We start from the raw sequence: 72,089 nt of genomic DNA, 5'->3' as shown, positions 1-72,089 counted from the left end.
CGATTAAAAACAGGAAGCCAAGGATGCCGGTTATGAAAACCAATTATTGCCGACAAACTTTTTAAAAAACTAACACTCTAAACAGAACGGACCTATAGATTAAATTTCTAAACACGTTTTCTAGTTGTAAAAGTGATTGCAGAATATCTTTAGTACAGAGATTTTCAACAGGATATTGTATTACAACAACACCATAATCACCATAATATAGATCATTAAAAAAAACGTTTTCATTGTAGTTTCTTTCTAATTTTTTCTTGTTGCTGCCATGTCGGAGTGATATAAGATTGAATTCTAGTTTTTTTTGTCTTTACTTGACAAGCATTTACTGACTTTTATAGTCTATTTTTACAAAAGAATGTAGTATTACTTTTCTTCCCTTGTTGCTTTGAACTGTTGTTTTTTTGTTTTTCATTGTGTAGTGTTTTGTAGAATTCTAACTGAGAATAACTATCTTTAGCTGCTAAACATTAGGGAGAACAAATAAACAAAATCGCTATGGGCCCATGTGGCTTGGCCAAGGGGCGCTCTGAAGTGATATTAGTGTCGTCGCGCCGAGGCGGAAAATCGCCCAAATGCGGCGTTCGTTTCTTCCGTCGTTCTGCCGGTAGCCATGGCGAAAAACAAGTTACGATGTTATTGCGGCTTTAACCCTGTTAAAAAACGGGATTTCTTTTTTTTTTTTTTTTTTTTTTTGCCAAGTTTCCGGAAGGAAGTTTGCATGCGTGTCGTTTCTCCGAAGTGTAAGAGCTAACAGAGGAATATTTGTTGTGTTGCGAAGTGCTTCTCACAAGTCCAAGTAAACGTCGTCTACGCCGACCGCCTCTCGACAAGCGCTCTTTTTTCTGTGTGCTTTTGCTCGCTCTACGGTGCCGGATAAATTCGGATGCATGTAAGAGTGTCAGATTGTCTATACTGTATTTGGACAATTAACTGCGCAGCCGCACACGGCTTTTGAGCTCTGACATGCGCACATGCAAAGCAACGGTTACTTTCAGCTGTAAGCATGCCGCAGCTGTTTGATTTTCCGTGAATCCGGTCAGTGACAAGACAACTGAGACCAAAAGAATAAGTCAAGCTTTAAAACTAGAAAAAGTGAGAGGGTACGAACATGCAGTTGAATAAAAATAATAAATTTTTATTGCACACCCCGACACTTGAAGGCGGCGCAGTGTCTCAAGAATTACACGTGTGCACACTTCCCGCTGGGCTACGTTGTGTATGCGCAAATGTACCGCTTCTGTCCAAGCGGTAGAATCTTAACCCAGGTAAGTGCAGCAGTAACTAACTCAAATGTTTTTGAGTAAAATCAGCCGCCCCAGATGGTCTTGCTTTCGCGTCGATAATTGTTTCTTAAAGGGCAACTCCGGCCAAAACTCAAAATGAATTAAATTACTGGTATCGCTTTAGTGACACAAAATACGACCCCAGCCAAAATTTCACGTCCTTGGGACGCCGCATTCTCAACTAATGCCGATAATAAAAACACGACCCGCCGCGAGCCGCTGCTCCTTGGCGGGTGGTCAGCGGGTTGCCGATCGCTAAAGCAACATTGGGCCGTGATGTCAACAGCGTTCTCTTTTTTTCCTCCGTTCCGGACGGGCGCACGGCGCAGCCGTCGCGCGCGCTTCTTTGTGCCGCTATTACCGCTACTTCGGCTTGTAATTGCGTGCTTAACCGTTGCTTTTACCTGTAGCCCGTGTAGCTTCGGTATAGCCTTTTGTTTATTTGCTTGTGAGGACTCCTAGACTCGTTTTAGCGAGCAACTCGGTGCGCCCAAGACTGACCAGCTGTTCCTCGAAAGATGCCGAGTACAACTTAAAGCACTGTGGGCTGCTCAAACAAGCAGCTGCGCAACCCGGAGGTGCTTTTTCACAAGTTTCCAACGGATCGGAAATTGGAGAAGGTGTAAGTGAACGCTGTTCGACAAGTGGACTTTGGAAAGCCTTGGACGTTGACCCCCAGATCGAAGCTCTGCTCCGATCATTTTTCGCCGGAGAGTTACGAACAAAACCTACAGGTGTTGGTTGCTTGTGGCTTGTCAGCGAAGGGGTCGAGGCTTAAAAAGGATGCCGTGCCGTCGCTCTTTGCCCATCGTACATGTACAGAAAAGGTAAACATGATAAAAGTATCCTGATCAATAAATAAAACAGTCATTGTCAAGTGCAGTGTTGAAGATTGAGCATTCACGCTCCATTGAATGTCTGCTGAATGGGGAATGGTGGGCATGTAGAGTACAACCACTAACTAGCTCCAAACACTGAAGTTTGTAATGATAACGAAAACAATGTTCTGCTTTGCGTCACTGCTTGTTTACTACGCAATCTCATGCGTAGTATTCAGGTCCGTAACGACTACTAGCGAACAGTCGGCGCGTGAAGCTCATGCGATATAAACATTCGCCTCCCAATCGTTCGAACCCGTTACGCAGCAGTATTAATTAACATTGCGCTTGTGAATACCACAAGGGACTTTAAAGAAATCTCGAAAGTTCGGATTTGAAAGTTTCAACTCTCTAATTTGCCCGAGTTCGGCTGGAGGTAAATATAATATTTAAAAATTAAAAAAATGAAAAAAAAAAACACTTGCTTTAGTCAAAAGTTACGAAGGAAAACTTAAAATCCTATGTATTCTAATAAAAAAAATTGTTCTTGGTGGGGGTGGGAATACGGAAGGGAAAGAAAGTGTTCTCACCTTGCTAACGTTCTCTGTTTACTTTTATTACCCACAAAAACTTTTGCTAGCTTTGAGAAGGAAATGACTGCCCAAAGAACTTTTTTTTTTAGTGCGGCAAGTTTCTTTTTATTTGTACAAAGATTCACTACCTGGACGAACTTATGTGGTGAATTAGTGTCGTAGCTTACAAATTCGGCTTTTACGCGCCTCAAGAAAAAATAACGAAAAAACAGACGTCTACAGCTTGACACACGTCTGTTCGGTTGTCGCGGAACGCGCCGGAGAGCGTCAAAGCTTCGTGTCTGGGACTGACCCGCCGCGCGAAAGCGCCAGCACTGTACGTCACTGGCAGCGCGGCGTAGAGCAACGCCGCTCCATCCACGGAGCCCCGATGACAATGGACTTCTTCCAAAACCGACGCGCCCCATCGCGGCGAAATACTACGCAGTGCACTCTGGGAACTAGTTGGCCACTCAGTTTCGGTTTCGACTGAGCAGCTTCATCTCATGCTATCACGCCGCGACCGAACGCGCTGCTTGCGTTTTCGATTATATGACTTTTCACGAACGTACAATGCACTCATTCTCGAGCCATACAAAACGAATACCGGGGCACTTTCCTTGGTTCCCGAAACACCGGATATTGTGCGTGCGTATGCAAACGTAGTAAGTCATGGCTTAGTCACCTCACCCCCCGAGTGCATGTTTGAGCTCAATTTCAATAATCCTGTCTAGTACCAGTGAACTAGAACTGAAATTTGTTCATCTGGAGCCTTACACGTATTTTGTTTGCCAAACGTCCGCTTCTTGTTCCTTCATTGGGCGAAAAGCAAGCTGCATCCTCACAGGGTATCAAAGTTGAGCCCAGCGTTTACGCATGAACTTTTAAGGGAACGCAATAAATTCGACCTCACCACTGCACAAAAGTTACTATGAAGTCTTCCTTGTGTCATCATATATCTCCCACTCAAATTTTATGCAGATAGAAGATTAACTTTTCGCAAACGCTGAGATCGGCTAGCTACGACGGAGGCCCTAACAAGCGTCCCCTACTCCTCGCTAAGCCTTTTTGGACGAGCTTTTACTGACGCCCAAGATCTGTGCTTGAACGGTGTGTCTGAAATTATCTCGGCATACTCAGGCAGGAAGAAAGCAAACACATAACAAATATTATGGCCATTAGCAACCGTCAAACGCGCTTTGAATTCGTTCGTTTGGCGCACCGCATAGGGGTTCATGCCCGTCCGGCGCACTTCCCGGCGAACGGTGCGACATTCCTCACACAAGTGCTAGACTTTTGCTTTCTTAAAACGGTCTGTATGTGCGAATTCGCCTATATGATTGCAGGATAACTTTATGCGCATACGCAATGTTGAATATTAGTGGAATGCAAGCGGGTGGGGACTTCACTTTGTGCAGTGCTGCGGGTCAGTACAGATAAGAGATAAGAAGTGTGTTAAAATTGAGCTTTTCAATGGCGCCTCCGAGTTTTACCTCGCATACTCAGGCATATTAAGAAAAACAGTAATTGCAAAAAGTCATATTTCGTCAATGGGCGCACAAAACGAACAAACTTCCTGATCAACAACACTAATGTAAAGGCGCGAGCTCAATGTACGCATACTTATTGGTTGCTACAGCTTGTTGATTCGTTCACAAGCAAGATCCCCGAGCTTCGCAGCGTCGAGACTCCCAGCACTGCCTCGTCCACATACCTCGATTGGAACGCTAACAGGAAGGCTCAAGTACAAAATTACAACAAGCATGTGTTAAGACAAGCTATACGTCTCAGGCTTGTGCTAAACCTTCGAGGTCTGACCATTTAGGTTAGTTTAGAGACCACAAATCCCGCCCTCGGGACCAGAAAACATGAGATAACGGCCGTTAATAGTCCACGCTCGGTGTATAATCTCTTGTCGACGTGTCGATCGAAACCGAAACCATGCCACCCTCCTTCCTGGCCAACTAGTTCCCAGAGTGCAACGCGCGCCGTGTTGCATGCAGGGCTTTATGGAAGTAGTCTATTTAGGCCTAGCGACGAGAGCGGGAGACCGCGCGCACGCCGACAGCTGCCGAGTACGGCACCGAACGAGTTCACTCGTTTTCCAGTCGCTAGCTTTCGGGTATACAAGCAACGAGTACGGCACGGCATAGCGCACGCGCGGCGGCGGCCGCCGAGTACGCCACCGAACGAGTTGACGGGTTTTCCAGTCGCGAGCTTTTGGGTATACGCATTAACTCTTGCTACATATGCTGGATAACTACCACGTATACAGAATTAAAACAAAATCAGCTTATCTTCTATCTTTAGACGGCTAGCGCAACAGAGGTAGGTGCCGCTCGGCCTGCGTACTCGCTGAACGAGAACGATCTTGGCGTCACGTCCACATAGCGGCTGATTTCCAGTGTTGCCGGAACCTCGAGCGGCTAGTTTCGGTTTTGTCGGCCGCGCCCCAAACAAAACTTTGAGACGTCGATATCTTTAAAACTACGCACAATAACGAGAAAAAAATTACACCTTGCAATTCAGGGACGCTGACTGCACTAAAAACAGCCATAATCCCAAAATCGAAAGTATGGACCGGAGTTGCCCTTTAAGAGGCTGGGAAAAATCTTGGTGGGTAGGCTGGGTGGGCTTGGTTCTTAATGTTTTAGCCCTTTATAAACTGGTTACAGCATAACTGGATTTCTTGTGTTTGTAGGAATATAGCAATGTCTGATGGTATTAACGTGGCTATTTAGCGTATTGACGTAACATATACACGGGGAAAGACGAGGGAATAATAATTCAACATCTTCCATCGATAACTAATGCTTCTCGGCAATCTTTATGAATTTACCTCCCAAGCGATATGAGTGGTATATATGTAATTTTGAAGCACTTTTTGGAACAAACAAATGTCCACTTTCATGGAAGTAAAAATAACCTTTGAAGCATAAGCACGCGTTTCTATGTTTATTCGTACCACTGCATATATTATTTTGAGATTTATGTGTTGGCCTTTCCAACTAAATAACAAACTTATTAGCCTTCCCACTTCTGTGCAAGCTATTGTTAGCACCAATTGCACGACAGGTTCAACTGCCTTGCTCTTAAGTTAGATGCAGAAGTTCCACACATGGAACTTTAATGCTGATTGATGTCGGGCGTTATGAACTCCTATGAACGTTTCCTTTGGCGTCAAGTCAAAAGTAAATCATAGTATATATTACACAAATTTTGCCACGCGCGGCGTCTCTTAGCAACCGCGCCCGTGGCCAAAAAGCTATTGTGTTTGGCTCCCAAAAAAAAGGACGAGGTTCGATGTCTTGGAGCGGACGCGTCTTTTTGTTCTTTCTGCAAATGTCGCGTTCTGGTAAAATCAAGAACTCTGTTGCTTGTTCGAGGACTGAATGTTCTACACGGCGATTCTTCTACGCCGATAATTCTAGAAGCCCACGCGTGTACCAATGAGGTTCCGCGAGACTAGCCGGAGCGAGTGTCACTCCAGCGCTCAATCCTGCTGTTTCGCCGACATCGACTCCACGAGGCTAACCTTCGTCTGCTTTGTTTTGGGCACAAGTTCACCCCATTAAACGTTCAGTTTGTCCAGTTATCAGCCGTATCATCACTTGTCATTCGTGACATTTTGGTGGAGATCCGGAGTAAAGCAGCCCAAAAACCGTACCCCTCCGACGTGACGCAGCGAAAGCCCAATACCTCGTTGAAGAGGACCAACCGCAGTGGCTACCGCGACCCAAAGAAGCCGCCGCACCCAAGGCCTACCTACGGATTTCAGGCTTTGGCCACCCAAGATAAAGCAGCGAACGAGGCCGACAATGGAAATAGAGTCGTCGCAGACCCCGTCTGCCGCCGTCGTCGTGTACCTGCCCGTCGCATCCCGCGGACTCCGACGCCTTTCCACGGGGAATTCCACAAGGACATCAGGGATTGGCTGCAACACTATGAACGTGTGGCCCGCCATAACTGGTGTTCTACAGAAAGAAACGGCTTGTTCATGTCTGGGAGATGTAAACAAACGCTGTTATACACGGCTTTTGAAAGGGCTGCGAATGACCATTGTTGTTGTTTGACCGAACGCCACTCGACGCCTTTTTTAGGTGATTGAGCGGAAAACCGGCCGCGCCTGAGTTCAGCCGGCGACTCCCCGTGCGTTTCCTTTCATCCGCCTCATCTGGGCGCCACGTCCGATGTGCGCGTAGACGGCTTCATTCCGCCACCACGCGGGAAAGTTCGCCGCCTAGGCCCCGCAGTCGGGCAACTCGGCTGGGGAGCCGCCAAAGTGTCCACGATGTCTTCGGCTTGAAGGGCAGGCAGAATTCACTTGAAATAATTGCGGTCATAGCCCGCGCAATCAACACGTTGCCTTTTTTTAGTTGCTTCTTGCATTTCCGTATAGGATATCTGCCGTCGGTGTTTCTTTAAGGTGGTAGCCTCAGACCGCGCAAGTACGGCTGCGCTATTCTCACTGAGGTAAGCTTTCACGCCGCTCTTGAACTTGGAAAACATCTCTTCAACTAGGTTGAAGAACAGCCTGTATGGCGGAAAGCACTTCAATCAGTGTTTCTGGGACAAGGCGGCGTCGGCGACTCGCTGCTGTGTGGGAGCATTGTCAAATATAATGATCGCATCCTGGACAGAAACTGTTGCCGTAATCTCCCTCGAAACTTCCTCCAGGTATTCGTTGAAAATCAATCAAGTCACTTTTTCCACACATCTCCACAAGATCATCCCGTCAGTAGACATACATGCGAGGATTCTGATATTTGGCCAATCTGATACCTGGAGTTCTCACGACGGCGTCCTTCCCACGTTTTTACCTCAAAAACCTCAGACTATAGGAAATAATAAATTTGTTTCGGCAACGTAACATCGAAGTTGAATCTGGCCGTTCCCTTGCAGCCATAAGGCTTATTCTTTTCTTGCACTATTTACGTCATCGCGATTTCGGTCAACGGCTGCAGAGAAAGTTGCTTTGTTGTGTAACGCTGTCCGTCCAAAAGTCTCTCAATTGTAGATATGTCGTTTTTATATAGCTGAGTCAGTTGCTTCAAGCTCTTGTTTGAGTTGCTTCAGCGTTTTGGTTGGGTATTCATTGACCATATCTGTGTGATCCTCTACAACATTGCACTCGAATCTCATCTTTGAGCATCCTTTAGATTTCGGTTCATCTCTGTCGGTCTTTGATATTGACTGAGCAGTTTTCACGTTAACTACTAGTGTTTCAGCAAGTCGCTTTATCTTACCGGATTGTGGCCGGCAGTCAAAAAGCCGCGCCCTATCTTGATCGGATACCTTTTGTAACGATTGTTCAGGTAGGTTTGGATCCTTCCATTGTCGACCTCGACATGTTGCATTGGACAAACTCATTGTTGAGAGAGTCCACAAGTGCGCGTGACTCACGTGTAAATATTCAAACTGCTCCAATTGTTTTATCTGCCTCGGATAGTTGAGAATCGGACGCCGTCCGCAACCAAGTGGGTGATGCCAGGTTATTGTCTGCCACCGCGACACGGCTCAAGCATATGCAAAATGATTTCATGCAGTACCACGTAACAGACGAATCCCATGGATGAAGCCGCGGCACGGCGCATGACCACATCGAACCTTTTGCAGAAGCCTTAAAGCAGCAGAAGCCCGTTGATGAGGCAGCGGCCTGACTGAAACATACCGCACAAAGTTCGCAGAGGGACGCCGTAAAATTGCAGACGACGTCCGTTTATGAAACCATCAGCATCGCTTCTTGCGTCATCTACAAACACTTCGTGGTATGCTTGCGCCGTGTTTGCCACAACATCGACTGTTCGATAACATCGACTCCCATGTTGTGGAGGATCTGGCAGCAGTGATGTATGAACACACAAAGTACAGGCTGAAGCTACTTGAAAAAAGAGCTTCAAGCAACTGGGCCAGGTATCCAAATGAGCCTGTCGTATACAATTGACAGACTTTTGAATATACAGGGTTACTCAACAAATAAACTTTCTCCGCAGCCCGTTAACCGAAATCGCGATGACGTAAAAAGTGCAAAAAATGAATGCGCCTCTTGGCTGCAGGGTGACGGCCCGCTTATACTTCGATATTACGTTGAGAATACAAACTTTTATATTTTGTGTAGTCGGAGGTTCGGAAGTTCAAAACGTGGGAAGGACGCCGTCGTGAGAACTGCAGGTACCAGATTTCCCAATATCAACATCCTCGCATGCATGTCTGCAGCCGGGATCTTCTTGCGGAGAAGTATGGAAAATGTGTCCTGGTTGACTTTCAACAAATTCCTCTAGGACGTTTTGAGGGAGATCATGGCAACAGCTCCAGACCAGGGTGGGGATATTATATTTTGTAATGCTTCCCCACACCAACGCGCCGCAGACGCCGCCTTGTCTCAGGGGAACTCATTGAAGCACTTACCGCCATAGAGTCTGTTCTTCAACCAATTGAAGATATTTTTTTCTAAGTTAAAGTCCGACGTGAACGCTTACTTCAGTGAGCACAGCGCAGCCGTACTTGCACGGTCTGAAGCTACCAATTTAAAGGAATACCAATCGCAGGAGCTCTAAACGGCGATGCAAGAAGCAACGCAGAATATTCAACGTGTTGATTGCGCGGCCTATGACCGCATTTATTTTATGTACATTTTGCCTCCCCTTTAAACCGAGGAAATGAAACTCACGTATTTGAGTGTGGAACGTACGTAGTCGAAACTTAGCAGATCTTTATTTGCAACGAAAATATTTATGCCATTGAACGCATATACCTAACAAAAATACAAAATTTTCACACACGGTTTTACTGTCAAGCCTTTAAGCCTTTCACGTTGCTATTCAAGTGCAAACAAAGACACATCCCCATCATTCAGTCTCGAGATTAAGTATTATGGTCTAAGAAATCCCTCAAAATTCACGAGATAACCAGTCACGCAACCCGAATATAAGGTGAAAACTCATTTATGAGTTGCAACCAACTTAAATCCCTAAAACGGTCGTAACATACGAGTTATTGGTCATACCCAATTCACGGATATGAACGGGTTAAATTGAGTGAATCTTGAATTAAAATGAATGAAGCTGGGAATAAATTGTTGACAACTTGGTTAAATTCATTGACACTTCGATTAAATTGGTGCTCAGCTGGGTTAAATTCAGGGCCATAATCGAACTAAAAAAAAAAGCTGTCAATTACATTATTATGAACGGGAAAACCTGTAGTATGGGCGCGCCTCGCCAAGGGGAGAAGTGCGCTGCATATGCATGTCGAAATTTTAGCTGGCAGATAACGCTCCTAGGCCGCCGCCCTCGTGCTGATTATAATGCAGCCATATTGCACCACAGTGTTCGCTCTTGAGGAAATGTGAACCCGAAGGACGGCGGTTTTGAAGCCGTATTGGTGCACCCAACGCAATTAGGTCACACGTGCTTCTGAACAAGCTTATTATCATCGCTACATATAATAAAGCGCAAATTCTACGTTTAAATATATATGTTACCTGGAAGCTATTTTACTCACACTAAGGTGAAAGCTTGAGCTGTGCAAGCTACTAATAAATTATTTTGGTACGTCAGAGCTGATTGAATCGCCTTCAAATTTTGTGCGGTGATTGCGGTCTGAAATGTATGTAGATCGTGGCACGCGAGTGATCTTTTTTAACCCTTCATAAGTAAAAATAAAGAATGTCAGGTGCCAGCTGTTGGCAAAATATAAAACGTATTTGATGAGTTTCTACATAAATATTACCCAACGATCAGCGCTAAATAGTGGCAGCCGCCGAATACGGCACGAAATCACGGTGTGTTAATATACCCTTCATAAAAGTGCTCCTCGTTTGGTGGCTGCTGAGTGATTCATTCGAGTTCGCCATTGTTTGGGCACGAAATCTGAACGGGTACTTAAAACGAGGGCTACGTCAGCGTTCCATGGAACTGGGATCCAATCTTACGCTTTTTGCACGAGAGAAGGGCGTCTGCCAGTGTTCCTTCGGGGACTCATGAGAAGTGCCTATTGAATTCCTGGTCTATCCTCGTCTCCACACTCTTCCTGACCACTAATACCGTCTCGTAAGCGCGCTTCACCCACTCCCAAAATGGCAAACGGCCGCGTAAAGAGAAGTTTCGCATGCAAATATACAAGCACGAAAGAAGTTTATTAAAACAATTATATATATATATATATATATATCAGGAGATTTTCTTGTAATCGATATTTGTAGAGCTGTGGCAATGCCAAAATATATCAATGCGATTGCGTCGCACTGGTGACGTCACATGCTGCGCAAACTCGTGGGTTGCGAAGCGGACACTGGAAGGGGGAATCGACGTCATTTGCGCTCTTTGCTCGCTTAGTTTCGGTCTGAAATCGTGTACACGGATGGCATATCTGTCCCCCCGTAGCGCCCGCTGGAAATTTTATATACCAAGTTTTACGAAATGGCAAGAGTCTAATAAGGCCATCCGTGATCACCTGTACAAATACGGACATTATGCCCTCATTAATATTTTTCAAAGGATAATCAAAAGGATTAGCTTAATCAGCTAACCAATGACCTAATGTTGACTTTACTCTGATGGTTTCTGCGGCCATCAAGTTGTTCCCGGTATAAAGATAACCCCAATGCAGGTTCCCGTTTTTTAATCTGCAAACCGTTATATACATAAGTACAACTTTCGCTATCGGTTTCGCTCTCTGTGCATTGTTTCGTAAATGATTCTAGGAATAACAGCACATAGCCAATTTCGTTTTTGTTGTTGTTTATCTTTGGCGAATGTAATATTCATTTTTTTTATTTTCGTTTACAGTCCAGGTGCACAATGTCCGCCAGAAGGAGGTACCTTTGCTTGGCAACCTTCATCATTCTGCCTTCAGGCCTGTACATATCAAACAGGCTGACCCAGCCACCGACTCAATCATTCTGTCCCCCAATGCCTCTGGGAAATGTTATTTTCAAAGATTCAAACGACAGCCAACCAACTATGAACAACTCGTCAAGAATGAAAGCGTCCAAACTGTGGAATCCAGCACAAGAATTGTCTAGGGGATACGGACTCCTCCCGTTCCCAATAGAAACCACCGATTCCCTGCCCAACGCTCACTCTGTTGTCTCAAATTGCAAGAAGAACCAGGATTACATCTTCTTCGTGCATACGGCTCCTGGCCATCATCTGCATCGGATGATCCTACGAGACGCTTTAGGCAATGACAGCTTGTCCCTAGCGTACAACTGGACCATAGTGTTTTTCGTCGGCCTTTCCGGAAGCAAACAGACTTCGCATGCCATCGAAACAGAGGCAGCCGAGCACGGCGACATTGTTGTCCTACCCTACTACGACACGTACAAGAACTTGACCTACAAGTTTGTATACGGCATGAAGTGGGTCATGGAATACTGTCCGGGTGTAAAGTTCGTTGTAAAGATAGACGATGACGTTGTGATCAACCTATCACTGTTGATAAAATATCTCAATGAAGCGCCGGCGTCACAAGCTCCTGTTTTTCATTGCCAAGTCTGGGACCACATGCCCGTCCTACGAGAAACGAACTCGCCCTGGTATCTTTCGAAGGACGTTTATCCCAGCAAAGAGTATTCGGAATACTGCTCGGGAATGGGACTAGTGTTTAGGAGCAGCCTCCTCCAACCGTTGTACAATGCTACGTTCTGCTTGCTGTTTCACGGCATAGACGATGCATTTGTCACCGGTGACGCGGCGTTGGTTGTTGGGGTCGGCCACGTTGATATCGGATGGTTGATTTCGTACGAAGATAAAGACTGGACCGAAGTGACCGCGGCTAGAATTATGTTTTGTCACGTTCATGACGAAACGCTACGGAATAAGTCGTGGGATATTATTGTTAAAGATCTTACTAATTCTTTGAAAGAAACTAGAACGTCTAATTCATCTGATAACACGATAATGAACTGAAATTTGAAAGCAGTAGTAACGTTGTTTAATACATACCCTGGAGTTGTAGTGGGTATGAATATATGTATACATATATAAATATACAAAAAAAACATGCAAAGAACTGCTCATTAATGATGCAAGGACATTATTGAGCAGTTATATATATATATATAAAAGAAAAGACCCCCGAAGCCCTGCTCATTAATGACGCAAGGACATGCGTTCGAGAGAATCACTAAAATTACTTTAATGCGATGTTCACTTGCTGCTTTTATGGCCCCGTCAGACACGTGGTTACCGCGTTTCTGACGGGGCCACAATATATATATATATAACGAAAGTTAAGCAGTTCCAGGAGAGGCCTTCACTTCACCAACGTTTCAAGCGGGGACCGCTTTTTTCTCCAGGGTGGGATAGTGTGTCAAATGTCCTCTTCTTCCTTTTGACGTTCGTGTGGAAGAGGAAGAGTGACTATAAAGGTTTTTAAAAATATTCGGAACAGGAGCAACAAAAAGTTCGCAAATCTTTGAAATTACTAATTAAAACAATATTAATTCAAATTATTAAAACTAAATAACTTGATTTGTAGTATTTGCCACAGTTTTTGTTACAGTTTTTAAGCACAATCTACCCGAGCAACCGGAGCGCACACAAAAGTTGAAATGAGGATGTGTTCGGGATTAACACCGCTTCGATAGCGGAGATCCAGACAGCGCAAGAGTGCCGTTGCGGTTTTTTATAATGTATTTATATCATACTTTAATTATGCTTTCGCGCCCAGGAATTTGAAGCAGCGGAAGGATTGCCACGGGACGCACGCTCACGAGGATGTTCACGAGAGGCGTGGAACGAGCTCCCGATGGGAGGCGCCTTTGGCGCAACAATCTTATCGACACGCTCGGCTAGCACAGTCCGCGCAGAACCAAAATAATTGTGTGGCCTCGGCCCAACACAGACCGTGGCAGCCAAGTGAGTACTCCTGGACTTGCATTAATACCACAAGCAACCGACTTGAATTCGTTACTGAAAAAAGCCTCCTTCAACTTTCTGTCGTGATCAGAGCTAAATCTAGATTCAAGAAGGATGATACGTATTTTTTCAATGCTATACTCTTTAAGATTCATGTGTTTTGAGAACGGGAGCGTTGGTAAGGACTTGACATGCGAATTGTGACTATTGAAGCGCAACCGAAATGAAGTACTGGTTTGTCCTATAAAATCCATGTTACATAGTTTACAGCATAAACTATATCGTGGAGGTAGAAATCTTAAGGACATATTGGTGCACTTGAAAAATGGTACTTCTGACGTTTCTGGTTGTAGACCTTGCCAGACGCCCAGGTGTGAGATTTGTGAATATGTAGAGACCAACAATCCTGTCACTAGCGCGAACTCTGACTTTTCTTTCAAAATCACTGGAAACCTCAACTGCGGTACGCGTAACGTTATTTATCTTTTACGCTGTAAATTATGTAACATGGATTATATAGGAAAAAGCAGTACTCCATTTTGGTTGCGCGTCAATAATCACAAGTTTCATGTCAAGTTCCTACCCGCGCGCCCGTTCTCAAAACATATGAATCTTGAAGTGCATAGCATTGAAAAAATACGTATCATCCTTCTTGAATCTAGATTTGGCTCTGATGACGACAGAGAGTTGAAGGAGGCGTTTTACTTTCAGAAATGCAATTCGGTTGCTTGTGGTATTAATGCAAGTCCAGGAGTACTCACTTGGCTGCCACGGTCTGTGTAGGGCCGAGGCCACACAAGTATTTTGGTTCTGCACGGACTGTGCTAGCCAAGCGCGTCGATCACATTTTTGCGCCAAAGGCGCCTGCCATCGTGAGCTCGTTCCACGCCTCTCGTGAAAATCCTCGTGAGTGTGCGTCCCGTAGTAATCCTTCCGCTGCTTTAAATTCCTGGGCACGTAAGCATAATTAAAGTATGACGTAAATACTTCATAAAAAACCGCCACGGAACTCTTGCGCTGTCTAGATCTCCGCTCTCGAAGCGGTGTTAATCCCGAACACATCCTCATTGCTACTTTTGTGTGCGCTCCGGTTGCTCGGGGGTGATTGTGCTTAAGAAGTGTAACAAAGACTGTGGCAAATACTACAAATCAAGTTACTTAGTTTTAATGATTTGGATTAGTGTTGTTTATAATTACTAATTTCAAAGATTTACGATCTTTTTGTTGCTCCTGTTCCGAATATTTTTATTACCCTTCATAGTCACTCTTCCTCTTCCACACGAACGTCAAAAAGGAGAAGACGACACTTGACACACCATCCCACCCTGAAGAAAAGCGGTCCCCACTTGAAACGTTGATAAAGTGAAGGCCTTTCCTGGAACTCCTCAACTTTCGTTTCACGTCCAACCGCCCGTTGAACCTTCTCACCATGTATATATATATATGCATACTGTGGTTTCTGTGCAAACGTTTAAAAGCATCACAACATTATATGTTCGATCCAGAAAGGAACCCTTCGCGTGAATAAAATACCGGCCTCGGCAGACGTCAATGATTGCAAACAAAACATAATAATTAGGAAGATAATCACCTAAAAGGTAATAAACTTTTTACTCACTGAAAATAAACAGATGATTCGAGTCAGAAACTTACTAAGCATATTTAAAAATCACTAAACCAACACGCTTTAGAAAGATATAAAGCACGCGCAGCATTTTACGGCGTTCCGAAGAATGCTCACTTTCACGCGTTTCGGAATTTCGGTTTCTTATCGAAGCGCATTTCCCTGCGTGCAATCCCGCTCCGCGCGCGTTGTGCGTTTTAAACACGCCGGGGCGCCACCGCACGCGTGGATTTGCGCTCCAATAAGAAACCGAAACCCAGAAATGCGTCCAAATTGACCATTTTCTCGGTACGCCGTGACATGCTGCGCGTGCCTTATGTCATTGTAACGTGGTTGGATTTAGTAATTTTCGATGATGCCCAGCAAGATTTAATTGAGATCATCCCTTCAAAATCAAATATTGACAATTTGATTCCTGAAAATTAATTTATTTCCTAAATATATTGACAGGTGATTATGTTTTTAAGGTGCCCTTTGAAAAAGACCACTACTGCATCAACATTTTTTACGCGCAATGCGTAGCTCTCGCAGGTTTGATTTTTCCGCATTTTCCGGAAACACCCTTTATATACAGATATGAACCGCTAGCGAGTCAGACAGCTCTGTGCATTATCTAAAGCTTGCATTAATAAAGGTCTTGTAATACGTTCCTAGTAAAGAATTTTGTTCAAACCTTGCTGGATTTGATTCTATATTTAACAAGTCCGGAATGTGTTGCTCTATTTTCCTGATAATGTCAGCAGAGGTCCACTTATATACTAGGGCACTCGACAACAAACGTTTATCTTTGAGATGTATGTAAAATGTTTGCATGGCGATCTAAATTTTTCCGCAGGAAACTACATCTCCTACAAACTGGTTTCTTGGAGAGCGACGTTATTATTGAAAAAAAATGTATAGAATAATTACGCATAAGAAATAAAACACAGAAATCACATCTTCTGAGTTCCAAGACACGTATATTTATTTCCCGTCAATTATTTATATCGTTCAATGTATATATAGACTTATAGTTATTTTCCAATAAAAAGGTCTTAAAGGTGGGAAGATGCGTCCTCTGTGTTCTGTCCTTTACGTGGAATTCTTTTGAAAAAAAAAAAAAAACTATTTCGTAAATCTTACTTCCTTCACCTTGACAATGTCTCGTGGAGTGGTTTAGTCTCCTAAATTGTTTTTCACAAGAGCACTGTGTAATAACTTTACCTACGCCTTTTAAACAAAATTGATAAACACTGATACCTTATTCCCCAAAGCAAGCTTTGATATAAAAAGAATGGTATATGCCCGGTTTGTTCTTATTTTATGTGTGTTGAACAGTTTTCACCTACCTATTAAAGTTTTTTTTTCTTTTTAAACCGCGCGTGAGTAGGCGATCTAACATTGGAATGAAGTAGCAATCACTGAAACCAATCAACATAGAGCAGTACTATCGACTTAATCAATTGTTTCTTATTTTTGGCTGATTCCTCTATATAGCAAAAAACAAATCTAACTTAACATACTTGCAAACCATCCACTGAATTTTTTCTTCTTTTTTTTCACATGACAACAAATTTAAAAAAAGAACACGCTTGCGGTGTTTTGTCGAAACGACAGACACAGACTTGTGCCAGTCTGAAATAAAACTCTCAAAACTGCATTTAAATTACTTTTGGTAGTCGTTTGGTATCTTAAAAATACATTTGACCGAGTTAATATGCTACTCTATCTGATTTACATTTCACAGTATCTTGTACTTCTTATCTTAAATAAATTTTCTAGCTTTAAAATATATTTTCGCAGAATGTTCTACGAAAAGTGCAGCCGAAACTCTCCAGCCCAAAGATCAACCTATTGTAAACTGCAAGTGAAGACAATCGGACACTGAACATGAAAAAAGCCAGAACCAAAAATCCATACACAAAATTTCGTTAAAAAAATAGAAGGAAATGAGTAAAAAACATTACAAAAGACGCAACTTTTGCTATTTTTGCTAGTTGGACTTTGTTGAGGCAGGTACCGTGACAGTCCGAGCATTTCCCGTGGACAGGCGGCAGCGAGGCAGGAAACAGGCTAGGAGCAGAATGAGATCTCAAATCCAAAGAAACGGTCCTTCTAAAGTTGCATGCATTTCTGAGCGGGCTCCTAGAGCTCAGTAGGGGAGAAAGTAGAAAGAAATTGGCACCCGTGAGAAAGGCAACAGTGCTTCTCCCTGTCCCTGTGTGCATTTCTTTTCGAACCATGGTGTAATAGGCCTAAAAAAACACAAACGAAAACGAAGGGAGAACTCGACAGGACGCGGTGCCCGGTCCAATTTGCCCCTCGTTTTCGTCCGTGTTTTTTTGTTTTTTTTTTGTCCTATTTTATTGTAATGCAAAACCAACTACATAAACTAGCCATCCTTTTCGAAGTTTAGTCATCTGTGAATGCAGCGTTTGGGATACCCAACTGAGGAAGGCGCGGCAAGTATTATGCCTACTATTCGTGAACTTTCCTAGTCATTCAGTAGTCTTGTTTGTGCATAAAATTTGCCTTATTTGAAGTCCCGATACCGGGAGTACGGCGCATAGTAAAACCGTGAGATTCGTCCATGGCAGACCTGTATGTAGTTCAAGTACTCTACTCAATTTAATGTAGTTTAACTACTTTTCAGAGTAGTTTAGTAGCGTCAAATTATGTTTTAATTTCGGTAATTACTGATTTATACGAATTACTTTTTTTCTAGTAACTTATACTCAACACTGGATATTACTTCATAATTTTAGCGGTATGTTTGCTTATCAACAAGCATTGCTCCACAAAAAGAGACAAGATGTTGAAAGATCAGCTGTTATATTGAAAGGGGAGGAAGCATGTGGGGCAGGCAGGGGAAGGGGGTGATGCTTGGATGGTGCGAAACCTCCTAAAGTTCTCACGAAGCCCCCGCAACAACATCCCTGCTACGAGGCGCGGGAAGCTGACAAACACGTCACAAGTGAGGCCCAAAAACTGCGGACATAGCGCCGAAGACGCGATTCTCAGCTCCGAAGCTCAAGGAGACATCACTCACATCAAGAAAGGGTTTGTCCCCGCTTTTCCCCAACGTGGAAACTCTCGCCCACTATAGGAGATGTACACACTGGATCCTCACTCAAAGAAGGCAACTGAACGCAGCACCCCTCATTTGGTGCCCCTGTAGTTAGTGCCGTGCTTGAAGAATTCCGTGCTAAATGGCAACCAAAGAGGTGACTGTTTTACGTTGCCTTTCCTCTCTAAACTAAGAATATAAAGGTTTTCTAAGATTCTAAGATTTTTCAAGAAACCTTGGTAATTCCTCTACAATTTTACATAAAAACAAATAATAAACAAGCAGTGTTCGGAAGTACATTAAAGGCCGCTGTTCAAACGGGACGTTCTGCAGGAAAGAACCTTCTCTCCCGAAGCTGGGGAACGGGGAGGGAAAGGGGAACGGGGAGGGAAAGGGTCAGCGTTGAATAGAAAGAGCGTCTAGAGAATGGGATTAGCCTCGGGGCGAGCCATCCTCTCGAGAGGGAGTGGGGACGGAACAAAGTTGCCGTGGGGGTTCCGGCTACCAGGTGGAAGAAAGATAAGCTTGTCAAACGGCGACCTCGGATGCGAGGACGGGCACGGGCACGTCAGAGAATTTGAAAATAGCTGCTTGATTAGCTGGACGACCCAGTGCGGTCTACTGTTTCTAGAAGGTAACTCGGATGACGAAAACTCGTTTTGCTTCAAAACTCTAAAAGCATTCTGGAACGTGAACTCTTGCCATGAATAAAAATAACACATGCATGAAAAATTACGAAGGCACCTAAGCTTTCGCGTATGATGTGAGAATGCGTGAGCATTACAGGCAGAGTTATGTTGGTGCAACTTGCAATAAAGAAAGAAAAAAATGTTAGGTTGGCGGAACGGATAGCACGCTAGTTTCACGATCAAGAGGGCCTAGCTCCGAAACCGGGCAGGGGATGGTTATTTTCTCGTGTTCTTTTTGTATTTTTTTTGTTCGATCACGTGACAAGAGAAATCACATAAAAAGATTTTTTTTTTTTGGCCACGTCGCCAGAGATTTTTTTCTTATTTCTCCGTTACTTGCCTTTTTTTTTCCTTTTTTTTCGGTTTCCGCTTCTTTTCGCAAAACTCTTTGCACCTATTTCGCGTTACTTTGGCGTTAGCCAAATCATTTTATTTATGGCAGGGAATTCTGCCGTACGCATCTTATGTTACTATTACCAACCCTGGCTTGCAATTCGCATAGAGAATTTCGTCCGGCAGCCAGTTGGGGAATGACGAGGCCAAATTTGTGTTATAATTTTTTTGAGGTATAAGCATAATTTCGGCCTCGTTATCCGTCGGTCTCTATGATTGGCTCTTCAAGTATCTTTTGGGAAGGTAGACGGCAGGCATTTTTAGAGAGCACTTGTGTCGACGAGAGTGAACATTGCTGAAGCGCCTCCAGTGTGATTTTGGCCATAAATAACTGGAGGCCCAGGGCAAACCCACCCCTCAATGTAGAAAAGTATCCACCTTTCTGGTTTCATAGATAGCTATGAAAGCCAGAAGGGACGAATCCCAGCCGAGTCAAACTACCGGCTTGCAAACGCAATCGTGTTGATAATAGCGCAAAGGAGTTTGTATGACTCTCTCTGGCGGCGTGCAGAGGGTAAAGGCACGGAGGTAATATATGCTTTCGCCTAGTCACCTCGCGAACGGTTGGGTGTTGGCTGCAGAGGTCCATTACGCTTTGTTTTATTACCGGGATTATATCTTGATTTCTTTGTTCCTAATTTCACAGACAGAACGAAATCGCTTTTCTCGTGTAGCGTCACGGCGGGGAGACAGAAATCAATCAGTGTACCGAAATTCGACACTTGTGCTCGTTCTTTAGCGCTTCTAAAAACCGTGCGATCACGGCTGTGCAACGCCAACATTGCATAAACTGCCGTTACTTGTGCGCGTATTCCATTGTGAGGGAACGACTATGACTGGGTAAACAGGAATAGGGAGAATGGGTGCGTGTGATTTATTGAAGTTCGAATCAACAGATCGAGCATCAACGAATGCGTTAGTATTGCATTCGTTCAACCAGCTATATGAGTTTTCAGATGCAATTATGCTATTCGTGTTCTGCCAGTGGTACCTCAGCTAGATTAAAAGCAGAATCCACGTTGAAAAAAAAAAAAAAAGAAAAGTTTACGGTGACTTGTACCGCACTTGCGGCCATTCATGTTTCAGGTAAGCGTAATCTTGGATTCGATGCACGACGAGGGGTCTTCAATCATAAAAAGATTTTGATTACGATTATTTGCAACACTAAAAATTTGAAAGCCAAGCAGTGAAGACAACGGTGTTCTTATAAATATTATATGCATTTTATTTTACACTCTTTGAATACGCTGCCGTCGTTATGTCCTTGAATTATTGGCTAGCTTGTGGCGGACAGGGAGGTCTTGCAAGACCACTATGATGGGACCTACACTAAACCTGCCGCGCTTCGAAAAAATGTTATGGTGAATTCAACTCGTAGATCTGGAGCGCTTTCCAAAATCCGCGAGGGAGGCAAAATTCGGCTCCGTGGGACCCGCTCCGAATCGACGAGGGGAAGATAAACTTGCATTTTTGGAGCGACCTCCCCCACACCCTTTCCCACCCCTTTTCCCTCCGCGTACAAAATGGCCGCTGCTCGAACTTGACCAGTCCCACCAACGCCTCAGCCAGTTAATCTTTCCGACGATCAGTGACGACTGTCACTGCTTAACTGCAGAAGTAACACGCGACACAGACCGGGCGAAATTATACGTACCACGGCGCCCATGTCACAAATAACGAAGACGTCCGCGTTCGGCACCGTCACATACTCTTCGGCCGCCTCGAAGCGGCGGGGCACGGACAGCGATTGCCAGCGGTGGAGTGTAGATTTGTAGTACGACTTTAATAAACACAGAGGTAACAAACCATCACTTGCGCGGTCGTTGCCTAACCACTTCTTGCTTTATTTCACGGGAAAACGCCGACGGAATGCAGTGCAAAAAGATAAACAATCACTGGCTGCAGAATGAATAGGCCTAACCTTGCGTCTGCCTCCGGCTTTTCTGTCGTTCCTTTTCTCGTTCTTCCTCTCGCGATCACAGAGTCCGCACTTACGATTTGCCACGCCCCACATTCCCGGCTTTTTATCCCTGATCCACGCGAAGTAGAAGCGTTTGAGCCGTCTCAATCCAGAGTAAACTACCGACGCACCCGAACAGATCCAACTCCACGACCCGACCGGCCCGCCGATCTCTCCAACCTCGCCGCACATGCGCACCGCCGATTTAGACGGAAATCACGTGGGCCGCTCTGTCAACTTCCGGAGAGATCTGTGAAACCCCGCAGAGCAAGTTCGGCGGAGTTTGGGGCGCTCCGTGGAGCGGGCGCTGCCAGAGATCTACGTGTGGAAGATGACCAACTTGAGCCAGATCTGCGAGCGGAATATGCGCGCTCCAAATGGAGCGCTTTTGGAGCGCTCGAGATCTGCGAGCGGAATTCACCATTAGTCCAATGCATACAAGCTTGTTCAAAGCGGACGGAGCGTTGCGAATCCGGAGAGCGCTTTCCGTCGCTGCCCGCGGCGTTTTTTTTTTTTTTTTTCTTTTTTTTTCTTTTTTTTTTTGAGCAGCCAAATAATTTTTAGTCAAGCAGCAGGCCCCTCTTCGGCGGGTTAAGCCGGATTACAGGAGGCGTCTCCTAATCCATTCTCCGTGTTGGCCCCTCGGGGGAGGGCGGTAAACAGGTGGCGGAGGGCGGTGAAGAGAGGATAGGAGGGCAGGAGAGGAGGAAACGCAAAAAAGTGGAAAGCGCGAACTGTACGGCGGCCTTTAAGTGCATAGTACTTAAATTACTGCTTCAAGCAGGTTGAGAAAACTTGTAAATTATTTGTAGTATCTTTGAGCATGAACTTGAACACCCGCCGGCGATATGCAGGTGAACACCGGACCGTCGACCGCTTCGTGCTATCAGCGTTATGACGCGGCTGCTGTGGCGACTTGCTTTCTTATCGCGCGCTTCGCCGAGATTAAGCTCTTGGATCCAGCGCTGTTCTCAGCTTTGCTGCTAATCCCCACAGAAAGCGCGAGGATTGGGGAAGGGGCCTTTAGGACGCTATTGGTAGACAATGTGATTTAGCAGTTTCTTTGTGTGCTATGGTGCTAAACCGGAAGGCTGCGGAACAAATCAAAAAGTAACTTATACTTTCCGCTTCTTAAAAAGAACACAATATTGTCGCAGTTATTAGCGTTCGCCCATGAATGAGGAAAGCGCTTGAGGCACTGATAAACCTTGCCGAACAACGTCCGCTCTATACTTCGTTTGAGCTACGGACTGAGCGCGGCCGATGTTATGAGCCCAAGGGCCAATCAAACATCGCAACAAGCGCAGCGTCATGGCGTGCTCTCTGCGCTTGATAAGACTAGCCGGCGGAGGAGCACGCACAGAGAAACGGCGAATACCGGCTCTTATCAACTGCAGAGAGCATGCCATGACGTTGTGCATCTTGCTGTTTGATTGGCACTTCGGCTCATAACATCGGCCGCGCTCGGACCGAAGCTGAAACGAAGTATAGTTCACGTGCAATGTGCAAATCATTTGCCGGTAATGACATGGGCACGACGCCCGCAAAAAGGGATACCGAAATCGAGACCCGCTTAGACGCTTTCTGCAGGGACAGCAAAGCTGGGAACAGTGCTGAGTCCAAGCGCTTAATCTTGGCAAAGCGCGCGATGAGAAAGCGAGCCGCCATGGCAGCCTCGTCATGGCGCTGATAGCACGGAGCCACAGACCGATCGACCGTCCGGCGTTGACCTTCATATCGCCGGCGGGTGTACGAACCATGCAATAGAGTATTTTTCTGGTACTTTCCGAGAGAAGGGGTTTAGGCCAACTCGTCGAAAGCCAGCTCGTCGACGGCCAACTCGACGGCGGGCCATTCGTCGAATAGGCCCATTCGTCATAGGGCAACTGGTCGAAGGAAAACTCATCGAAGAGGCCATCTGGTCGCCGCTTCTTTAAAGCCATATATATATATATGTTTTTCTTTAAATTTTAAAGCAAATACTGCTCTATATTAAACCGTGTTCTACCTTTTGTGTCTAACTTTTCGTAAAAAAATGTGTACAGTAGGCGCTCTCCTTAAAAACAAGACTGACCTCCAGTCTGCTATTTCTTCTCGAAGGTTACAACTTGCCGTTTTCGCCACTTTCACGGTATACAGTCGGGCACGGTCGCTACGTCGCTCGTGTATCACTGGGGCGCGTTTTAACCTACCCGGCCCATCAGTTGATGCCGCTTCGCGGCGACAGTCTGCAGCGGATCATCACAAAATTGTTGACCCATCTGACCCACCCATTCACGCCATTCGCGGCGACAGTCTGCGGCGGCTCATTACAAAAGAAGTAATAAAGAAAGGCCACTAAGGGACCATCCCGATATGACACATTTTTCAACTTGTCTAAAGGTTCTCTCCTGTCTTTGCCCTATTGTAAGTTTTCTTACAATCTTGTAACTTAACAAAGGCGCTGTACCTAGTTCAAACAGAAATAAAAATTTAGGTGAGAAGATAAAAAGGAACCACGAACGTTTACCTTGGACCGTCAATCAACCCATTCGACGAATCGCCCTTCGACCGATTGCCCCTTTTGACAATTTGCCCTTCGACGAATTGCCCTAAAACGAATTGCCCTATCCGACAAATGGGCCGTCGACGAGTTGACCGTCGACGAGTTGGCTTTCGACAAGTTGGCCGGATCCCCGAGAGAAGTACAACTCCTGACTTGAAAGTAACATACCCCAAATTAAAAAAAAAAAAAAAAAAATTGCTTATCTTGATGTGAAAAAGGGCAATCGTATTTCGAGATTCCATGTGATCGTTTCTCTGAGAAAAATAATAGCGTCTATAAAAACGATACAAATAAGAGCCTTATAAGTTGATCGTGTTAAATAGATCGTCAGCGAGAGTAACCGAACTAATCTGCGGTGACTTGATATTAGTCAATATTTCCCTCCATTTCCGAAAAAACGGTGACTCCAATGCATGCTGTGAATGTCATTGGACAGCGAAGCTGTAAACGACACCCACAACGATTACCCATTGTGTCGTCACTTCAAAATTCACACACGTGGCTCTACGAAGAGTGAAACCACAGACAAGCGAAATGTACTTAACCACACCCTTTCTTACTTCACAACGACATGCATGACAACTTTATGATGGGTGTTATACACACTGAGATTTTAAGTTCTCACTGTAGAGATATTCTTTGCTAAGGTTAAGCCAATGCATGGCCCATGAATGGTTGTTGGTTGAGCTGCATTGGTGAAGCATGTGTTATATATGAAAGCGCGATGACGTCATTACGTGATTTCAAACTGTTGGGTACCTTTACACTCGGAGTAGCTTACGCAACCGTAATCTTTACCGGGAAACACACGCGGGGAGAAGGAACGTGCTTCGCATTGTTCGCGGGCGCCGTTATCACCCATTATGTGGTTTGCACTTCACACGAGGGCTTCGAATGACGTCAACCCTTTTCGAAGCAGCTGCAAACCCAATCTTTACCGGAACGCGTGGGAGAGTGTTCATATTGTTCACAGGCGCCTTATCACACATCATGAGGTTTTGATGCTTGCTTTGTGGTTTTCTTTTTAAAACAGATACTGAGCGGAATGCTGTATGCCTGATATCAAAGGAGATTTGTTGTTTTGCCTTCAATTGTTCGCCGGGAGGTTTTTGCTTCCAGCGCCAACGACACGAACATTTCCTTGACTGGTAAAGGCATACAGCTTCGCTGTAAAAATAAAATGGATGCACCTCCAATTACCCCTGGAGCAATGCGTACTATAAAGAAATATATACTCTACAAGAGATAAAAGGGCATCGTTAAAAATTGTGGTAAAACGTTCTTGTACTTAGAACCTGCATTGAATTTACAGAACATTACCTCAAGGATACGCTGCAACCGGCGTACCTACTACTTTACACGAAGTACACAACCTCGCATTTACTTCGAATTTTACTTCAAGTACTTATTAGATGTAACTTACGCAGCACGGTAAACAAACAAACACTGTCAACAAAATTATTGCTCAGGCAGTATTAAATTTCAAAGGAGGAATGATACATCCGTAGTATATTATTTACCAAAAACTAAAAGAACAAAACGATTATGCACCCGTAAGCAGAGCCAGCTATTAAAGCATTTGTGTGAAAACACAAGTCGCTTTCTATTGACTAGCAGCATTTCGCTAAAGGTCAAAGCCATTCTACTTTTTCGTCACCATGAAATTTACAAAAGTAACTTCAAAAGTAATTTGCTACTGTTTGACTTAAGCAATTTCTACTCTACGCATTTTCTGATCTACTCAAATTACTTTAAATGCAAATACTCAGTAACATAACCTAACAACATTTTTAGTTACGCGTACACGTCTGGTAAACGGTATGCATTATAAATCCAGCAGAAGATGTGATTTTCAGCGATGTCGCTAATATTAGTGATCTCATTTTGCCAATTTCTCTTTGGAATATTATATTGTAGCAGGCATAAGTGATGCTACTCCTTGTACTGGGGCTGCAGTGCATAGAATAGCGCTGCGATTTTGTTTTGTTTAGTTGTGTTGTTTTCAAATAAATTATTCTAGTGCACCTGAAATAGATGCAAATTAGGCAATGCGGAAGTATATTCGAAACCAATTGAATTATATTTCGAGGTATGTGTACTTTACTCAAGATTTTTTCCACAAAAAGTACATTGAGTACAATTCTGAATACTTTATGAAGCAGCTATTTAGTAAATTAAATAGTTTTGACGAATAGTTTGTCCAAACAATGCGCAGACAAGAGTAGACTGAGGGAACGTGAAAGCTTGTTTATTTGGAAATGGGTTATACCCTTCGCTCGTTACAATAACAGCGTCGCCACTATTGAGACAGTGCAATGGCGTTTGCCCTTACACTCTAAAAAAAAAGGGTATCACCTTACACCCTTTTGTCCCATATAATACACCCCAAAACTTCATTTCGACGTAGAGCGCCCTATAGTCGAACAGACGGCATCAAATTTTACCAGGAGCTTGATAACGGTACGATATAACTTAGTAAATTGCTAAAGTACGTATCAAAGGCCAAAGAAAGAAAATACGGAGCTTTTGCAGTACGGCCAAGAAAACTCCGATAATCTTTTTTGTAGTCGATAATACGTACATCAGCTATCTTAATAAAATGTACCACACGGCTATCAAGCCCCTCGTAAACTTTGGGGCCGCCTGTTCGATTATGGGGCGCTGTACGTCGAATTGAAGTTTTGGGGTGTATTATATGGGACAATGGGTGTAATAATACACCTTTTTTTCTGAGAGTGTACAGGTCGGGCAATCTGGTGCGCAACATCCGCAACGATGGGAAGTCTGTTTCGTCGTTTGCGCCGTTAAAGAGGTGGTACTTGCGTCAACATAGTGAGCGACAGCAGAAACTAGCAAACGCCTTTTTTACAGCGAATCTATTTATGGTTAGTGTTCCGTGCATTTCTCGTGTGCGTAGCCAAAACCTCTACGCTCGCACTGCTCACACGCGCCACACGTGCCGGCGTTTGTAGCAGTTACTGTTCTGAAACAAAGGCCTAAAACAAATGGCATCTGGCTAATACCACCTAGAACACAAGGCCTCCGCGTTTCCCCCTCTAAACGTCATCACTAGTAGTAGAGTTCCTGTATAGCTACCTACGGTAGCAGAGTTGCGCATTCAGCCTCGGCGCTTGGCCGTAGCGCCGGCTTTCCCGCACGAGCTGGTTGCTTTGCTCCTCACGTGACTAAATTTGGCGAATAGCGGCGCCGCGCGCGCCGCCGCGCATGGAAAACAGGAGAGGAGGAAAAGGAGGCGGAAAGCAGGGAAACATACGCCGGGGCAAGAGAAACGTCGGCGGAGCGACCGTAAAGGTGGCTTTCTTGCACGCCAACGGATGCTTTGCTCCTCACGTGATGGATCTCGGCGAATAGCGGCGTGGCGGCGCGGGGAAAACAAATGCGCAACTCTGGCTCCCGTAGGGAGCCTATACAGGAACTCTAACTAGTAGATCCCCTCAGCGCCCCCTAGATAGCCCGGATGAGCAACATCGTCTGCTACATCGTCTGCAACATCGTCTGCTCCATTGACTGCTTCAGTGGTTTGTGTAGCAGATAATGAAACAGATGCTCATGTCGAGTGTCTTTTGCTATAGCATACGCTGAAGTTAGACGTTCACGTGGAGCGTCAAATGCATGAGTGAAAGTGCCTTACTGCTGTGCGAAGGGCAGCAAAGCCCTCCGCTGGGCGCTGGACGCTGGCACTGGACGCCACTTTTGAAGGCGCTGTTCATACTCCGTTCATTCCTAAGCAGAGTAGGTGTGTTGGTGAAGGGGTGACGGAGGGGTAGGGGTTTTCGCAGGACCAATAAAGAGGTTTTCCACCACCTCCAGAGAACGCAGCCAATGCCAGAAGCACGAGAGCTCGAGGTGGCTGCTTTGAAGCGTTCTTCGGCAGAACGAGCGCACGCTCGAGAAATGCTCGTCCCAAAGCCAGGAGCGCCTGCTAGCCGGCGGTTCTGGCCGAGGGAGTGTTCGCATGCACGTTACAAATGACCTGCAGGCTCGCTATCAGCTCGCGCTCAGCAGACGCGCACGCAGCTGTGGCCGCAAGTGAATGCGACGTAGTTGGCCGTGTTCCAAAATTTACTCGATCTTACTCCAGGATAAGGTCTTTATACCTTGGCGTTCTAAAACCTACCCGCGTCCAGCTTTTTTCAATATCTGTTTTGTCACGTGACACGACCCGTCGGAGTAACTCGGATCCGTTTGGGTAAGATTTGGAACGCAGCCGTAGTTCTGAAGCGGCCCATATATACTCTCGTCAAGCTTCGGGGTGTTTGCCGCTTGGGGCGGGTCGGGGATCTACTAACGAAACGTCATGCGCAGGCCTTGTCTTCTAGGTGGTATTGATCTGGCACGCGTGTTCGTGAACGCTTGATTTCGCTTATTTACTTCGAATATGTTACACGGAGAAGGCGTGCGCGTGCGGCGCGTGGAACGCCATTCTCTGCATTCTCCTTGAAGCTTCGGTAATTTAACAATTTCCGCGTGCGTGACCAAAAACGCTTAAAAGAGTACTGACTTCCAAAGGTCGTATTTTTTGATTGCCTAAACCAATGCAAATTGTAGTCATATACGCGCCAAAAAATACCACACCGAAAAAAAAAAATTACCCACGCAGCGCGCACCTTTTTATATTTTTTGTGTTTTTCTTCTCCCGCTTCTCACCTCCTCGCTTCTTTTGATTTGTGACGCCAAAAATCATGAAATATAGAAGCTTTCTAGGCGACATTTCTATAACATTAATTAACGCAATCGTAAAACATGATTTTTTAAGGCAATTGCGAACGCACTAAGGCCCTTCATTTTGAAATACCAAAAATCGAAGTGCGGTGTGAAATCGCCTCCTGGGTTTGCACCCCCCCCCCCCCCCTCGGAAAACATGGCGGTGCTCGACGCAGATAGCAGAGGATGATCGGTGAGTCGGGGAATCGGACGCTGTGGCCTTTTTAAGGTGACCAACGACCTCTCAGACTTGGAAAAAGAGATCGTCGAACGGTCAAAACAAACTGGGTTTGGTGTCCCTGTATAGTAGTTTCGGTTGTGACTCCGCCGGGGCAGCCTTTCAGACGTCAAGCGTTGTCTGCTCGCCGCGATAGGCAGGCGGCACGGCAAACACGGAGGAAAACAAACCGCTTTTTGCCGGTAAGCCGGCGCCCTTCCCTCCCGCTCCTCACCTCCTCGCATCGAGTCGCGGTAGCAACGGCACGGTTTGGAGCGGAGGCGTGAAAGAAAGTCAACTCGCAGGGCTCCGCAATATTTGACGTCACCGCACCGGCGCAGATCGCGCGGGAACTTCAAATTCGGCGTTTGGAAATTGTTTTTTTTTTTACTTCATAAATACTGAATTCCCAAGTTCCAAATTTTGAGGGTGATGTCCGGGCATAGTTTGCAATCGCTTTGCATAATAAAAATATATGATTTTGACGAGTCAGCGCCCCTTTAATACCCATTTACGTTTTAAAGTTAGCTCAAGGGGTGTCGATGCAAGAGGCACGTGCAACGTGCAGCCCTTGGGAGATCAGGGCGGCACAGCGCAGCACTGAGCTAGAGTTCAGACGCCATGTTTTTCCCAGAAGTGGTGCGCGGCAGGTGTCTCGAGCACAACAATGACTGGCGCCACTTTTCCCAGGATAGAGGGGCTTCGAAATCTCTACGCTCACGCCGCTCCCTCTTTGCAATCGTTCTAAACCGCTTGCGTACCTAGTTTCCGTTCCTTTCGTTTTCCCGGGGTGGCATCCCCTCGCGCGTGTCTAATTTCCACCGGGTGGCGGTCCCGTCGCGCCTGTCTAGTTTCCTCCGGCTCCTCGGGGTGGCGACAGTCGTCCACGCGAAAGCATATAAAAAATTCAGAAACACAAGTAGCCTTTCTCTACACCTGATCACAGTCCCGTTGACTGCTCTAGAGCCTTATTTAGCCTACATATTTGAGGTAATCGTTTGGCCGGTGACCACCTCTGAACTTATTAATGTTCCAAGTATTCGAACTTCTCATCGGGAGTCTGTCAAAGAGGAAAGAGTGTTTTAAAGTTCGTGAACACTATCTCTTCCTAAAAAACATTGGTACAACTAATAATAATTCGGCGCAGTCGCTAAAACAATATCCACAAAACCGACTCCTAGAAGAAATGTTATTGCTTCTCTGCATAGCACCACTCAGGACGAAACGAGTCAAGGCAGTTTCTTCACTTTAAAGTAGTTATTTTTCTTCTCATTCCTAGTTGACTATTTAATATGGTCATTAACGTCACTCTATTAAAGTCGCTACTCACATCACATACAATGGTGAGTATACTCATTCAGTGAACTAACATTGTGCTAACACAACCACGCCAAACATATCTGCTCACAGCACTCTAAAGCTTTCCAGCAACAGCAAGTGTTGAGGTTTTAGTCCCCGAAGCCCGTTTGTGTATTGGCGTGGAAGAAACTCATCAGGTGTGTTCCCGACAGAAAAAAGGAAACAATAACAAACTGGGCTGATTTATCAGTGCGATGCTGCACAACTCAATTAAAAAGTAATCAAATGTTGCATTTAGGCACTTAAGTGTACTCCCTATCTGCTTGAAGTGAACTTCTAATACGCGAGCTTTTCAATACTTTGGTGGTTAAATCAAACTACCAAAGAATTAGAGTCAAAAGATGCTTAAGAGTATAACACAACAATATTTACGATTTCCAGGTATTTTAAGAGCATTCTGCACATATTTTTATCGCTGCATTTTATTAGGGTTGGAGTATATTTTGCATGAAGTAAATAAATATTTTGAGAAATCTATGTGAAAGGTATGTTGTGCCTACTAATTTAGTATTTACATATTTCAAAACGCATGAAAGGAACTTCAGGTGTAGTTTATATAAAAGTATTTTAAAATGATTTTCAGAAATATATTTTAGTACTAAGTAAGAAAAAAGAAATTATGTTCGGTTTGTTTTTTGTGTACTTACAATTATGAACTCTATGTCAAATACACTCAAATTAGAGTGTGGCATATTTCAACCGTCTTAGTTTTTGCTAAGGACTGTCTTCTCATGGACAGCTGCGCAGTCGCACTGGCATTTTGTATTCCATCAAGCGCACTTGGCGCGCCAGAGTTACAGCAGCTGTAAGCATGCCGCAGCACGTGGATCCGGTAAATGAAAATGCCTGCACAGCGAGACCGCAACAATGAGGCAGGCCGCCAAAAAAAAAACCGTAACAGGACGTGGAAATGACTTCCGCTCACCTGTTCGCAAATATTATGAGCGAGTTGGATAAAGACAAATAACTGCACACCGCGATATTAGATGGTTCCCGGCGTTTCGAGAATCGAACATGGGCACAATTTCTGATTTCTCACATTGGTTTTGCGCAAATATCGCGCTGCCGCCAAAACTATAAAGCAGTAATCTATTTAAGCGCAGCAGTAACCCCCACGAAAGTTTTTGAATAAATTGAGATTTCGCAATCGAGTTGTATTCGCGCCAATATTGTTTTTTGTTGTTTTTTTGTGTTTTTTTAAGCATCGGGGAACAATGTTGGCGGGTAGGCCGGTAGGCTTGGTTTTCGTTGCTTTAGCTCTTTTTAAACTGGTTACTGCATAACGGGCTTTCCTCTGTCAGTAGCAACATAAAACCATTGGATGCAATAACGTGGCTATTAAGCGTATTTGCTCTTACCGAGGAAACTATAATTCACAGTCTTCGTTAGGAAATTCATGCTTCCCACCGATCTTTCTGAAATTCCTTCACCAGTGATGTGACTGGTATGAATCATTTTGAAGCTCTTTATGGAGCAAACAAAAGTTCACTTTCGAGTAGCGAATATACATTTTTTGAGCATAAGTACGTGTTTCATATTTATTCATACCACCATAAATATTATCTTAAGTTTCGTGTGTTGAACTTTCTAACTAGAAGATGATGGCTGCTCAGCATTCACCCTTCTAGGTAATCTTCTTTTAGCATGAATAGCACAGCAGGTTCAATTACCTCTATGTTTAGTTAAACGTAGAAGCACCAGACACGTTAACAAGATGCCGATTGTTTAAGGACGGTATCAACTGCTACGAATAAATATATCTGGTATGGAAACAAGGGTAAACCATACAGTGCATTCTAATAAATATTGTTAGATTATAAAAAAATTCTAACACCCAAAAGTACGTTTGGTTCCGTTTCTGAAGATTGTAGTACAATTGTAATTCTTAATTTAGATAAAAATTGCCATTTGATTATGAACATCAATTACATTTTATACGTAGAGCATCGCGGTTACACAAACTTGTGATATGAACAATGAATACTTTCTGAAAATTCACTCAAACTAGTCAAACTTATTTTGAAGCTTTCATTGAATTCTCCACCATACTTAGATTGTATATATACTGTTGGCTGTGCCACCAAACACATGAAGCCTATATGTATGTGAAAACTATACAGGAGAGTTAGCATAAAGCATAAACTTAAAAAACAATCCATAAAAATCTCCGAAGAGCCAAATGTCATTGCTGAGTATCGAAAGAAAAACATACTTTCAGATTATTGCTGGCAATCATATATACTAAACGCAGTTTTATTTAAACATTTTTACAGCAAGGAAGAGTTGTTACATCAGAACTTACCAAGCTTCCTTTGTTTAATAGACCCAGGGCCTGAGTTTGTAACGTCCCTTTCTGCAGGAATGCTTTCTCTTTAGTATGCGGGTGCGCTGCGGTGACTCACGATGCGCAAAAATCACGATACGTACTTCGTGGTTGTCGATTTACTGCAGTACATATATATGTATATACTAAACGCAGTTTTATTTATACATTTTTACAGCAAGGAAGACTTGTTACATCAGAACTTACCAAGTTCCCTTTTTTTAATAGACACAGCGCGTGAGTTTGTAACGTCCCTTACTGCCGGAATGCGTTCTCTTTAGTATGCGGGTGCGCTGCGGTGACTCACTATGTGCAAAAATCACGATACGTACTTCGTGGTTGTCGACTTGCTACAGTACACCACTGAACAGTGAGAGCCGACTTTACTAGCCTAACTAACCTTCACGAACATACCGCGAGCGTGCAATATACGCCTTGGAAAACTTTTGAACTCTTTTAGTGCTTGATAAAGAGATCAGAGATCAAACTCGAAAGTACGCTACATGAGACATTAATTAAAATTTCTGAAGATTATTTTAAGTGTACCGAAAAGATTCAGCAGTGTATTTAGGCCTGAGCTACGAGCGGTAACGAACAAGTTTTGCATCCAAGGTTGTATATTTTTTATTCAGTGATGCAATTCCTCGTTCACCCCCGTTTTTTGCTGCGTCAACTGTACGCCGAATTAGTAAGGGCGCGCCCCGCGTGGGAAAGGAGTGAGCTGCGCACGCGCGGCAAAATTTCAGTCCACAAAAAAAAGAAGACTCCTAGACCGGCACTCTGCCGCAGATGATGGTGCAACTAATCTGACTCTCGCGACTTCTAGGATGCTATTCGCGAGAGTCATTGAGTAGTCTGCAGCTCTGCGACTCTCACCAGAATATAAAACCAGTAGCTAACATGTTACTGCCACCACGATGGGCTATTGTAACCTATTCAGCGCAGCTAGTGCAACTCTCCATCTGTTTTGTGCATTCTAAGTTCTTCAGCCTTTCCTGGAAGTTTCCTCCTTGTTCCTTACTTATTCAGCGTGCCGTTATTCTCTGATCCTCCACTGCGTGAACCCTCAACAATTGATGCTACTCATTCAAAGGTACCGAACGAAGATATCAATGTCGAATGGCCCGCGACGCGACATTGCGAAAAACGAAAACGGTTATCTGCTAACACAATCCCTAATACCCGAAGGTTTCATCTTGGCCTTCACCAAAAATAGCCGAAAGGCTCCGGTTAGAGACGGATCAGCGGAGCGTGTTCTTCTGCTTTCGAGCTGTGCAAAATACAAGCTCTCGCAAAACGTGCCCGAAACGAGTTCCCCTTGCATTCAGTCCTATCGTCGTAAAGTGGCGTTCGCCGCCACCATGTAAATTCTGTTGTTCCTTGAATGTTGAGGCTTGCTGTATTTAATGCATGAGGCCTGTCGTATACATCAGTAAATGCGTAATCGTTGCGTGGCAAATATCCATGCCTCTCTACTATCCTGTACGGTCAAATGGTCAATTGTTTTTGACGTCTAAAAAAATTTCCTGTTGGCATGGCTCAATTAATATGAGGCGTGAAAAGATAATTGTAAAACATCTGATGTTCTATTCGCCCTCGTACTGTAACGCATGTGCGTGAGAAAAACGGCGCGCATATGTTTGTTCTTATTTACAAAGGCGGTACGGTGACAATGACCTTGACGCAAGAACGAACGTCATGAAACGAAAAAAAAAAAAGCGAAAAAACAAACACGCCTCAATTTCGCCAGCTAGAGGTTTGAAATTACGTCCATTCAGGCTGCGACTTGCGGAATTCAGACCGCTCGGTCAGGGTCAGCAGAGACGGCAGGAAGATTCTAGACTTGAATTAAGTAAGTGTGCTGGGAAAACGTTTTCTTGTCCCTGGGGTCGAGCCTTTCTCTCTGAAAAGTGTAAAAAGCCGCCATATTATGGGTACGCAATGTGAGCAAGCATGGGGCGCTTGGGCTGCGTCAGCGTTTCGGCGCGTACTCGGGTGCAAATCTACTTGATATACGAGTGATGCATCTCCGCTCAGTGTGAACTCACATCTAATCGCGCGCTTCGTGCATAAATCGCGCCCAAAATATGGCGGCCGCTACTGTCGCTTGATGTAATTTTCAAAAAGGGGCTATTGCGTAATATAGTTTTTAGGATATTATTCGCGACTCCAGCAAACCGAAAGGCACTAAGCGAAAAAACAGGGGCCCAGCTGGAACAGGTCGCTTTGCCGCTGTCCGCTTCTGTAATGGCTTTCGCGGACACGTGTTGTTGACGTGGTGGCAAACAATGCAATTTAACAAAGGTTTGAATATTTCTTAAGTGTGTCTGAGTGTTCGTTAGTGTGGAGAAGCCTCGGTACATTGTTTTCTTTCATAACGTGTTTGAAAGCGTGTTTACTCCACGACAGACGGTTCCGTGTTTTCGATTTTTTGGGTGGGAAGGAATCGCGGAAAAACGTTTTGATGTCTATTCTGTCTCGAATCTCATTTAAAGTGACGATTACTTGGTAACTGATGAGTGGTTTGTTTACAGGGATGTAGAACAGTTGGCTGAGTGCGACAGATTAGGTGTTTCACTAGGGGGAACTCCAATATTGCAGTCAAGAGAACAATAGCTGCTTTTCCTGTGTTTGGTTGTGATCGATTAGCTTCAAAATTGGACCACCTACGCCGGCCGCAGTGTTAGATATTCATCGTAGCTCTGCTTATAGCTGTAAAAGCCCCTAGCGCCCACCGAAGGAGTTGGGCTTATTTAGCCATTACTTGATTTCCGACAACCTTCCCGATGCATACGATTAATGAGGGAAATTGTCTAGTTTCAAAAGGTGGGGGATGCATCTCGCAATGTTAGAAGCTGTCACGACATTATGATTTATTGTGCCTCCAATGTTTATACGATGCCAACGACGCAGCCAGCATCAATATACGTCTATATTTTTCAGGTTGTACGGCCACAAAAAAGTACTATATTTCCCCGTTCAGGATTCGAAGTCAAGTTCAATACAATGGGGATCTGCTTAATAGCGAGGGACACAAGCTAAATTTTAAACCCGAGGCATATACTTATATCGCTTTTGTGGGGCATAGCACGCAGGTTAATACACAGCCCGCATATTCGTCAAAATGACTTCTCGATTGCTACTAAAACCTGAATTGAAATACGAGTATCAGCTGCTAAGTGAGGCGCCGACGGGTTAACAAGCTCCTTGGCTAAAAAAACACTTGCTAATTTTTCGTAATCTTTGTACAGCCTGTTTGTCATTCTCAACTCCTTGTGCCATATATCCTTGCGAAACTGCCGTAATACTGCACAAGTTCACAATTTGAGAACTACTTTCGGTAGTGTTGCCAATATAGCATTTCGCCAAGAAACTCAACTGATTAATATAGTTTTGCTTGTGGTGTCCGCGCAATATGCTAGTGGTCATTGTGATTTGTTTTTGTTCAAAAATTAAATGCGGTGGTGCAAAATACACGCTGCAGAAGGTCGCGCTTAGTGCAAGCCATGTACTGGAGAGATACAAATTATTCTTTATTGGTGCAGCATCATCAGGAACGGCGCCAGCTCCTGATACCACAAAAACGCGCTTTCTGGCAAGAGTGTTGTTTTCGAAACAAGGTGGTTTCCAAAAGACGTCTGCCGAAATTTTCATTTTCTAGGTGGTTTACGGGTGCCGAAGATGCGTGGCAAACGAACCTTTACAACACAGCATGTGTTGTAAAGATTGACAGGCAAGCCATGTAAACAGTTCAGTTTTCTGTTGAAATTGTGAAAGTTTTGGCGACTCCAGTGAAATCGACGCCGCGTAGCGGCAACACCAAGAAGCTAAAATAGAGGAGGTGGTTTCCGCTCTGTCGTCTGCTATCGCTGATTGGTTCTGGTAGGCAGCATAGAAACAAACATCGTTTCGGGTATTTATTTTTATGCTCCGGGCGTGTCATTCCTACGCACTTACTAGACGAAGGTTTCTACCGTTGAGAAATCGCTTTGCTTCTATATATAACACCGATTTAACGCTGCAGTGCAAGACATTTATGGTGGTCCGCGTCCTGAACGACTTAAACGACCTCCTTTCGTTCGCCACCTTGCCTGACCAAAGCGCCCCCTAGAGCTAGCTGGAATCGCGAATAGATGCCCAAATGGTAAATTTGTAAAATATATATCGCAATTTTGCGATGGTATACGGCATCCTAATAAAATGTTAGAAAGCATGACTGATAAAGCATAAAGTTGGAAAGTGAGGGCCCAAGTGAAGTGCATGTAAAGCCGAATATAACATTAGCATCCCGAGGCAGTATTGAGGCAGTATTTCAGGACGTATCGAGCTCGTGCAATCCATTGTCAAAATGTGATTTATGCTAAGATTATAAGAATCTTCGTCTGTACTTCGCGCTATTTTTGTGTAATTAGGAATATCCTTACATCTCTATGTCTTCATTTTAATATGGCATGTTCTTGTACGCCTTTGAAGAACACGATTTTTTTATCTTTCTCTTCGTGCACATTTCGTGTACTTGCCTTACGATCTCTCATGTGAGCACACAGTCGTTCTTGAAATACCCAAATACCCAGTGTTTTACACTGCCAAAAAACGAAAAAGACCAAAACGAACTTTTTTGCCGACTAAGTTGCTGCCGCATTTTCGAGTATTGCTCTCATCAGGTTATGTGACCTTTATATAGTTAAATTTATGGATGACAGTAAAAATATATTTAATTATCGACAAGATTTGACATATAAATAATGGGCCGATCACCTTAAATACATACATCAAGGGTAAATGCATCCCGAAATCATCCGAATGATATTTTGGAAATCCTTTCCGGCGCTTTAATCCTCGGTAGGCACGTGTAAAACTAATAAGTGATTTGGGAGAGCCTTAAGCAAATTTCTTATTTTAAATTTGATTCTAATAACTATGTGTTGCTGACAGATACATGACTGCTCAAACATGTAGAAGCCTGGTATCGCTATTTTATTTGATGAACAGCAGTTTCCTCTTTCTGTGGGCTGGACGAACAAAGCATACAATGGCGCACGGCAGAATTGTAACAATTACGCACGCAGACCGTCAAAAAGTGACCAATTAAGTAGTATCCATGTCGAGTAGAGCATGAAACACTACGTTGTTCTATTTAACAAAAAAACAACATCAATTAGCACGAGTGATGTTCATTTGCAAACTGAATTGACCAGCATCTTGGGAAGGGCAAACCTCAACAACCAGGCTATGCTAGTTTATCAAGTACTAGAAGCTGTTTCCTTCAGTATGCTCCACTTTAGGCCAGATTAGATCTCAGTACAAAGGTGTGTACAGACTAGAACAGTTTCAATGACTCCTTTCTGCGTGGTTCTTCGCGTGCATCACGCTGCTGAGTGTGAACAATGTCACTCCGAAAAACAAGAGTCGTGATTGCCACTCAGGGTTCCTATAAAAGGTAGAATGAAAGGGCCTCTCATAAAACTTTATTGACATCTTGAAAATAAGATTACTTTTAGATCAGTTTCATTGTCTTCCTATAGGTGGAAAACGTATTTTGCAAACTACGTTTCGCGATAAATATGGCTACAAGGTGCCCGTTCTATGATTTAAGCACTGTAGTTAATAAACTACTTTAAAGGCACAACTACGATTGAACTTTTAGTACTGCGACGCATAGTTGTGCCAATCAAGGGTATTTTAGGTTTCTTACCACAGTTTTTGACAACCTCTCAAATGAGAAAAATAATGTGTGACTGAGATAAAAAAAATAGATGGAGAGTCAGTTGAGTCGTACAAACACAAGATTTTGTATGTCAATATCGATTGTTTTTTACTGTTGTGTCGAAATTAAATATCATTATTTATCATTCTGGTACTTGAATATAAAAGTGAAGTGTACGAACGATAAAAAAACTACTTAGCTACTTGTTTTAGCGCGGTAATAGTACATATTGCCAAAACAGCTTGAAAAATGTATTCTCAATTTAGCGGTTCAAACCGATTCAAGGAAGTTTGAACCGTTACTTTCTATTCCCTTTACTGAACCGGAACTGAACCGGAATTCGTGAACCTGAACCCGAACCGAACCGAACCGTTCAAAAAGTTCGGTTCGACGCTGTGTGCAAGTGAATTGAAAAAGCTTGTTGTATATTTTATTTTCAGCGTCATTAGAATGAATGCGATTTTTGATGTTTTTTAATAACAAAATATTGGAAGTTCAACTACAATTGTACTTATATACACATCTGGGTCATGGTTATCAAGATGCGAGTGCAAATTGGACGTTCGGATACTTAGGCATCGTGAAGTCGCCGCGGCCTTGAGATATCGCAACACTAGCTTTTTATCTAGATAAACGATTTGCCGGTGAGATATGAATGCTAACCCAAGGCGAAGGCAAGCCACGCAAAGTTAGGGAATGAGGAAAACCAGGTGTCAGCTAGTGGCCAAATCAATCGGGGCAATGAAAGTGAAAGTTGAATATGGATTAAAGGGTCACAAGCCCCTTTCGGTGTGCTATGAAGTATCACTAAACTCAAAATAATTCATGTCAAATTGGCAAGTGAAAATGATGTCAAAAACCAACCTTCAAATATACCCGCGCTTTTCAGTGCCTTGACCTCAGGGGAAGCAAGGCTTACAGATAAATTCGACCGTATAAAAATCGACTAATGCGAGCATCCGTTCTGTGGTGCACCGCGGGTGCTGGCGCGATATTTTAAAGCATTCATTGACGCCATGAAATTGTGTGTAATCAATTGAGAACAAACTCTACAGTTCAAAGAGTGAGTAATAGGCTGTAGTTGGAGCTTTTTGGTGCATATTGCTAGAAATAGCCAGCTGAACTTAGGAAAATAGAATTAGAGAGAGAAAGAGCCAGCGGTATGCCTGTCTCTTTCTCTCTCTAATTCTATTTTCCTAAGTTCAGCTGGCCATTTCTACCAAAGAATGAACTCCTGCTTTCCGTTGACGTCACTTTTGCATTGCTGCCAGTAGAGGCTTTCACTTTTAAAAACAAAATAAGGTCCAAAATTGTAAATTCAATGACTTCGCAATGTATATATATATATATATATATATTGGCCTATCATTTTGAGTACTATTTTATCAATGTGGTTAATATATCATCAATCAATCTATGTTGTGCAAACTTATTCCTATGTTGGTCCTGTGTAGGACCGATATTATTTCAAATAAATAAACCAAATTAATAAATAAATTACTGAAGCAAATTAAACGTTTAATGAGTGAACTTGTGTCCAAATCAATATAGCAGACGGCTAACTTCGCAGGCGTCGATGCCGGTGAAACAGCAGGATCGAGCGCTGGAGACACTGACTCTGACTTCGTACGGCGCTCCGTGGCTTCTTCCGAGCCTTCCCTGGGAGCCTAGAATACTCTGCCTCGATCCCTTCTTGAACTATACATTCTGAACATGAACACGCTAGACGGCTCTAGAAACTTCTCGAATTTTCGACTTGGATAAAAAAGGTAAAAGGACATGCAGTGCCGGGAATCGAACACGAACCACCTGTGTGTGAGCTCAGCCCGCTGCCGTCTCGGCTACGTAAGCATTTTTGATTCTTTATTGCACTTGGCTCTGTCAGCGCGTCGCGATATTGTCTACTCTATCTTTTCACAGCCAGCTGCGTAGTCCCGAACGCTCCTTGAACGCAGACACCTGCACTTGCAAAGACAAAATTACTGGCAGCTGTAAGCTCCCCGCAGCTGTTTGAATTTACATGAATCCAGTCAACGACAAGACCTGCCCAGCGGGACCAAAACAATGAGAACGCTTATATTAACAAAACAAAATTAACAAACAAATCTAGGAGGACGTGAAAATGACCTTCGCTCATCTGTTCGCAAATATTCTGAGGGAGTTTAATAAAAATATCAAATTTTTACTGCATACTGCGGCACTGGAAAGGGTCGCGGCGTGTCAAAAAACGAACATCTGCGCAATTCCAGATTTCCCATGTTCTGTATGCGCACATGTACCACTCCCGTGCAAAGGGCAGAACTTTTATCCAGGGAAGTGCGGCAGTAACCCATTCAAAGGTTTACGAGTAAAGCCAGCCGCCACCGATCGACTTGCATTCACGCCGATAGTCTTTGTTTGGGCATCGGAGTACAGCGTTGGCGGGGACGTCTCGCGGTTCTCATTGTTTTAGCCGTTTATAAACTGGGAACAGCATAACCGGGTTTATTTTGTAAATAGAAACATAGAACCATCGCAGATATCAACGTGAATTTTAAGCACATTCGCACTACCAATTTATGGAGAAAGACGACGAAACAATAATTCACCGTCTTCTGCACTCGATATTTGCTTCTTGGCGATCATTCTGAAATTTCCTTCCCAGTGATGTGACTGATATCGGTCATTTTGAAGGAATTCTTTGAGCAAAAAGAACTCCACTTTGAAGTAGACGAAACAACTCAGCAAGCATAAGAACATATTTTAAACTTTGTTCATACCACTGCAAATATTATCTTGAGATTCGGGTGTTCGTTTTTCCAACTGTAAGATAATGACTGCTTAGCATTCTCACATTTGTGCAACCTCTTGTTAGTACCAATTGCACGGCTAGCTCAATGGTGCAGCTGTTTAGCTACACTTGTAAGCACCGGACACGGTAACAAGATTTTGATTGATGAAAGACAGTATAAAGTGTTATTAATGGTTATTTTGGGCATAGAATCAAAGGTAAATCAAATAGTGTTTTCCATTATATACTGTTACAATAGAATAATTTTGACCAGCCAAATTAATGTTTCGGTCAAGTTCTAAAAATTTAAATAAACCCGCAATTATTAATTTAGTTAAAAAGTTTCCATTTAATTACGAACATCAAAACGTTTTATAGGTAAAACTTCATAACAAAAGTCGGTAAGTGAACAATAAATGTATTTTGAGAACTCACTCAAACTCGTCCAGCTTATTCTCAAGCGTCCACCCAGTGCTTCAGGGTATTCAATTCGAATTTACTATTTTTGGCTCTGCCGTCTAACAGATGATATCTATATAACGGTGATCACTATACATGAGAGTTAGCATGAAACATAAGTCTATAACACAATCCAAATGAATCTCGGAATAAAGACGTATTCTTGCAAAGTCTTGACTTAAAAAAAAGAACATCAAGTCAGGTTACTACCGTCTAGCATATATATACTACTCGCCGCTTTATTGATAAATTTTTATATCACGTAGAGTGGTTGCATTACAACTCACCAAGTCCCTTTGTGAAACAGACGCCCCGCGTGAATGTCTAACGTCCCGCTCTGGCGCAATAAATTCCCCTTAGCGTAAGGGGCGCAGTGCGGCGAAGCAAGATACGCAAAATCACGGTACGTATTTCCGGGTTTTCGCTTCACTGAAGTACACCAGTGTACAGTGATGGCCGCTTCTTGCGAATTTACCTAAAGCTCCCGATCAGACCGCGAACTCCGAGAAATTCGTATTTCTGAACATGCGAGCACTGTCAGTATTTGACACAAGGATCAAACTGGAAAGTATGTTATTTTAGATATTATTAAATTTATCGAGATCCTTTTAACTGTACCATAAGGATCCGGTGCTGAAGTGGTGCCTGAGCTACGAGGTGTGATCAATAAATTTTGCCACCAACTTTTTTTTTAGAGGTGGAATTGAAAGATTATACATTTAAATGAAAGTTCGAAATCTCCTCGATCCGAGGAGCATATCACACATTAAAAATGTTCCCACTGGAGGCGATGCACTTCCATTACCGTTGCACCACCCTTCGCATGCCGCCGTTTATGATTGAGGGCGGCTGTTGACGAGACCAGCGCGCGCTGAAGGAGCTGCAGTTCCGAGATGTTTTGCCTCATTTTCCTTACTGCCCGGACCAGGCGCCATGAGACTTTTGGCTGATTTCCAAGATGAAGGAACAACTAAACGCTGCACAGACAGCGTCCAATGACGTTGTTTCCGACGGAGGCCGTCGTTTGTGTCAACAGCCAACCTCAATCATGCACGACGGCTTAAAGAGACTGTTGCACCGGTAGCAAAAGTGCATCGGCGCCGATGGACGGTAGAAACAACACTGAAAAGTTACGTGGTCCTTGAAGAACTAAGAGTACAAACCTTAATTCGAATGTAACACCTTTCAATGCCATCACTGTGTAAAAATGGCTGCAGCCTTCGAAGGAAAACTTATGAATCGGCCCTCGTATTTTTTTTTCAATATTAATAGTGTGCCAATACGATTTCACGCAATGTTTCCGATAATTATTTTTTTCCTTTTGGCAAACCGGAGTAGGATGTAGCAAGGTAAGCACTTTGGCGCTGTTTGGCGCAATTGGCGCAGCACTCATATGACTGCCTCCTGTGAAAGGAATAAAAATTGAAGGTTTGCATTTTCCTTAGTGTTTAAGACGCTGTCGTGGTAGTTGACTACGTAACGATAGTTGATGTTCTGCCCTTTAACCTTCGGCACCCTGCTTTTTGAAGCGAGATGACACGACAATCCCTGCCAGAACCCCCTTCTCCCCCTTCCCAAGTTGTCTGCTTGGTTGATTTCCAAGCAGATCGACGCCCCTCGGCAGAAGATCGACGCCCCTCGGCAGGAGAAAAAATGCGCGAGGCACGCGCGGCAAACTCTTAGCCGACAAAAAAATAAATAAAACGCTCCTAGGGCGCCGTTATGTCGCTGATGATGATGGAACAAGTGCAACTCTCGCGAATAGCATGCCGCGCGAGAGCCGTGGAGTAGCATGCTACTCTGCGACTCTCGCGACTAGATACAACCCAACATTACTAGGTCAGCTCAGTTGACAGGCTCCGCATTGGCAGCGCTTCGGAAAGCCGGCCCCCTCCGTTCGTGCGAGCGTGGTGGCGCTGTCTCCGCAGCCCGCCCGGTCCGCGAGGCCGTCCAAGCTCTGAGCTAGCTCGGGACGCTGGCTTTTCATTGCGTTATCAGGCGGTCAGCGGCACGTCGGCGGCCCTTGCTCACTTCTTTTTAAGAAATGGACTCTGCAAGTAGATTCTGCTGCAGCAGTGTTGTACGGAACGGCGTTCCAAGGAACCGCGTTCCTGGAACGCGTTCCTTTTAGGAGGAACGAAGGAACGCCGCCGTTCCATTTGGCATCGCTGGAACTGGAACGGGAACGCGTTACATTTTTACTGGAACGGAAAGAGTAACGGCGTTCCTTTTTTCGTCCAGTGGCGTGATTTTTATTTTATTTCCAACAGGGAATGTACGAAAGTACAAAAACAATATCTTTACGAAGTGGAGGATCTCTAACGTTTTGGCTACTAATCTTATGGATTATTTTGTGTGGTCCTCGCTTGCTAACAGTTTCGGGTGCAGGAGAGCTGGCGGCCATTGATACTTTTTTGACTGCCCGAAACTGCGGTACAAAAAGCAAAACTTTTAGTCGTAGGAAAGACAAAGAAAAAGGGTTGTTGCAAACTCAGCTACTTTCTTTGGTTCCACGAATCCTCATACACCCAGAAATTTTTTTTGCGACTACAGCCATTTTTGAGCTTCAATAACGAGACCTCCAATTACAACAAGATCACAGATTGCCAGATATCCGATTCACCCCTCAATCCCGACCATTATTCACATAAAAGATACACAAAAAATTAAACTTTATTCCATCCCCTGTCCCCCACCTTCAAACTGAACAACAAATCTAACCTTCACAACCAAGTATTTGTAGTTTTCAAGACTGACTTTTCAAAAGCCCTACCCTCTCCTTCACTTGCTCGTCTTACGGACAGCAACATCGAGAAGCAACTGTTGTTATGTTCTAACACGGGACTCTGTTGAATTGAAACCTGTGAGGTAGTTGTAAAACGCTCGTGCAATCTTGGATAAAGTACATTTGGCTCGTCTGAATTATCCACTACAAACATGGACATGGTTAATAGCTGAGATTTTTAACATGAACATATCAACAAATGAAACCTGTTTCCGCGTGTTTTCTTCTCCTGGTGCCCTACCATCACGACATACAAAATCGTATGCTGACTATTAATGGGATAGATAAAAAAATAAAAAAAACTCTGTTTGATTTAACTAAATATGGTAATTAGCAAAAAAATACAAATGTAACGTATATGTAACGATACGTTCCATTTCTTAAACTGTAACGGGAACGAGTTACTTTTTCACATATGGAACTTGTAACGGGAACGCGTTCCAAAAGTCAGAAGGAACGAGGAACGAGATTTCGTTCCTTTTTTTGAGGAACGTGTACAACACTGTGCTGCAGTCAGGATTGCAACTATGCGCGCTAACGATTTCTTCGATTTTTACTCTACCATTCATCGGATAGCAGCATGGGTGCCTAGCTTTCGGTCTGGCTTCCGAGTGCGATTCTATGTTCGTGTAATATCAAAGTATAACTAGATTTATGGCATAGTTGATGTCGCTCATATTCGTCTATGACCAGCATCCACAAACAGGGACTCGCGTGCGCTGTCAGTGCCGTATCGAGTTCTCGATAAACGCTGCCACGTATTTGTCACAAGAAAACGAACATAGCGCGTTTTCGGCCTTTTATTTGTCACCACAACCAATCTTAGGCGAGTCTAAAATGGCAGATGAATACTGTGCAACGTTTATTTCTTTTTGCATGAAAAAAATCGCGAGCAAAATGCACAACACCAAGACTGAAAGTACCTGTATTTGGCGATCACGGCGCCCGAGCTTTCTTTTGGTCTACTGCCCTACATGGGTAAATTACTTATAAAATGTAATTTAATTACAATTAAAATTATTTCGCTTCAAAAGTAGTTTAACGACAATTACAACTACTACTACGTGAAAAGTAATTAATTACAATTACAAATTACTTTTAGAAAGGAATGCAATTACTTTACAATTACTCATTTTTGGGAGCGACCCGACTTGGTCCGTATACCTTTAAACAAGTTGTATAGAATGCAACGTATTTGTTCATACCTTGCCCCATTGTTTGAGGAGGCTTAAGCATCGCTGCATAAATGCCGCGTATTGTACTTTCATTTTATGAATTTTGTTAAAATCATGAAAGAACTTGACAGTTCGGGGCAATGAAGTACTACGTTCTTACGCCAGATCGCTTAAGAAAAATTTGGGTGACAAACTTTTGTTAGCCACGCAAATACAAATGCGACCATTAGTCACATATGAATATTTTCTCAAGTGTTAATATAAAACTAAAATCCACACGCGCTAATACGACCCCATTCACAAGCAAACATCAAAGTATTGTAAATTATTTACAGGGAGTTGAAATTATAATGACTCAGAAATATATAAGAACCGAATCGGGGCTCCCAAATCATTGGTGACAATATTCACAGGTGCGAGGTCACTCTCCAAAATATTTTTGGAAATAATATCCGAAGTAAAACCAACAGGAAATAAACTTGAAAATAATACAAAAATACAATTATACGACAGTACTAGAAGAGGGACGTAAAAAACTGGGATAAAAAACGAAAAATAACTTCATAGACAATTAATTCCCAACCTGGGCTAAAAGCTAAAGCCCTTTTTTTTTTTTGCATATTTTGGCATGTTTACGCTATTGTTTTCTGCTTGCACCTCAGAAGGCGCTAGATGGCGCCGTTGAGGTAGACTCCAAAGAGGATTGTTTCTCAGCCCAAAGTGTAGCAACAAAACAACAATACGAAGCTATTTTTGTTGTGCATGTGTGCGTGTCTTTGTGCGAATGTTTCACCGAGAGCTAGGCCGCTTTTGCGAACGCTGAGACCTTCAGAGAGGTTTCGTTGGCGCCGCAAAGTTATGCAAACGTAATTGGAATTCTGCCGGAAATTTCGCAATTATACTAGAAATTAATTAAATTACAATTGCAATTCCTTTTAGCCGAAAGTAGTTATATGCAATTACAAATTACCAAGGAAAGTAATTAAATTCCAGTAATTCAATTACTGTAATTAAATTACTACCCAAGTATGTCTACTGCCACCTTCTCCTTCCTCTCTCGATTGATGTATCTCGCGTAAAAGAGCCTTCGGGTCACAACGAAGAGGCGTTGCAGTATTCAAAAGTGCGGTTTCACACCCCAGCCTTCCTGTGTCGCATTCTCAGGGTAGCTAAAATGTCTCTATTTTGCATTGAAATAGATCGCAGAAATGTCCCGAGATAAAAAAGAACATTTTCATTTATGGACAACTGCAACGTTAAGAAAATAGTTGTTAACCTAAAGCGAATTTAAATTAACGCGCGCTTATAAACACGTCATGAAGCATGTTGCTGTCAGGCACATGGAGTATGCATAAGCGCTTAAACAAATGAACTCGTTTCACATAGTCACCGAGGGTGTCTCACAATTCGTGCACTGTGGCCGCGAAGCTGTAGCAGGTACTGTAAAATAACGGTTCTAATTTATACCCCAGGTTCAAACGTAAATTTGTAAATATACGCACACAAATCCGCGCTGATCAGCTGATCGGAAGTGATGTCTTAAAATTATTACCCCTCAGTCACATTTCCCCGAAATGGCACGTACACGCAAGGGAGCGAGCTGGTTGTCACACACGTAAGGAACACAGGAGAGGAATAACTCCGTTGTTTTCACCAGTAGCAGGCCTCGATGTAGCCGAGTACAAATACAAAAACAGCCCGATTATTTCAAATGAAGAACTCGTTTTCAAATTGTCATTCTTTTCTAACGCGGCTTTGGTATGCATCCAGCAATGTAGGCTTGAGCTTCTGATACAAACACAGACCACCAGAAGAGGGATGTTTACAATATTTTAGTCCGCAAACGACCAAAACACAACGGTCCATGGGCAGGAAACCACGAACGAAAGACGCAGCCATTTCTCTGAGCTGCTTGCCTTGGTGCCGAATGTCGGAAAACTGCAAAAAACTAAGAAAGCCCGGCGGGCGTAAGTTTACCTCAAAAGTCACAACAAATGTTTTCTCAATCCGGAAATCGTCCCACTAGCAAACATCCTTAGTAATGCACTTTGTGAACCCACACAAAAACGGTGTTTCACGACGTATCCACGGGTACCGAGGCCAGTCAGACCGATCGGGTAGGGCGGGAGGGGGGGGCGGGGGGGGGGGGGGGGGGGGGCGGGCGGGCTTGGACACGAGCGCCACTACGCGGCAGTGAATGGCAGCGCGTCAGTTTTTTCTCGGAGCTTGTCAACTTCTACGATCCAGTAACGTTGATACAACCAGTAGCTAAAATGTTTCTGCCATCACAATGGGTTATTGTTATCAATTCAGCTCACCTAGCGGAACTTTCCACCTGTGTTGCGCGTACCGAGTTCTTCGGCCTTTCTTGGAAGGTTTCTTTTCTTCTTTTTCTTTATTCCTGCTGCGTTCCCTCCTTGTGTTATCTCCCCTGTGAGAGCATTCGAACGACCCGCGAAGCGCCATTGTGAACAACGAAAACGGCTATCTGCCGTGTTCTAGGAGACCCGCCCGGGAAGGTCCGGGCGGGTCTTCTGCGCTCTCGCGAGGAGACAAATTTGTACTTTCGCTTCTTGCAAAATATGCTGCCAGCATCGTGCGTCATGTGCTAGGATCCGCGGAGCAGCCTCCGAGTCAATACTATCTAGAGCAGAAGGCCTGCGCGTTTCCGCCTCTAAACATTATCACCAGTAGATCCCCTCAGCGCCCCCTAGCTAGCCTGAATAAGCACCATCGTCTGCTACATCGCCTGCTTGAGTAGTTCGTGCAGCAGATAATGAAACAGATGCTCACGCCGAGTGTCTGTTGCTATAGCAGACGATGAAGTTAGACGTTCACGTGGAGCGTCACATGCATGAGTGAAAATGCCTTATTATTTATATTTATTTACTCTCTCCTTGCCCGCTGGGTTGCCCGAACTAAAGTCACTGGATCGGGAAAGTAGCACCATTGCCTTCCCACCTGCTAGCCAGACACAAACAAATACCAACATACAGACGACAAAACCTCCAAAGGTGATTGGCTCATCACTGTCGGCTGCCATGGCGATCGACATTTTGGACCCTTTTAAAGCTTCGAAGCTTCGAAAGGGTCGTCAATATCAGTCGCACCAAGATCGCTATGAAGCATCGTCTTAGTGAAAACGTTCCTCGGCGAATATGAGCACCTTTGGCAATGTGCATGCAACAAACTAATCGCTCATTCCTATTTCCCCAGATCTCTTACAATCATGTTGCTCTTTTAGCGTATTTCAAGAAAGTAACATTATTTTTCGATGCCTCCAAACACTGACGTTGCATGTGATGGCTGTATGAAGATGTACCGCATCACACGCGGCGTCGGTGCTTGGGGGCATTGAAAGATAATTTTACTGTCTTGAAACACGCAAAAAGAGCAACATAATTGTAATAGATTTGTGGAAATAAGCATGAGTGATTGGTTTCTTCAATGCACAGTGCCAAATGCGCTCATATTGGCCGAGTGAGGCTTCAGTACCAGTACAGCGTAACTGAAAACAAAACAGGAAGTTCATTGCCCTGCAGTCATAAATCATCGTAAATTGAAATGCAGTATCAACTGCCGCTTGTTTCTACGCAAAATATTCACAAATATATATAGATACTAGTTTTTTTTTAAAAACTGTTGAAAATTATGTGTACACTTAAATTCGCGTTCTTTAACTTTCATTTACGGAATGTTAGCATCTTGGAACATTTTTGATTACATGGTTAAAACAAGCGGTATAATTTTCTTGCATTTACTCCGCCTGACCCCCCCCCCCCCCCCCCCTTACAAACATGCTGTTATCAGCGAGCTGCGAAATCTACGGCACTGCTTATTTATCGGCAACCTTATTTTTTCATTCGTAAGTTTAGTTTATATCGCTGTCATCAATAAACAACCCATGTGCCCCACGGTGACAACACATGGTGGGGCTGTGGACTCGAAGAAGCTCGTGCGACTTTAAAGGCGGGGGGGGGGGGGGGGGGGGGGGTTATTCTTGCCAGTACCCTTCTTTAAATCACAATTATTTTTTTAATGTTGGTGATTGAGATGGGTCATCTTATAGGGCAGGTTCATATTATAAGTTCCGAAGCAAGTTGCATCACACAGATGTTTTTATCCTTTAAATTTATCTTAAAAAGGGCAACCAATGTAACGAGATGCCCAAGTCGGGCAAGGTGTCGCGATACAAGCGATACATTTTAAATGTATTTCACTACTGAGGTAAAAATACATTTTACAAATGCATTTCGATACAGAGATATAGATACTCGAAAGTATCGCTAAGATACTGTCGCGATACAATTGTATCGAGATACTGGCCAGCCCTGGCGGATGTAAACATCTCGGCGTCGGCAATGGCGGACGTGCTGTAGCAGCTATGGCTGTAGCCGTGAGTCCTTCGCGTGGTTGCTGGTTAAACAAAAAAAGAAAGGAACATTCCGCTTCTGTCATGTGTGGTTTAGAGGTCGGCTCCGTTCAAGCGCTGTCCAAACGGCAGTGTTACCAGAGGAAATGAAACGTGCTGCGTCTTCGGATGTGGTGGGCGCATTCACAACGGTGTGTCACATTTTAAATTTCTGGAAGGATTGACAGATTCAGAGCTCTTTCTTAATTCGGTGGATGCTGGTGCATGGCCGTTGTTAGTTGGTGGAGCGATTGGTTTGGTTAATTACGAAAATGACAGCCTATTAAATAGTTGCGTGGTTTTTTGCACGACAAGCGGCTCCTAGCCGCACAAAACAGAGCAATAACAGGTCTGTGATGCCCTTATGGGTCCGGGACCGCACGCGCGCTACACTGAAGGAAGCAGCGTGTTTTTCTCGCTCTCTGTTAAGACAGTAAGCTTAGGAAAATGTGGGTTCAGCAGATACAAAGGGCTGATTGAAGTCCATTGGATTACCCCCGAGCAACTGTTCTTCTGTTTAAATAACAGTGAATAGAAAACTAAGTTTCCATAAACTTTCGCCAACAATAAAAACAATAATTACTTCTTGGTGTAAGCGAGTCTATGACGAGGCTCGATCGATCTTGCTCGGATCCTCTTCTCCGGATTACCACAGTTTTTCAGACTTTTACCGCTTAGGTTTATGCAAAACATAGATACCCGAATGCGCTAATTGACAAGAGCCTTTTAGTCGCGGGAGAAAAATGTGACAAGAAGCAGCGATCGAGCACTTTTGGCCTATGATGTGCTCACAGTAGCGATCGCACAGCCGCATTTGCTCATTTCCAGTCACTACATCGGCTGTCATTTGTCTTTATCTGAATATTTTTTAACAACTCATCAAACGCGAGGTACTATTCTTCGCTCGCTCGCTCGCTCCTTGATACGTGTCTGCTCGTTGTTAGACAAAGACACAAAGCACCGCTCGAGTTATTTCGCCTGCCCTCTCTGAAAGGCGAAGTCGAGCTCGCTCGTAAAGGTAAGATAGCTGTTGAATAGCAGACGGCGTTGCAAAGGAGCAGACGACGCTCAGATAGTGGGTCGCGGTGAACCACTATCTTTTCAATCGAGCCAATCAGAGCTCGATTGGAAAGAAGCAGACGAACTTGCCCTCCGCATAGAACCTGTCGATCTCAGTTGCGGTGTGTGCAGTGTGCAGAAAATGTTGGGCCACCAGCTGTTCATTCAAGGCTCTCTTGCACGGTGGCCAAGTGAGTGGATGGCAGTACTGTTTTCAATTAATGGTCTTTTAGGGCAAATATTCGAAAGCGATTATGTTTCAGGGGAGTGTTTTTTCCCCGGGAGATGAAGGCTTTGCTTGTTCACAAAACATTATAAAAAGGCACCATAGAAAATCGTCAAAATAAGATGAGAGGGTTGACATTTACATCTTTATATGGGTGGTTTAAGACCCTCCTGCATGTGACCATCAGATTAAGGTTTTTTTTCAAAATCCCTGCAACAATGCACTCCCATTTTGTATGCTCATAATGATGTATAACAAAGGCAAGACACAGACATATCCACCTGATGGAAGGCAATATAACGTACAGAAATGTTGTTTTCTTTTTTTCAAGTTCACCCAGAGGGCTGAACACTTCACCTTCCGGTATTCTGGGCACAGGAGTTCTCCATAGCATGTGACTTGAAGTGATCGAGGTAGAGCTTCCTGCGGACCTGGAGCTCATAAGTCACTCGCGTGTTTTCCCAGCTGTGCCAACAAAACCGTCGCATCTCATGCTAATAAGAGCAGCACAAAGATCATTCTCATCAACCATGTGTTTGCAATGAGCCGTTGTGCTCCTAGTCAAGGTTTCAAAATACTGGTTGGGTATCATAAGCAATACCATCTTTTGACAAGTTTTATGGTCGACAAGAGAATTCTTTGTTTTTTACATACTCATTTTTACCTTTAGTTCATTAGGAGTAAATATATATTCCAGATATTGTTTTAGGCCATGCAAAAAAAAAAATGTACTATACGCGCCGTAATTGTTTTGCTTTTATCTCGATTTAAAAAAAAGCGTATACGAACACGGCTCCAGAAATGAACAACTAAAAAATCTAGGAAAAGAGAAAGAGAGAGATAGAGAGAGAAACACTATTGCGTAGCGTAGTGTGGATTTGTTGTGCATGGAAAATTTACAGTAAGCGCCGCAATACTGTGTGTGTGTTTTTTTTTTCTTATCACTTTTTCAATTGTTGAATTGGAAAATCGTGTTTGTATGCCATTCTTTTCTTTTCTTATAAGCTCTAAAAAAAAGGTAATAAAGCTTCTTTATACGTGCCTGTGATCGTAACTTCACCTACAATGGCTTTGAAAGGGTTGGAGATGCGAGTTTGTGAAACACAAACTCGCATCTCTATTGTTTCTATATGTATCAATATTCCTATAGTGTCTCATAGCGACACTGGTGGGAAACGTTGTATCTCCCCAACAACAGTTCAGAAATTGGCCGCAGTGGGCAAGAATGGTAGCGCTTTATTCAACTGTAAATAAAACTCACAAGGGAGGCGACAGACAAGTAGCTCTGTGAACTTGCAAACTGGCAATGCTTTGTTAATTTTCTTCAATGAAGTGAATGTATACAGCCCACGCGTCGTTGCTCCGCGTGCGCATGTGCCTCTCCATGATCCTCCGTGGTCACTGGTTTGTATTCATTCTGGTCGTATTAATTGAATTCGGACAGCGCTTCGCCACGCTGTTTATACAATTGGAATGTTAGAGCTCATTCAAGATGCATGTCTTATTTGAATTACTGAAGCACAGTTTTATTGGGCATGTTAGGATACAAATTAGTAAAACATTTTTTATCACTTTTATTTCCCGTCTATCTGAGGAGTGTACGTTCTAACAGTGCGTTCACGCACTACTGTCTTTTTTTTCCGCCGACAGGACTGAACGTCATCGAGTTTTGGGGCCACGTGCTCAGCATCATGGTTGCATGCTAATCACCATAGTCATCGATTACCGGGATCAATATTTTGGATGCTTTCATTTCTAATTGTTTTACCCTTACTTTTATTACATAAGTACCTAAAGGCCGCATGCCCTTTCAGGAAAAAGAAAAACACAAAAAAAAAACAGGAATTTGCATTTAGACATTAAATGTGCCTCCCTTTTTGTAGGGTTTTCTCCGGAGGCAAATATACCTCGTGTGATTGAAGATAGAGTGAGTAGGCAGGCGAGCTGGTTGATGTGACACATTTCCAAAAACCGGAGACGATGGACGAAAAAGGGGACAACACACAATACGTTATAACGGTGGTTTGAAATGAGGTCAAGACGAGATGTACCCTCATTGAAAGTCCTAGGGGAGTGTGCAGTTTCCTGTAGACGTGATGGAGAAATGGTACATAAACGAAGATTCTGCGAATGGAGTTTAGTAGCTGCGTTCGAAACGTTTTGTGTGCTGTCAACTTATTCGTCCGTCGTCTTCGGTTTTTCATAAATGTGTAACACCTCGTGTTATTGCACCCTAAGGTTCACTAAGAAATAAAAATACAACAATAGTATTCTTAATAGGCAGTATCCAACAAGCAACCCACGTCCGAAGTTCAACGTTTAGTGCATGCATTATGCTCCGTTTTAATCGGGGCCACATTCGTATACGGCGCATTTATGTCCTATTTCTTTTTCTTCCAAGTGCTACGAATATATGCCTTGTTGTCGGCCTGCATATTTGCCACAAGCAATATCGTGCCACAAATAGAAGGATTCGACGAAGAATGGCCTTCAGTTCCTCACGCAGACGCTGTCTCAAGTGAAATGACTAGCCACCACATCATTATGAAAACGGCTCAGGTAACGTTTATACTCAGCTTTACAACGAAGCTACGTACGGCTCATTGCAATGTGAGTCTGCTTGGAAACCCATGAAAAGGTGTAAATGAGACGTGATATGATTTTATCTGCGTGTATGCGCAAAACTTAAAGGGAACACGGAACGGTATCGAGTTGGAATGTTCATGACTTTGCAGGGGCATACTGGTCTTAACCTGAACCATGTATTCTCGCACAGAACAGCACTGATTCGCAAGCTCATTTTTCGCGGTGAAATTACGAGGATAAAAGGGAGCTCTTCGCTTCAATCTTACTTCGCAAAGGATGATGACGTGATTGTGGGATCAAAACCACCCGTCTGACGACAGTCGAGTGCGGCTCATCGACTGCACACGCTAACTGCGTCAGCACGCGACCTCGGCTCGTTACAATCAATTCCTCGGCAGACATTCGGGTAGTGGCTCGTGTCCAACCACAGCGGTAATGAGGTTAGCCGAACTCCAACAATGCCTGAAGCTCAGCTCGCGTTTTCAACTTTGCCAACACCAACACGTGCGTATGATTAGCGTTGGCGGCATAGGACTAGGCCACGCGGTCTCTTGTTCTGGCTCCGCGTTGGGGGCGGCGGGGGAGGCAGAGGGGGGGGGGGGGGGGGGGCTTATATACTAATATTTTTTCCAATTTTCTTGACAAATGTCATTGTACAGAAAGAAAAACTAAGACCAGTTTATTGAGGTTTTACCGCTAGGAAGTGATTCTGAGTACTATTCAGCGAAAGTAGAAAAATAATTTCATGGCCCCTTTAAGAAGTCAGGAGCCTCTACGATCGCGTGCTGCACTTGGGATGGTCAGTGGCCGCAATCTACAGACAGAGCAAGATGAACGACAACGCTTAAGATACCTCTTGCCCTAAAAGTAAACTGTCTGCAAATTGACACCAAGATCAATGTCCCCCCCCCGGCTCGTTAAAAAAAAATGCTTTGCGGGGAAAGAGACGTTTCAGAATTCTTAAGGCGCATTCACACTTGCGACTAGAGACAGACGCGCGAGCGACTGGGGACATGCCACAAGCGGCCACCGACGTTCACACTGCGGGCGAACAGCGCGTCCTTACTGGCGAGCCGCTTCTCGAAAGCTCTCGGGCGCCACCGTCGATTTCGTGCACCCCGCCACATCTTGGGTTCGCGTTTCGCTGTTTTTTCATTTTAGTGTTCTCACATGCCTCGTCGATCTCATAGCAAAAAAAGAAAAAAAAACTCGTTATGTTGGCCAGCTGCGTCCGTCGGAACCACACAATGAAGCGCAACACTACATGAGCGTGTCCTCGCTCGAGCTATCGCGTCGCAGTACGTACACCCGCCGGCGATATGAAGGTGAATGCCGGACCGTCCACCGGTCCGTGCTATCAGCGCCATGATGCGGCTGCCGTGGCGGCTCGCTTCCTTATCGCGCGCTTTGCCGAAATTAAGTGCTTGGATTCAGCGCTGTTCTCAGCTTTGCTGCTACTCCCTGCAGAAAACGTGGAAGTGGGTGTCGATTTCGGTATCACTTTTTGTGGGCGCCGTGCCCACTGATCTCAATGACAATTGCTGGATCCCGCTTGCCGCCCCGCAAGTGAAGCCACCGGACGCAACCCCGCTGGGATACGATTTCCAGTTTTGCTAGCCTTTTGCTGCGGTTTTCCAGCGTGCTGTAGACACGTTTTCTACTCGTTCGTCGTCATTCGCCGAGGAAGTTTTTTGAGACTCTGTGTTTTGTTGAGACTTGCCGTTGTGAACACGTGGAAAATTTTACGAAAGTGCAGTGTCGCAGGAAAAAGGCACAACGCGTCGAAAGGAAGGGCTGGCGGCGTGTTCAAAGCTTCCTTGGCACGCCGAAGTGCCGTGTCTCTGTGCCTTCGCGCGCTTGGATACCGACCAAGAACCGACACCGTGTGAATGCGTTTAGCGAGTGCAATGTGCGTGAAGCCGTATCAAAAGGTACAACTCGTCCAAAAAGTGTCGCCGGTGTCGCGGCGTGATCAAAGCTTCCTTGGCACGCCGAGTGATGCATCTTTGTGCCTTCGCACGCTTGGATACCGGTCAAGAATTGACGCCGCGCCGAAGTTCTGAACGTGTGTCGCGCGTAGATGCCTTTAGAAATAGATCATTTATATATATCGGCCACGGAGTTCTGGATCGTCCAGCTGTTCCGGTGAGTTGCTATCAATAAAAGGGGGAGATCTGTACGTGTTCTTATGTACTATATTAACCATGGCTATGTCCCAAATCTACTCTAATAGATTCCGTGGGAGCACGGATAGGGCAACGTTGTGGAGCCAGGGGGGTTTTCAAAAGCAAAAGTACAAGACGGCGAGAATGAAAATCTTTGAAGCGCGGCCGATGTGGTCGTGTGCAATCTGTTGACTAATTACAATTAGGCGAGCCGCGCTCGAACGTCAAGTGCAATTAAGTAGGTTGATAATAAGCCAGCACTGATCAGTGATGAGGAGCTGTTGTGCACGGTATTGTGTAAATCGTCTAAGGACGAAAAAAAGACGTACCTTCCCCCCATCTTCCGTCGCTAGTGGACGCTGGATTAAGCTCGTTCCTAAACCGCGAGGGGAAAAGACGCTGATCTAGAGGCACGAACAGCTTCACGCACATTGCACTCGCTAAACACATACACACGGCGTCGGTTCTTGGTCGGTATCCATGCGTGCGAGGGCACAAAGACACGGCACTTCGGCGTGCCAAGAAAGCTTTGAACACGCCGCCAGCCCTTCCTTTCGACGCGTTGTGCCTTTTTCCTGCGACACTGCACTTTCGTAAAATTTTCCACGTGTTCACAACGGCAAGTCTCAACAATACACAGAGTCTTCAAAATCTTCTTCGGCGAATGACGACGAACGAGCAGAAAACGTGTCTACAGCACGCTGGAAAACCGCAGCGAAGGCTAGCAAAAACGGCAAATCGTATCCCAAGCGAGTGAAGTCCGGTGGCTTCACTTGCGCTGCAGCGAACAAGCGGGGAAGCGCGATCCAGCAATTGTCATAGAGATCAGTGGCCGTGCCCAAGTCATTGCCGGAAATGATTTGCACATTGCACGTGACTTCGTTCCAGGTGTTCGGTCGGAGCACGGCCAATGTTATGAGCCGAAGGGCCAATCAAACAGCGAAAGAGGCACAACGTCCATGGCGCGTTCTCTGCAGTTGATAGGACCAGCCAGTATTCGCCGTCTCTCTGTGCGTGCTCCTCCGCCGGCTAGTCTTATCAATCGCAGAGAGCACGCCATGACGCTGCGCTTTTTGCGGTGTTTGATTCGACCTTCGGCTCATAACATCGGCAGCGCTCGGTCCGGAGCTGAAACGAAGAATAGAGCGGACGTTTTTTGGTAAGGTTTATCACTGCCTCAACCGCTTTCTTCATTCATGAGCGAAAGCTAATAACTGCGACAATATCGTGCTCTTTTTAAGAAGCGGAAAGTATAAGTTACTTTTTGATTTGTTCCGCAGCCATCCGGTTTAGCACCATATCACATCATAAAAGTACATCACAATGTCAACCAATATCGTCCGAAAGGCCCCTTCCCCAATGCTCGCGCTTTTTCTGGGGAGTAGCAGCGAAGCTGAGAACAGTGCTGTATCCAAGCGCTTAATCTCGGCGAAGCGCGCGATAAGAAAGCAAGTCGCCACACCAGCCGCGTCATGGCGCTGATAGCACGGAGCGGTCAGAGCCGTATATTGCAAGAGTTTGGCCAGTGGGTGTGGCGACGAAGGCGCCGGAGAGGAGAAAAGTAAATGAAAGGGAGGAGAGCGCCGAAGGAGCGAGAGAGAAAGAAGGAAGCAGAGAGGAGACGACCGCCATTTTTTAGCAACGCTGTCGGAGACTGGTCGGAGAAGAGCACTGCTGAGGCTACGCGTCGTCTGCTACGGGCCGACTTCTTTTTCGCCTGAATAAAAGTTTGTGGTCATACGCCGAAAAATCTTCATTTATTAGCTTTTCAACCCACCGAGGAATAACAGAATGTCATTTTCTTGCCAGAGCCAGCGATATAAAACGCAATAATCGAGATTTAGATGCCGATCCGACGCATTCCGCCGGGAGAATGATCGAAGATGGCGGCCCTCCCCACTCAGGTGGGAGCAGCCGGGAGTTCACGCGCATGCGCTCATGCCTCTCGCTCTGCGCCGTGTGCTGATTGGCTCACTCGAGAGGAGAGCATTACGGCGGCGAGATCATAGACTGACCAAACTTTCCCCATATACGGCTCTGGGAGCGGTTAGAGCGAGAGTTGCGCGTCCGTTTTCCACGTGCCGCCGCTCCTCCATTCGCCGAGATCCGATCACGTGAGGAGCCGGATCAAGTGCCGTGCAGGAAAGTAGACGTTGCACGCGCCCCGGCGTACGTTCCCCTGCTTTTGAGCGCGCCAGGCGCCTCGAACGCGCGGCACCGCTATTCACCGGATTCAGTCACGTGACAAGCGGAATCAACATGCCGTGCAGGAAAGACGGCGCTACGGAGATGAACGCGCAACTCTGGCTCCCGTAGGAAGCTATACAGGAACTCTAGGAGCGGTTGACGGTCCGGCGTTCACGTTCATATCACCGGCGAGGCAAAAGTGGCACGGATTTGCTGCCAGGCCGAGTTTCTTTTTCCCGGCGCTCGTTCAAACCGGCTTGCTGCTTCTCTAAAAAACTGGTTATTTTTTATTAGCGCTGACCAGAGCTGCCACAGAGACCTGTGTGGTTGTCGATATACGGCCGCGGCCGCGAACCAAGGCCAGGCTTACGCAGATGTAGCCTTCGCCATTGAAGTCTGCCTGAAGAGGAAGGGGGAGGAGGAGGAAAGAGAGAGCAGAGAAAAGAAAAGAAGGCTCTCCACGGTAGAGAGTGGACGGAAAGGAAAAAGGTTTCCCGGGGTACTTATGTTAGCACTAGAGCATAGCTAGAGTCACTGTATGGGTTATCAGAGCAACGAAACTCCGAAGGTTCGTTCTAGAACCGCGGCGCGGCGCTGGAACCGAAACCATGGCGCCGCCATCTTGGGTCCACGCGTCGACGGGGGTCTGAAGGCAATAGTGACATGCATTAGAGCGTCTTGAAGGAGCTGGTTAATTCCGCGATTCGCGGAACGAACTAGCTGTAATCGGCACGCACCTAACAAAGCTTGCTTGTTGCAGTGGGCTTTAAACCTTTCCGTTTTACTATGGCCAGTCAAGCCTTGTTCCTCCGTCTTGCATTTGCGTTCTTTCCAAACGAGATCTGGAAGAGTCCCATTCTATCCTCCGTACGTACATCCGGGACCTTTCTACGCTCGCCGCTCTTCGGTGTCTGATCCCACTACACCTTTCTAGTATGCGCTGCCTCTTCCACCGCTTGAAGGGGGGTGTGTCGACGGCTCATTTCTTGTTTCCGTACTTTATAAACTGCATTTGTTTCTTTTCTGACGCAAAATACTGAACGAAAACTACTTTTAGAAATAATTGAAACGGTTCGCGCCACTTATATTCTTTATTTGGACTAAAAAGCATTTAGCGGCTCTGACCAGTAGTGAGCCCAGAACCGAAGACTTCACATATGGCGCGCTTTCGGCACCGTGGGTCGATCCCGTAGGTGGAGGAGGTTTCCGCGTCGTCCGGTTAAAATATATGACGCACTGATATTTACTTACTCTCTCCGCGTCCGCTGGCCTGCCCGAACGTCAAGAGATGTGGAAACTATTAAAAAGGTAGACGCTCAAATATAATTGCAGGGCACCTTTAAAAAAATTATGTTTTTGTAATTCTGCTTTTTATAAAAAATCATCTCGTATAAGCCGTTTTATAGCGCCTCGCTCGTTCTTCACTGCATTAGCTCCAGAAATCATAGTCATTGGTCGCCTGCGAAAATCCTCAAAAGAGAATCGATACTAAAAAATTAAAAGAAGGTTTTCGACTTAACTTTTTCACGGAACACAAAAGCACCAACCACGGCGACCAGTCAAAGAATCCTAACGAATAACACAACAGAATACAATTAGACACAAAAAAAAGAAATCGAACCCATCAGGGGCACCAAGCGTGACGCTTCTCTTATTGCTAAATATGGTCCTTTCTGGGCGCTAATCGCCTTTTTCAGACCCATTCGCATTCCGAGCTATTCCCTCCGCCGCGAGTGTTGAATTGTTCGCCGTGATTGGTTATTTCTGTATTCCGTAAGAAAGGGCACTTTCAGGATTTTTACGTTGTAGGCACGCCGGCACTTTATCGATTAATAATGCAATTTAATGCAAAGGTGCAAGCGAACTGGACAAGAATGACGAAAATAATCTCTGGAGAAGGGGAACAAGAGGGACAAAGGACAAACACAAATCAATGTTTGGAGATTTGTGTTTGTCCTTTGTCCCGCTTGTTACCCTTCTCCAGGGATTATTGTCGCGTCTTTATCGAGTTGAATTTTTTGTTCATTTCCCGTCATATAGGCGTTTTTGGAGAAACAAAAACTACAAACTATGCCGAAATGCATTATTCTGCTTTAAAATGCAATTTTTCACAAAGTTGCATGGGGTAATGTATCAGAAATCACGGTGGGTAAAGTATTTGAATAAGTCGTTGAACGTACGTTACGGTCATTCGCGTTATATGTGATCATACAAAAAGCACAGTATGCTTAAGTTTAAAATTTTGATATTTCTTTAAGTTCTTAATTACAGGCGCTTTTTGAATACATTTCGGAAAACAATTAAGTTTTATCATCTTCTTTAAGCGGGGTCTTATTTGAAGCTAAGCTCTTTCTCCGTCGCTGGAAAGCTTTAAAATCATCCAACTACTGCCAAACAGACTAATACAGCGGATGCTGTATTAGTCTGTTTCGAAGTAACTTCTCGATAATTAAAGGTGGTGTTCCGCAGGGTTCAGTACTTAGTCCTTTATTATTTAATATTTATGTGAACGATCTTTCTAGTACTGTGCCCACTTCAGTATTTCAATATGCGGACGATACTGTAATTGTAGCCTGCGCTTCTAAGTATTTGCACGCAATCTCTTTGCTTCAAAATGCGGCAAATAGGCCAATGGACTGGTTTGATGCAAATTTAATTTCTATTAATACGACAAAAACTCAACTAATTTGTTTTCATAGCCCATTAAAACGAGTCAGTCTCACTTCTCCGCTTTTTTTGCACACGTCTAATTATCTTAATTGCGCGTGTACCCCTGTGAATTACACATCTACAGTTAAATACCTTGGTTTGATTTTTGATAGCGATCTTGCCTGGAATTCACAGCTCGCTCATATCTGTAAGAAGCTTCCCGCGGTGTCTTGTTTGATGTACAGTGTTAGATACGTTATGCCATTATCCGTTCGTAAGGTTATACCCAAGTAGCACAACACGCCGGGTTGGGGATGGGGCGGTATTGGCCTGCCGGGATACTGATACCGGCCAGTACCGGAAACGCCCCAAGGGGCGACATTGGCCGGGCCCAATGCCGGAATCCGGCCGGTACTGGGAACTTATTGGGAAACCGGGATGCCGGGAATACGGGATGTTCCCAGCGAGCTCCCGACACAGATCCCCGGCATGGAACCGGTGGTACGGTAGGAAACCATCAGTGTGCCAGCGTGTTTCCGGGTCAGAGCCAGTCCAATTGCGGATTAGTCCCAGCGTAAAAACAGATCAGTGCCAGCGTAATTGCAGGTCATTGCCTGCGAAATTGCGGATCAGCACCAGCGTATGCGTTATTCAGTGTACCCACTTGAACTTGGACTTGAACTGAAAAAAGCCGGTTTAGTATTTGTGCAATTTTAAGAAACAATTCTGTGTGAACAATTGACTTTCTCCATGTATACAGGATACTCATGGCAATTACTGTATACTCGTTGAGACGACATGTCCCATTCATCTGTCGCCCAGATGCATATTGTGGGTAGTACAAGAAGGGAACATACAAATTTTTTTTTACCGTGACATTCTTTATTGTGACTCGTGCATCCATAGCAGCTAGCTCCTCAGCCAGAGTGTCCCTCATCGTCAAGGGCGGTTGGAACCACCAGTGGAGTGCCCGTCTTTTTAACTCTATTGCCCTTGCCCGCCTCCCTGCCCGTCAGCCACTTCTGCACCGCGTCCACGCTGCACGAGTGCAACTTTGTATGGCACCTGTAAAGAGAATTGTCAGATCACACAGATTAGTTGAGGGATAGGGGAAGCCAATATCTTGCATATTAGCTACACACAAGGTGCTGTTCACACACTGCAGTTTGTGAGCGTTTACTTTGTGTAAATATAGGTCCCTCACTTAGCCTGCAATTCAAAGGTGACAGAAAGAGAGCACCACAGAGGTGGAGATTGTGCGTTTGGCTACCACGCTAAGGTGCAGATTCTATGGAGGCATATGGCTATTTCACGCAACATCCTATTAATCTGAAATGGGGGGCGAGACGGGGCGGGGGCAAGAAGGGGTGGGGTGCAGAGATGAGTGGTTAAAAAAAGAGCAAAACTTCCCCAACTGACACTCTACAGACCAAGGCCTCTAAATGGTCGTCATTAGATTTTCAACCTGGAAACTAACAGGATAACAAGACAAGAGCAACAAAAACCTTTTTTCACAGTTCCTTCAAGACGCTGCTTTTCAGTATGAAGGTTCCGAGAATGGTAACACAGGAGATATTCATAATAAAAAATGCAAGTCAAATTAAAAAAAAAAAAAAAAAAAATAACGACAGAAATTGACGACTTAAATTTTGCATATTGCAAGACTTAACAAGAAACTGAAGCTGTTTTGTATTTGAGGAAGAACACCAAAATCGTCTTGATATGGCATCCAGGATCACGAATATCGAGTTCATTTTTTCAATCTGGTGCACGGAGGCTGCAGAAATTAATTTCTAAAGTACAGCTGAAGCCCCTCCTTCCCGGGGCGTGACGTCATGCTGGGAGTTTTCGGAATTTCTTCTCTCGCTCATCTTCAGCTCCTCTCAAACCTATGCACGTGAACTCTTGTATTTGTAAAAAGGTCAGAAATAGACGCCACAACTGGCATCAGTGTGGAAAAATACAACTGGCAAGCTTGCAATTGCACGCGCCGCCCACACGAGCGACACGTGCTTGGCGCCCCAAAGATCCTAGTACGACGTCATGACTGCTCTGAGGCTTTTCGTGTTTTCTCGCGTCTAGTTACACCTTCGGGGAAAACGAAAGTGATATTCAGATTCACAGGACAAAAATACGCCAGAAGTCACCTATAACTCGTTTTTTTGTCAAAAAGTGTTTCAGTTTCCCTTCAATTGTCAACCTATTTCAAAGATTGTGCTTGTCTATTGAGCTCCAATAGAGATACCATCAATTTAATAGCTAGTAAAGAATATGCATTACCGATGACCACCTTACACATCATGGCGTCCTTGAACCTTGACTTTCCTTGGTTGCCCAGAAGGGCCGGAAAACTGCTCCTGGACTTGCTTTGAGAACAGGCGTCCCACCATCTCTCGTACCACCTTCTGCAGCTTCTTGCTGTCTCCTAGAGACACGAGCTGCTCCTGCTAGAAAGACAAAATGTGTTCTCAATATGTCAATAAAGTTATTTATATGCAGATACAATGGTATGAACATGTCTCAAGTAAGAGAATGTGAATGCCCAGGTAAATGCAGCAAGCCACACTATACATGCATCAAAATGTTACAATATTTACTAGAGAGAGAATAAAAAATATTAGAATATATGGCATCTCTACCTGTCTTAGACGAAACCAGAAAGATTAAAATATTCCCCTCCATACTCCGCTAAATATCATCAGTCAGTCAAATTCGTTGCAACGTTCAAATTGTGCAAACGTTTTGATGGATCCTCTTTGCCCATCAGCATCCACTCAGTAATTTTAATAATGTATGTGGTTCTCAAAACAGTGCATTCAAGACCCTGCGCATCTTGACTTTGTTAAAGCTTAGTCTAGCTGCCGGCTAGTCACCCTACAAATTTATCACCTATTTTACGACTTTACGAAGACTGGAATTGAAAAAGGCATAAAAAGGCAGGAATTGACCAAAACCGTCATCATAGTTGCAAAAAATGGCAACAGCAGCACAGTATGAGTAGTTACCTTTCCATATTTTTGTTTAGTGCTGACTCAGTGGTGGCCCTGTAGGCCAATGAACTAACTTACTCAGCTCAAGCTCGCCTCGTGTAATAATCGCTTGCGCGACTACCGTATGCTATGCCTGGAGACACAGCTACACATGCACTCACACCCCCTGAATAAAGTGGCGGATGCAATGACAGTTACTCTTTCACCTTGGAAAATTTGATTTCCTCTCATAGGGTGACCTTCGGTTAGGACTGGCTAACATCTCATTTTGGAAATGCAATACTAATGTAAAGATGGAATTAATTAAGATTTATCTGGCAACCCCTTACAAATTTGTTTGGGCATACGCATATGGTGGGCACGCTCAAAAGCGATTTTAGACCAGGCTGAAAGTTATTTTCAAGCATGTACCTTTACTTCTGTAGCAGATGCCGAAAGCACAAATGAATTTATTGCCCTAAATATTTAGATCTCTTGATTATAGCCTCAAGTGAGAACAGGAACAAAACCAAAAGAAGCCCAATATATACTACAGCATATCGATCCTTCTGTCAAGCAAGCATTAAACACAAAAAGCACGCAGGCAGGTTTGTGTGTGCTCCGCACACATACTCACGGCGAGAGTTGTTGCAGGTGCGGAATTTAACTTCTAAGGATATAACGGGCAGAAGTGTCGTAGCAAATCAGCATGATTTATGATTATTTGCAGGCCGACATATTGTAAGCACCCAAAGGCATATATGTTGGGCGATTTTACTTCCCCCGTTGTGAAATGCTTTACTTAAAAATATTTCAAGAAGCGGCAGTTGAAAAAGACATAAAATGCCGTTCAATGAGGTTGCACATGAAGGCCTCTTGTCTACACGACCTTCGGGTGGAAAGAACTGTTCAAAAATGTAATGATGCACAAATATTTAATTTTTGGTGGCCACCGTCCATCATTTCTCCCTTCAGTAGCCTCTATGAAACGCAGTTTAACAATTGCAAAAAGTTTACGCAGGCTACTAAAGCTGACTTACAAAACGTGCAACAGGCGTTGCGTCACCTTGACACAATTCTATCGCACGGTTCAGTTTAAGGGTACCCCTTACAATAAATAGCCTTCCATTGTGCATTGGCTGTGCATGCACTCTGCTGTTATAAATAACAGAAGGCCCATAATGAAGGTAGGGCAACTTACTCATTTTTGATTTGCCACCGACCGTGCTTAAAACATAGTTTGGGTGGGCATCCATTTGAAATGTTACGGTAAAAGGCTTCAGTCCACATTCCAATCCCATTTGCATAAATCTTCAGATAACCCAAGTTAAACCACAAAGTAAGAATCGTAGCCTTATGCCCGTCAATATTGTGAAAAAGAGGACACATAAATACCGGCAGTGTCCTGTTGGTGAAGTTCTTCAGCTGCGCTTCTGCAGCATAAGCTGTTCCATGTTGCGGAGAGGCATCAGGAACAGCTCGGGTGGTTCAGGCCTGGCCAGTTCCTGGGGCGTCGCCTGTTCCCCGGGCCTCGCCTGCTCTCCCTGGTGCTTGAAAGACACCACGTGCCCGAGCACCTGCCCAACAGACTTGCAGTTCCCTGTTCTGCTGCTGTAGGTGCCCATTCTGGATGTGCAGGTCTATCACGGCCTAAGCAGCTGAGCGTCGAAGGCTGCAAGATAACCAAAGCATAAGAAAGCATTATCCATTTTGCTGATCAACATTATGCACTGATGATGCGAAGAAACTTTTTCAGAAACTTGGGTTTCGGGAAGTTTCAGAAGAACGCTTGAACCTACAGGTTTCGGATGGTTTGGGTAGCTTTGGAACGGTTGCCAGACACAGTGAGTGTTTCAAATTTTTGTAAAAATTTAAGAGAAATTATTTTTTGTATGCAATATTTATAAATTTAATAAAAAAAATGTGTTAATCAAATAAACTTTCTGAAAAGGAGACAGAGCCCCAATTTTCAGAACTTCACAGTTTTGGCTTGTACGGTCAAAATGAATGCTTCCACAAAGTTTTATGATGTTTTTTCACAATCAAAGGAAATAACAATACTGATTCGTCGGCGACGCACGCAAGACGCGCTGCGCTTGGCTGCGATAAGCACCAGTTTAAAAATCTGATATATAGGTCCGTGCCTATTAGGCCTAGCTTGGTGCCTGTACCCTTGTTGGAACTGCCATTTTCTGGGCTTTCAGGACGGCCTTTTTTTTAAACTATCAACCGTCTAAGAATGGGAGAGAATCCCGTTAAGAACACTTGCCCTGGTATAGAAAACGAAATTGGCTGCAAGTGGCTGCTCTGTGGTCACATGATACCTCGCACCTAGGCATATGATGCTTTAGAATGAATTGGCACTTCCAAGTAAAGCACAGGTCATCAATTGTGCCCCTTGTTAAATAGCAGAAGTTCCCAATGCAACTTTTTTTCTATCGTTTCACTTGCAGCATACAGCGCGTAACAGATGACCCACCTTTCTTCGGTTCTGGTAGCAGACGACGCAACGGCGTCTTGTTTCCCGCAGCAAATGACACTCTAGGGCAGACAAGCACTCCCTCTTTACTCACGTTAGCAGGCGACGTGTCTGTTAAAGAAAGGTCAGCTCCCTCAGTACAAGCCTACCGAGATCTCAATTTCACAAAACACCAAAATCGGGCCATTAGTACAACATTTCAAGGTACAAACAGAAGCTGCACAGCACGGCGCCGAAGCGAACTTGCTGCACCTAAAAACAAGCCTCTACGCTGTCCGTCGAACCTCTCCAAAGTAGGACAGCACCACGGCCATTCTTGGCAGCATGCAATGCTTTCCCACAGCATTACGAGAAAGTTTTGTGCCCAGTAGCGTATTGAAGGACTCTGTCACCACTGTAATTGTGCATGTGTCACTACGAAGATTTTGGAGCTAACTAAATTGAGCAACTGCACGCAAGCTAATCTGGTCAAGCATGCTAACGGAGGGCAGATCAAAAACGTGTGCTAGCACATTATCAGGACTTTAGGTGAAAAGGAACAGTACAAAATAATACTTACTGCATTTCTGCAAACTTGATGCTCTGAACGAAGGCCAGTCAGGGTCTGGTGCTCGGTACGCTCGCACACGAGACAAGATGTCCGCCCCAAAATTTTGCTTGACCTCACGCCGTTGTTTCATACTCACGTCAAACCACAACAGAGGGACGGGCGCCACCGTTATTTCGTCATTCTCTTCGATGAACAGTACTCCTCCTCACTAGAATAAAAGGCGTGGTCAGACATGATGTTCATTCAAGTTACTTCACACTGTCAGGTCTTCGCAACCTTTAGCATATATTATAACTCCATGGCTATATCCCCATGCACGGCCACAATGAAACACGACGGCGTCGCATTCCGGTAACGCCAAATAATAAAAGTAGCAGTAAAAGAGAAAAACGGTGCTCATTTCGCGTAAAGGTCTGTTTACACCATGCTTTGTAGCTTTTTACTTGCAACGGTTTCGTGATACCCAGGTTTCGTGCAAATAGCTTATTTACATCCAGTTTTTCAAGCAATGGCAATGGCGTTTCGACTATACTCCGTTCATTTTTAAGCTGAGACTAGAAGCTCCGCCTTCAACGCAAGCTTTCTGCCCTTGCTAACACAAGTGCGATCATGCAGGCACGCAAAACCAAAGCACTGCAGAAGCCAGCGAGCTCGCACTGAAGGCAGAGATTCTAGTCTCAGCTTAGGGGCGAACGAAGTATACATTCCTTGCATAAGACGACACGCTAGGTAAGGACGGGGCCCTGTGCCATGTCGGTGGTGGACTGCACAACGCGCGGTTGTGCTTACCAAGGCGTAGGATGCCGCTAACTGCCTGGACATACCGTAGAATACCGTGCATCCGCCCATTCCACATTATGCGCCCATTACCAAATTTTTGAGATCTGAGGAAATACGCACAGTACATTTATATGTAAAATTGACGACCGGACAAGCACCCATCCCCCATTTTTTTGCGATTATTTCCAAAGTATGAGTGCGCGCTTGCCCGGTATTTAACGGTACACCGTATTTTCATAGAAGGAACCTAGTTTTGTTTGATGTGAACTCGGAAAAACGAGCCGAGCTTATGATGATGACGGTTAGCCAGTACGTGCGGAATTTTTCAGCATTGGTGTGATTGCGCTACGAGCAGAAAGTTTCGATATACCGCTAAGTTATAATGCAAAAAAAAATGTTGTGTCGAAAAAAAAAAAAAGAAGTTGTATTGCGTGCCCCAAAATTTGACGAGCGGCTCTAGGAGTCGCGTGCAGAAAAATTGTTACGACTTTGCGAAGTATGGCAAACAATGCAAGGTTACCGTCCTAATCTAAAACCTGATGCAAGGATAAATAAAATAACGGACAAGCGTCTCGCGGACGGCACAAACCGATGCCCCGCCAGCAACGTCTCGGCGAGCTAGCATGCCTCCACCAACACGGCGCGGTCGCCCCCGGAGACCGCCTTGATCACCGGACACCGCGCGGTGCCAGCCACCAGTGCTAAACCCCCCCCCACACACACACACACACACACACACACGCACGCACGCGCGCGCACAGACACACACACACGCACGCACGCACGCACGCACGCGCGCGCGCACACACACACACTCACATTCACTCACTCACGGATTAAGCGCGACGGTGGGATGACGAGCGAGCGGGACGGTGAGACGACGCTCCTGACGCCCGACTCCTACTTCTATCTTCTCCCCTCACCCTACCCCAAGTCAGTGACAAATGCGCCTAGCGCGCGTACACGATTGACTCTATCCCCCCCCCCCCCCCCTTAATTTTACTTCAACGCTTACAACACACGGAGGCAGTGTTGCCAACCGTAGGGTAATTACCCTACTTGTAGGGTATTTTAGGCATTTTTGGTACATTGTAGGGTTGTAGGGCCGTCCGGCCATTTCCCCGCCAAAAATAGGGTAATTTCAAAAAGTGAAAAAAAAAGAAAGCTCCCGTGCAGGTTTTGCACAGCTTTGATAGCTTTGCAAACTCGTGAGCTGCCACACCATGACATCATGCAGAACGAAAGTATCTAAGTTGCAAGACGAGCTAACAGAGAGTACCACACACCAAGCTGGAGAGTATTGGAGAGCTGGAGCAACGAGCAAGTGGGAGAGGTGGGAGGAGTGGGAGTTGCGCGGAGGGAGTTTGGAGCCAGAGGAGGTATCTTCCCAGTGGACATGTTCCCGCCAATTTTTCTCTGATGACTCTGGTACATCCGGCGGTTCTTGTTACACCTGCGAAACACGTGGCACCACGGGCGAAACCACCCCGAGCCCACCAGAACCGGAAGCCACCTGTTCAACTGAGCTTTTCTACGACTAACAATAGCTGGAACTACCACTCGTCCTCTGCGCTCTTTTCTTATGGCGCGTTGCAATTAACTCTTTCCTTACCACGCCCATAAAGCGTCGATCACCGATGATCGACGAGTTTTAGCGACGTTTTAGCGAACGAAACAGAAGCCATGACGTTTCATCGAATGACACTTTGGCGAATACGAAAGAGCCGCTGGTTTCCTATCCTCCCCAATAGCATAGTTTGTCGAAATAGTACCTTAGTTCGACGAATCCCTAGGCGCGGTACACCCAAAGAAGCTAATATGCCGCTCGGATTAGCTTCCCTTTGTAATGAGCCGCCTTGTCTGTCGCCGCGAGTGCTGGTCCCACGTAGCCCAGTTTTTAATTTGACGACTAATCGGCTAAACGTGTTGGTTGGGGATATGTTTGCGCTCGCTACATCACTGTTGTGCTGATTATACAGAGCGCACCTGAAAGCATGGTGTTCTAGAATAATGCAGGTATGCGCCCGCATGCGTGCCCTGTCGCTTTGCACTGTATTAATATTACCCTGTATCATGATCATCTATGCAACAGTAATATCTGAACAAAGATTTGCCTCGTAGGGTAAATTGTAGGGTAATAAGAAACATTCGTAGGGTAATGTAGGGTTTTCTGGACGTTGGCGTGGGGTATTTTCAAAAAATAGGTTGGCAACACTGCACGGAGGCAATGTCGCCGTCTCGCCGGGCTAGCGGCGCGACACTCGTCCATACTCGGCGACTCGGCCGGGAGCCCCGAAGGTGCGACTCGAAGCGTGGAAACAGCGCGATGCAACGAAAGGCAAAGGGCATCTACACTACGAACGGGCAGAAGCCGATGCAGAAACGTGCGCGAACGTAAACAGAAAAGTGCCGCCGCTCGCCGCTACGAAATAATACGCGGCCGCATCCCTTTCCTGCTGCTCGTACTTTCTCTTACTTGACGGCTACTCTGTCTTGCGGGACATGCCGACGAAACGATCGTCGGGATACGGCGAAGGGCCGTCAACACCGTCGAGTCAACCACCAGAAAGCGTTGTTGAGCGGAAGTTGATTTACTAGGCCTACATACGACGAAACCGACAGAACACGAACATCAAAATCAAAGCACAGGCGGTAACTTCAAGCGACTTCTGCCTCGCATAGATTTACATGCAGCGCTTTCACTCGCCACCACGGTCACATACAATTTTTCAACCCTGGAGCCACTGTACCTGAACCATGTCGCGAACCACGCCAACGTCCCGCTCGCCATTTGTTTTCGCTCACCTTGTCCGGCTTTGGATTGGATGCTGGATCGGCTGTGTAGCAAAGTCCATCAACAGCTGGCTCGATGTTGGATGAGGTCTGTTCTATGCTTCGTTTCAGCTTCGGTCCAGACGCAGCCAATGCTACAAATATATAATTGTGCTACTGTGCTACTCTATAAAAAAAAAAAAAAGAAAAAAGAAACGGGGGCACGAAGAAATACACGACGCTTCGACGAAGTGCCCTCTGGGAACTAGTTGGCCACTCAGTTTCGGTTTCGATTGAGCAGCTTCCTTTCATGCTATCACGCCGTGACCGAATGCGCCGCTCGAGTTTTCGATTATCTGACTTTTCACGAATGTACTATACATTCATTCTCGAACAAAACAAAACGAAAACTGGGGCAATTTCCTTGCACACAAATTACTGCACACAAATTACTATGATGTCTTCCTCGTGTCATCATATATCGCCCACTCAAATTTTACGCTGATAGGAAATTAGGTTTTCGCAAACGCTGAGGTCGGCTAGCTACGACAGAGGCTCCAACAAGCGTCTCCTACTCTTCGCTAAGCCTTTTGGACGAGCTTTTACTGACGCCCAAGATCTGTGTCTGAACGGTGTGTTTGAAAATATCTCGGCATACTCAGCCAGGAAGAAAGCAAACATATAAATATTACGGCCATTAGCAACCGTCAAATGCGCTTTGAATAATTTCGTTCCTTTGGCACACCGCATAGAGGTTCACGCCCGTCCGACGCACTTCCGGCGAACGGTGCGACATTCTTCACACAATTGCTCGACTTTTGCTTTCTTAAAAAGGTTTGTGTGTGGGAATGTGCCTATATGATTGCAGAAAAATTTTATGTGCGTACGCGATGTTGAATATTAGTGGAATGCAAGCGGGTGGGGACTTAGCTTCGTGCAGTGCTGCGGGTCAGTGCAGATAAGAGATAAGATGTGTGTTCAAATTGAGCTTTTCAATGGCGCCCCCAAGTTTTACCTCACGTACTTAGGCGTATTAAGAAAAACAGTAGTTGCAAAAAATAATATTTCGTCTATGGACGCACAAAACAAACTTCCTGACCAGCTGTAAAGGGTCGAGTTTGATGTATGCAAACTTATTGGTCGTTACAGCTTGTTGACTCGTAGACAAGCAAGATACCCGAGCTACGCAGCGTCGAGATTTCCAGCACTGGCTCGTTCACATATATCTCGAAACGCAAACAGAAAGGCTCGATAGTGTAGAAAAATGCAACAAGCATGTGTGAAGACAAGCTATACGTCTCGGGCTTGTGCTATAGATTCGAGGTCTGGCCATTTAGGTTAGTTTAGAGACCAAAAATGATGCTCTCGTGACCAAAAAACGTGAGATCACGGCCGTTAATAGTCCACGCTGCCGATCGAAACCGAAACCATGCCACTCTCCTCCCTGGCCAACTAGTTTCCAAAGAGCAACGTGCGCCGTGTTGCACGCAGGGGTTTATGGAAGTAGTCCATAGAATCCCCTAGCAGTGGTAGCGAGAAGCAGATCTGGTTTTAATAAGCGCGTAAGAGTTAAATGTAGTGACCCTTTCTGGTTGAATATAGGGTGCACGTGATGTTTTGATTGTGATCATGCAGAAAGATGTAAGAAACGAATGTGCCGCCTGAACTGTGTCTTCCTCGGACAGACCGCTCGGACCCGGAGTAGTTCTCCGCGCAGCCTTTTTCGGGGGAGTACGATCTGTAGTCACTCGCAACATTTCAGTTTCGTTATCAACGTTGCCGCGGGGGAATGAAGGAGTTTCGCTGTTTTTTTGTTTCGATTTCTGGGTGGGCTCTCTTGCTGTGCTTGCTTTCGTTCCTCTTGTCATGACCGACTGGCTCGAGCATACTGCGGCGCTGACATCGCTGCAGTTAATTTGAGGAGGTATAAGAAAACGCAGT

The sequence above is a fragment of the Ixodes scapularis genome, unplaced genomic scaffold (assembly GCF_016920785.2).
Source record: "Ixodes scapularis isolate PalLabHiFi unplaced genomic scaffold, ASM1692078v2 PGA_scaffold6__148_contigs__length_123643588, whole genome shotgun sequence".
Taxonomy (NCBI): Eukaryota; Metazoa; Arthropoda; class Arachnida; order Ixodida; family Ixodidae; genus Ixodes; species Ixodes scapularis.
The sequence above is the reverse complement of the archived record's forward strand: the minus strand, read 5'-3'. Positions refer to the sequence as shown.